General features: G+C 47.6%; 1 protein-coding gene across 1 annotated transcript; it reads left to right on the top strand.

The window, feature by feature from the left end:
* The first annotated feature begins 30,323 nt into the window (after nucleotides 1-30,323).
* Nucleotides 30,324-43,565, top strand: DUSP5 (dual specificity phosphatase 5). Its single transcript, XM_081252877.1, has 4 exons — nucleotides 30,324-30,878; nucleotides 35,887-36,035; nucleotides 39,066-39,285; nucleotides 42,060-43,565. Exons 1-4 carry the CDS (start codon nucleotides 30,500-30,502, stop codon nucleotides 42,464-42,466), a joined length of 1,155 nt encoding a protein of 384 aa, XP_081109003.1. The 5' UTR covers nucleotides 30,324-30,499; the 3' UTR covers nucleotides 42,467-43,565.
* The last annotated feature ends 23,138 nt before the right edge of the window (nucleotides 43,566-66,703 follow it).

The following is a 66,703-nucleotide window of genomic DNA, read 5'->3' as shown; positions in this document are numbered from 1 at the left end:
TGTGGGGGGATGGGGTGTGGAGTGGAGACAAGGGAGAGGACATCCCAGTGGCCTGGCTGGCAGCAGCAGGTGGGCTTCTCCACGGGAAGGAGCTGGACCAACTCCAGAGTCAGGGGTCTGGCCCTCCCTCTGGGCTGGGGATGCTTATGGTGGGCAGGCCAGGGGGAGAGCTGGCCCATGGTTTTCATAAGCTGTTCAGAGGAATGTGAAACCCCACGATACTGGAGCCTTTCTCTGAAAAGCTTTTAATTTATGTAATACACAATGAATATTTGAATACATTCTCACCAGAAAAAGTCAGACCATACCAAAACACAGGGCGCAACCAGGAAAAGTCCTCCCCTGATGCCCCTCAGTGCTAGACCCCTCCCCAGAGGCAGTCACTGTGATCTGTTTGGGGTTTGTCCTTCGAGAACTCTCTGTACATGTGTACGTACACACAGAAGTACACGGCTGGGGAGTTTTTACATAAACGGGATAACGATGGGTATATTACACTTCACCTTCCCACCCCTCACCTCCCCCACCGCACCCCCATTTAACAGCTCATCTTAGCAATCCATCACAGGCTCTGGGACTCTTCTCAACAGCATCTCTGGTGTGGTGGCTCTTGGGGCAAGAGAAAGAAACATGTTCACACCACATAAGGCCATCTTCCTTTTCTTGGGTCCTCCACACGCCCCATTCCAGTCATGCCCACCCTACCCTGACACACACACTCTGACAGTGGTCTGAATTGAGGAACCCTGCCCCCCAGCTCTTGACCTGCGTGACAACCCCTGAACTCCCAAGCACTAGGGTGCCGAGGATCTGGGGCCTCCTTTGGCTCCAGGGCAGGCATTCCTTGGCCCCCAGAAGGCCCTCCCTGGAACCAGAGCGGGGATGGGCCCTGGAAGGCGGTGTCACCACTGAAAGAGTTGTGTGCATTTGTACCTTTATCCTGAGTGGGAGTCCAAAGTCTTCCCTCATCCCAAAGGCTTCCAAAACCCTAAAAGATTAAAACCACAGCTGTAAATTGATTACTTCTTAATGGGAAAGAGCATAGTAGTCAAAATAATTCAGTTCTTTCTAGAGCACTTTCTAATGTACAGTCGCAGGCTCCGGAGTCCTGCTTGGGAATATGGTGGCCTCACCCTCTCCCCAAGCTTGGGGCTGGGGACAGAGAAGAGGGAGGAAACGAGTGAGAGAGAGAAAAGTTAAAGATAAGATGAGGAGTGAAGCAAGTGAGCGACCCAAATGTCCCCCCCCAAATCCATGTCCTTCCCAGAACCTCAGAATGTAACCTTATTAGATAGGGTTTTTGTAGCTGTTTACTCTTCATGACTGTAGTCTTGTAGTAATTAAGTTAAGATGAGGTCATGCTGGAGTGGGGGGGCCCTTAATTCAACATGACTGGTGTCCTCATACAAAGAGAAGAGAACATACACAGAGGTCCCAGAGGGGCAAACGCCACGTGACAGTGGAGGCAGGGGTTGGAGTGATGCATCTGCAAGCTAGGGACCCACAGGACTGCTGGCAAGCACCGGGAGCTAGGAAAGAGGCAGGAGACAGCCTCAGGGACCAACCCTGCCAACACCTTGATTTGGGAATTCTAACCTCCAGAACTGTGAGAGAATGCATTTCTGTTGTTTAAGGCACCCAGTTCGAGGTACTTTATTATGGCAGCCCTAGGGCCTGAACACACCAAGACAGGGTGGCAAAAAGCAGAGCTCAGCAATGGGTTCTCGGGAGACCGTGAAGGTCCCCCCACCCCCACCAGAGCCCCCGGCTGTCAGTAACTGCAAGGGCCAGACCGCTCTGGGTCAAAGAGTCTGCACCATGTCCTACCCTAGCTGGGGCTGCGCTCTCTCAGGTGTGCAAGGCAGCTCTCAGCCTGGAGAGGTTTCCCCTAGTAAACAGCAAAACCAAACACATGTTCCCCTCCAGGCCCCGCGTCACCTGCCACTTGGCAGTGAGAGACATCAGCCCAGCCCCTGGCTGGCAGCGCTGACAGGCGCCCATCTGCTCCGGAAGTGCCCGGCCTGGGTAAACACAGCCGGGCCCTGCCTCTCACTGCCGGACCAGCCGGGCCAGGCGGGCCGTGCAGGAGCCCTGGGCCTCAGGCCCCCTCAGGGTCACTTTCTACCCCAGGCTGCCCCTACTGGAATGGCATCCCTGGAAACTGGGAGGGAAGACACAAGAAAGGAAGAGTGGCGGCTCATCGCAGGACATAGCCCCCCTCCCAGGTCACTTCCTTGAACCCCTCCCTGCTGGGCCCAGGGTCACCGCCTCCGCCCACTTGCCCTCCCCTCCTCGCTCACGCCCACGTAAAGCCATCTGCCACCCTCGCCCGCCCCCGGCAGGCACCACAGTCTGTGACTCAGCGCCCAGCCCTGAGGCTGCTCTGTGGGTGGCCGTGCCAGAACCTTGGTGGGGAGGGAGGTGCTGGGAAGGGGGCCCGGGGTTGGTGGGGAGGGGGAGGGCTGGGGGGAAAGACACGTGCAAACCCCAGGTGGCCTTTCCCTGAGCACCAAACCCTGACCACACTGCCTTCATCCGGTTCTTATAGCAGATGACTCTCCAGCAGAGGTGTTGCCTAAAACGTAATAGTCTCGTTAAAATGCGCCTAATTCGGTTCCTTTTTTTCCTCCCAGTTCCACCAGCTGTTCTTCAGGCCCTGACCCTGGACCCAACTGGGACCTGTTTCTCTTGTGTATTCCACCCTCACCTCATGTGCCACCCCCAGCGCCTTGCAGCCCTTGGAACAGCATATTCACCCCATGCGCCCTTGGGTGGATAAATTCCCGCGAAAGGAATAGAGATTTCCTGTCACCTCCCTGCAGACTTGAGCAAAGAGCTTGACCCCAGTGCTTATCCCAAAGGAAGAGCGGTAATGGTGAGACCGTAGGGGTCATTCTGGGGAAGGAGTAAGTGAGGGTGGAGAATGTCACCCCTACCAGCGGCAGGACAGGGGCTGGTCCTCGCCCTGCGCATCTTGGGAAGGTGGCTCCAGGTCTGCTTCTGAGTCAGGAATTCTTTACGTGTGTGTTCTTTTCCCTCAAAGGGCTTGGCCCCTGGAACTTGGCTCTGGAGGAAAAAACCTGGAGGCTGGGCCTGCCCCACAGCTGGAAGATTGGGATTTGAGGCCCAGCCCCAGCCCGGGGTTGAGGATAGGGGTGGAGGATCCAGCCCCGGAAGACCCGAGTTCCCAGCCCGCAGGAGCCTGCTTGGGCCATCTGTCTCCACTCACTCTTGCTGAGCCTCCTTCCAGAGGGTCCAGCCTCCTTCAGGGCTCTCGTAAGCTGTGTGGAGATTTAGCCACCTCGCCCCAAAGCTGAACGGAGTCCTCGGTATTTGGCCCTCGTTCCCTCCCTTACCTGGCGGCCCCCTGGAGTCTGTCTCGGGATTCTCTTACAGAACCAAGCGATGGTGCCCTGTCTTCTTTTCCCAGCCCTGTTCCCTCCCAAACAAGCTACAGCCTCCTTTCATTTCATAGTGGTTGTTTTACTGCTGGTAGCCACAAGGAAACGGATCGGGTCTAGCAAAAGTAAAGAATCCTGGAAAGCTCCAAGAAACCTCAAACTTGTAGCAGGAAGAGTATGAATGTGTTTAACTTCTGGCTCTGCAGCCACGTGTAAACTTGAGCAAGATACCTACCCTCTCTGTGCCTCGGTTGCTTCAACTCCAAGTAGGGGATAACATGAGTATCTGCCCCAAAGGGCAGCTGTGAAGGTTTAATGAGGCAGAGAATTGTGAAAATACACAATCTGAGATAGTTAGTCTGGTTCCTTCTAAAGTGTACACAGTCTGCTAATAGTAAAAATTAATCATAGTCACATTCATTATTCATTTAGCACTTTTCTGTGTCGACGCAATGAGTGTCAGACACTGTCTAAGGATTTGCCTCCCATAAGTCTGGGTTCTTTCACCACAGTCTTTCTTCCCACACTTTTTCAAGAGACAGTTCAATGCCCCCGGAGGCGCGCCTCCCTCTCCCTGGGCACTGGGTTATTTTCCAGGCTAATCCTCTCTAGAGGAGAGTCTCCCAGGCACATATGCTGCTTCCCAGAGCAGGAAGGTGGGCAGAAAACAGCCCCAGCTGGAAAATCAGAGTTTGCATTTCCACACAACTTCTTCAGAATAATAGACTTGTAGAAAAAAACAAAAAGCTCCACTTAGAGAGCAGCAAGCTATTTTGCCCAGGGTTCTCCCAACCTGCCCCATTTCACAGCTGCAGAAGTTGTGATATTTCCCAAGGCCACACAGCAAGTAAGCAGCAGAGATTCCACCAACACTGAGCACCTACAACATGGTAGGTACTTTATCCACCACGGTAGGTTCTGTATCCGTCCACGTCGTAAACACCCGTGGCATCCACGCCATGCTCCCAGCTCTGGTCAGAGCACTGGAGAGGTAGGAACCTGGAATGGCATAGACATTCTATGGAGAGGGATCAGACCCCACACAGGTCCAAAAAGTCACTGCTGAGACTGATAAATGCTATGAAGAAAATAAATCTCGGTGCCAGGTGGAGTGGTGGGTGGATTTAGGGGAGGGGGCGCCCTCTTTACCTACTGTAGTCAGAAAGGCCGCTGAAAAGTGACATTGAGCAGAGACTGAAAGATGAGACACAGGTATGTGAAGCGCTGGAGGAAGAGGCCTCCAGCTAGAAAGATGGCAAATGCAAAGGCCCTGGGGCAGGAGTATGCTTGGGCTCTTCCAGGAACAGGAAGAAGGCCAGTGTGGCTGGAGCAGCAAGAGTGATGGGCAGTGGAGGAGGCTAGGAGGAGAGGGAGGCAAGGGGCTTCACTGCCACAGTAATGAGCCTGAATTTATTCTAATGGCAACGGGAAGCCACAGGAGGTTTTCTAAGCAGGGCAATGACCGTTATGATGGGTCGTGTACAAAGATCACTCAGGTGGCTGTGTGAAGAATGGATGGAAGGGGGGCAAGGAGCTGTGAGGAAGCTTTGGTGGCCTGGACCACCGGGCCAGCTGTGGGGATGGAGGGAAGAGGAAGGCAGATAAACACCTGATACTAACACATGTGAAGCACTGGCCTGGCATGCATCAAGGGATACTCAACATAGAGTTGGGGGCCCAAGAAGAAAGGGTGCTGGTGGCTAGATGTGTGGCCAGGGTTAGGAGACGGGGGCGGGCAGTGACAAGGAGTTGGGGGCCTGCCTTTCCTGGGCTTAAGGCCACAGGAGGCCAGCAGCCCGGGGTGGGACCCTGCAGGGACAAACTCGGGGGATCCCACATCCTCCTTTCAGTTCCCTAATGTGTATGATGTCTTTCTCTTCTTAAAAGGCCATTGTCAGAGGCACTATGTGTGACATATCAGTGTTCCAGAAATAAAAACCTGGAAGCAATTAGAATAAAAAACAGCTTACTATATTCAGTTTTGTATTTCAAAATTTTGTTTAACTTGTACATACACGTGATAAAAATGTCAGAGTACAAGAGCATATAGCAAGAGGTAACTCTCCCTCCACCCCAACCTCGTCCCTAGAACATATTCTGTTATCTATTCTTCTTAATTTTTCCAGAAATAGTCTCAGCATACACACACATATATATTACACATTAAACATGGAAATAGCATAGTATAGCGTTTTGTGTCTTTTTTTCACCAAGCCATATTTCTTAAAGATCATTTCATATTAGTCCATGAATCACTATTTCATTCTCTTTTAGTGGCTGCATGTTACACCATTACAGAGCTGTATCATATAGGAAAGTAGGTATTTAGATGATTTCCAGGTTTGGCTAATATAAGCAATGTAGCAACAAACATCTTCATATGGAGGTCTTCGGCATTTCCATTGGATAAATTCCTAGAAACGGAATTTCTAGCTCAAAGGACAATTACATATTTTTCTGTTTGAAGAAGTATTGACAAATTGCTGTTTAGAGCAGTTGGACTAACTCACTCCCCACTCTCACCCACAGCTGACCCTGACAGCATCGCTTTCACAATGTCAAAACAGGTCATTGTCCAAATGTTTCATTTTTGCCAATCTCACCACACCTGACAACTTGCATGTGTTAAGTGTAAGCCCACCGTCATTGGTGTGGTGGGTGTTATCACCCTCATTCTGCAGTTCGGAGAGCTTAGTTCACTCACCCCAGGACAAAGCCAGTGTCCCAGCACTGCTGTGAACCACAGAGATGACAGAAAGCACGTCTGGGAACAGAATAGGCAAGGCCAGGAGTGGGGAAGCTGAGGCCAGGCAAGGGTGTGGTTGCCTAAGCAGACACTCAGGCTCTGGCAATCAAGATGGGGGAAGGGGACATACAGGTCAGAAGCCAAGAGACCAGTCAATGGTCAGGTCTATAAACCCGCTCCACCAGGACCAGGGACACAGTGCTACCTCTTCTGCGCTCATGCCTGGGCCAGCCTGAGCCCCGGATGTGGGCGTCAATGAGCCATATTAGGGCTAAGGGAAATAGGTCAGTCACTTGCTGGAGGAATAGCAAATTTAGGAGCAGAGATGAGAGTGGATGTTGACATCTGGGACTAAAGCCCCAAGTTTCCTTTCTTCCTACCATGAACAGCTTGGCAGTTGCAAAGCAGGAAAATGCAGTCTCCATTAAAATTGAGAGAGAAAGGTCCCTGTCAATAAACCACAGCTGCCAAATGAACCTAAGTTTAGCATCACACTCTAAGCCTGTTTGGGAGCCTCTTGACTTTTCTAATGGGCTCCACTTCCGTGAACTCAAGGTAATGGAATCAGCTTCAGAGAAAACAATGTTCTAAATAAAGAAATGCAATCAGAGCTGCTAACCTCCGACAGAAGACTCTTCTCGTGCACCTTGGACTTGAAGTAAGGAATGTATGCTTTGAGAGGGTGTATGTGTATGTGTGTGTAAAGATTATGAATTTCAGGCGTGACTGAAACCAGAAAGTCCTAACATGTTACTAAGGCTGGCCTATTAAACAAACAAAAACTCAAATAAAAAATTTAGAGTAAGGAGGGCAGGGAAACCTGACTTTTGAAACTGACATTAGGGTCCATCCAGGTATAGGGGGTATTATACAGAGGTAGGATGCCCAAAGGAGTGGGTTTCCAAAGACCCCCTCCCAGACTCATGGCACAAGCCTGAGCAGCAATTTGAAAACATGGAATGTTCCAAGGTGGGCAAGGCAAGACTCCCAAAGCAGGCTCATCCTAGAAGCTTGCATCCATAAGGAGAGCGCTTGCTGAGCTATGAAGGTCAGAATCAGGCAACCATAAAGGCCTTCAAGGGGGTCCTAGGGTATCAGCCCAGAGAAGCCCAGGGTGTGGTCTGTGGCTGGCAATGACTGTCTGAGATACTGGAATTTCCAGTTGTTCATCCTTCTCAGTGAAGATGGTCTCTACTCCTTCTCCAATTTTCTGGAAATTTCCATGGTCTTCCATACTGCCTATCCATCCATCCCATCCATTCCACTGTCTCAAGCAGTCCATAAAAAAACCATTTTTTGAGCCTATGACAAATCAAAGACCATGCTAGGCACCATGGGGGATACAGAGTAGGGCACAAATGGTGGTGGAATGTTGGCAGTGGGGACTCTTACACAAGGTCATGGTGAGTATAGGTAGGTGTAATCACTTTGGAAAACAATTTGGAACAATTTGCAAAGTTGAACTTGCACACCAATAACCTAGCAATTAATTCCTCTCCTAGCTATATACCCCTCCAACTCTTGCAGCTGTGTGAAAGACATGTATAAGGATGTTCAAAGAAGCATTGTTCAAAATAGTAAAATTATGAAAAACCCAGATGTCTATTACCAGAAGGAACACTTTGTGAATTATGGTCTGTTCCACAATGTACTATTATGCAGCAGTGAAAATGAATGAACTATAGTTTTATGCAATAAGATGAATGCATCTTAGAAACAAATGATGAGTTTCTATTTTTATTTTTGTTGTTGTTGTGGGGCTTTTTTTTTTTAATTTTTATTTTTGGCTGTGTTGGGTCTTCGTTTCTGTGAGAGGGCTTTCTCTAGTTGCGGCGAGCGGGGGCCACTCTTCATCGTGGTGCGCGGGCCTCTCACTGTCGCGGCCCCCCGTTGCGGAGCACAGGCTCCAGACGTGCAGGCTCAGTAGCTGTGGCTCATGGGCCTAGTTGCTCCGCAGCATGTGGGATCCTCCCAGACCAGGGCTTGAACCCGTGTCCCCTGCATTGGCAGGCAGATTCTCGACCACTGCGCCACCAGGGAAGCCCTGGGGCTTTTAAAATTATTTTATCACTAACAATTTTTCTAGCTTTACTGAAATATAATTGACATATAACATTTTGTAAGTTTAAGGCGTACAACATGGTGATTTAATACACATATATATTGCAAAATGATTATCAAGATAAAGTTAGTTAACACATACATCACCTCACATAACTACAATTGTGTGTTGGCGGGTAAGAAAATTTAAGATCTACTCTCTTAGCAACTTTCAAGTGTATAACACAGTATTGTAACTGTAGCCTCTACACTGTATATTAGATTCCCCAGTGTACCACCGTTTATTTATCCATTTACCTACTGAAAAATATCTTGGTCACTTGTAAGTTTTGGCAGTTATAGAGTATCTGTAAACCTTCATGTGCAGATTTTTGTGTGGACATAAATTTTCAATTCATTTGAGTAAATACCAGTTAGTAGGACTGGTGAGTTCCTCAGTATGCCTAGTTTTCTAAGAAACTGCTGAATTGTCTCTCAAAGTGGCAGTACCATTTTTGCATTTCCTCTCTTTGAATGAGAGTTCCTGGGGCTCCACACCCTCCCCAAGACTTTGTCTCATCTGTGTTTTGGATTTGGGCTATTCTAATAGGTGTGTAGTTGTAGCTCATTGTTTTAATTTGCAATTCCCTAATGATACATAATGAGGTATCTGTTCAGATCTTTTGCCCACTTTTAATTTTTCAGGTTACTTCCTTATTGTTGAGTTTTAACTGTTCTTTGTGTATTTTTAAAAACAGTCTTTTATTGGGTATTTCTTTGCAAATATTTTCTCTCAGTCTGTGGCTTGTCTTCTCTCTCTTTTGTAGAGCAATTTTAATTTTTAATGAAGATCAGCCTATCAATTATTTCTTTCATGCATCATGCCTTTGTTGTTGTAAAATGATGAGTTTTTAAAAAGCGAGTTTCAAATTAACACAACTTTGTAAATCAAATATACTTCAATAAAATAAATTTTTTTTAAAAAAGAATTTTAAAAGCAAGTTTCAGAAGACTACATATACTGTATCATTTTTTTCTAAAGCTTAAAAACAAGCAAAGCTAAATAACATTTTCTAAGGAAATCAAACAAATGTATCTTAAAATTTTTTTAGAGCCAGGAATACTGAGCATAAAATTTCGGATAGTTGTTACCCCTGGGGGCAGACAGGTTATGGGACAGGGGAGGACCCCACCGGTAGGGCCAATGATCTAGTTCTTGGGCCACATAGGAGGTATCAAGTGTTTGTTTTATTATTATATTTTATTCATTGCATATGTTCTTTGATATCAGAAATACATAGTAAACATTTTCATGGCAATAACTCCGTGGAAGGATGACTTGAAGGAGACTGCCATTTATATGAGAAAACAGAAACACAGACCCCAAAAAAGGCATTTCGTATGTCATAGTGCAAGAAAGAACCTTATGAATGACCATACTTGTTTGGACTCATCATAAGTGACTGAAACCAAATTCAAACTATTTCAAGCAAAAGTAAGTCTTAAGTAAATAATAAGTAAGTAAGCAAGTCTGTCTCGTCAATTGAGGTGAGGCCAGGACCAGGAACTCTAAAAACTCGAATAATGAGCGACTCACTTCCTCACTCTCTGTTTCTCTCTGTGTGTTGGCCTCATTTTCTCCCACTTTGGATGGGTAGCTTGGGGACCTTCCTTCTGGTGAAAGAAGGAGAATAAGGGATGCAGATACTGCCAGCCTGGCTTGCATCATGCACCACGTCAGTTTGGCAAACCCAAAGGAAGGAGAGATGGGTTTTTCTCCCTATGTTCCATTCACAAAATCCCAGGCAAGGATTCAAATTGGCCTGGTTTGGGTCACAGGTCCATCCCTGGGCCAATCACAGTGGCCCGAAGAAAGGGTATTATGTGATTGGAGGCCTCATCAAATCTCAGGGAGCGGACGAGGGGCGGGCTACTCAGAGAAAAGGGAGTCCTATCGTCAGAGAGAGCAGCGGAAAGGATGACAGGTCAGACAAACATGACAGATGTCCACTCCCAAGGCTCAGACAGCAAAGGGAATAAGAGTCGGGGAGTGGGGAACACAGTGAGGCTCTTTGGAAGAGAAGGTCCTAACGTGTAGGCTGAAGAAAGGGCAGAACTTGAGGCCTTAGGGAGGGAGGGAGGCTCCTGCCAGACCCTGGAGGCTGGAGGCTGACTGTGTAATGCAGGAATGGCTCGGGGTGATCCTGGGGGAGCCATTTTAATTGTTCTGTGGGCTGGTCGGCTCCAGGGTGTAAAAACAAACCCTGATGGGAGGGATTCCCTGGGAATGGAAAAAAGGTAAGCAGAAGGCAGAACACAGGATGTTGCGGAAGCCCAGAGGACGCCCACACACAGGGGTCCGGCTGAGTCAAGCGGACGTCTGGGGCTGTGGAGGGGGCAGGTTGGAGGCAGCTGGGAACCGAGCACCGCTCAGGGCCAGAAGCTCTTCCCCCTGGAAGGAGTTGCCTAGAAGGATGGTTTCCAGCCCGGCCGATCTGGTTCACCACCCCCAGACTGCAGCCCTCAGGAATCCCACGCCAATTGTGCCAGAGGGGCGGCCCTTGGTGTTGGGACCAGGGCCCAGCAGGCCGGGTGGCCAAGTTACTGGCCTCAGGAGAGGCGGGGCCTCCAGGCCCAAGAGTCCCAGCTTCAGAGAGAAGCGGGGGTGGCGGGCGGGTGCGAAAGCACATCAACTCAACAATGCCATGCATGCCGCGGATCTATTATGAGTCCCGGGCTCTAGCGTTTGCCCTGGATTCGAATCCCTGTTTTGACACTTGACGAATATGTGACCTGGGCCGCATGCTTCACTCTCTGAGTCTCAGCTTTCCAATCAGGAAAAGGCCCAGATCACAGTGTCGTACCTACCTGAAGGGCCGACTGTGAGGCTCAGGTGAGAAAAGGTTATTGTTGGCATGAGGTTCTGCATCAGTATTTGCCATGGTTATAACATGACTTCCTAATTTATAGTCCCTGAGATGAGAGTTGTGAGCCCCCTACAGTGCAGACAGCCACACAGAGGCTAAATGACCCCGTCCTGAGGACACTTTAGAAGGCGCTGTACAGTCCATTTGAAGCACTTCCCCACCCCTGGGCCTTTGCTTATGCCATGCCCTGACACTTGGAAGATGATTCCCTCAGATCCTACATAGCTGGCTCCTTCTCATCCAGGTTTAGGATAAATGTCATCTCCTCAAAGAAACCTTCTCTGATCACCCTAACTAAAAAAAGTAAATTCCTGCCCTCCATCCAATTACTCTCATTTATGATCTTCCTTTCATTATTACCCTCTTATATTAACTTATGTATTTTATTTGCTTATAATCTGATTCCCCTCTGGAATATAAGGTCACTGAGTACAGACACCTCTTTCATCACTGTATCCCTAGCCTAGCATGGCACATTGACTGGTGCTTAAATATTTGTGGAATGAATAAATGAAGACTGCCCTGGTAACACTCAGGCCATGCATTTCAACTAAGGCTCAGAGAGGTTCCCTTACATCTCCCATGGCCTTATTTACATCTGGCTTCTCAGAGCTCCTGGCTGTGAGGCCCTGGTTCAAGTCAAGCCATGGAGACACCAGAGCCGGGCACCAACTCCTGAACCCCCATAGCAACCTGGTCTTCCCTGGGGTTCCTGGGGTTCACCCAGAACCTCTGTGTGGGGCTGGGGCTGGCCAGTTGGAGCTTAGCTAGAACATCCATCAGTCTATCAATAAACATTTGCAGAGTCCCTTGCTACCTGCCTTTGGGAAGTGTCCTGGGTTGACCTGAGGAGACAGGGCCTGTTGGATATCCTCCTTGGCCACTATCCTGAAGCCTTCTCCATGGCACCTACTGGGCAGTATCATGCCTAAATGTTTAACCCTGAATAACAATTTATGATTTCATGCTGAAAAATGTCACTGAGCTACAAGCCTGACACTCCAGTTTGCTGATCAGCATGAGCTTCTCTCCCTGTAAGTCAATGTTTTTCAAGGCATGGTCTATGGCCCATCTATAACAAATCATGAGCTGCTTGTTGGGGTGGGGGGAACTACACAGGCTCCTAGCCAGCCTGGACCTGCTAGATCAGAATCTCTCTGCAGCAGGTTTTGGAGTCGGCACTTTTCTTTAGAGTAAATAAGTGGGGCAAGATCGCATAACTAGTGAGTGGTGGAGGAGCACCAGACCCAGGCATTTGGGCTCCAGAGCCTGTGCTCCTAACTTTTGTCCAATGGTACCTCTCCATTCCCCCAGGCCCACCGCCGCCTGCCCCAGCAGAGACTCGGCAACAATTGTCTAAGTTCCATTTGCACTCTTCCAACGAGCAGGTCCAGTCCCCCTGATGATGGCCACCTCCATCCTTTGGCAAAGTCTGTTGTGAGCACGCAGGTCGGTCTGTCTCCCCCACAAGCTCAGAGGGTGAACAGTTACTTGGGTCATTTCTGCACCCCTGGAAGCCCAGACAGGGTCTGGCCCAGATTGACTCCAGTCTCTGTGGGTTGCAAGAAAGGATATATTCACCCACCCAATACTTCTGTGCCTACCATGTGCCAGGCCCTTTGTGGGCACTCAGGATGCAGCAGTGTAAAACCAAACAAAAATCCCTTTCCCCCAAGGAGCTTATATTTTGTGGGTGAAATGTACAGGTGAAGTGATAATGGCCCCTGCAAGGTCTGCTGGGAAGTAAATGAAATAAACTGTTAAGTGTGGAGAGAAAGGTAAGAGCTCTGGGGACTGAAGCAATCAGAGAGGGCTTCCTGTAAGAGGCTTCATTGGCATCACCTTCCTTATTGCTGAAATCACCTAAGATAAGTCTGTTGAAGACTTGGATTTTCTCTGTAGAGCTTCACTCCCAGTGGCCAATGCTAAGGACGTGGTGTATCAGGCACAGTTCCCACAGTTCAAAGCACCTTGACCAGGGTCTGCAGGGAAGGTGTGGGGGTAGGAAGAATGAGGGTGGAGAGTCAGAGGGACACTTATTAGTAGTAATGTTATTTTGAATGAAATCTTTGTTCTGGAATCCAATCCCAACTGTTTCTCTTGGGTTGCTGTGAGGATTAAACGCTTAACTCGGACAAAGGAGGAGAGGTCAATTAATGGACGGCATTGTTGCTGTTTGGGGTAGAAAACACTCTCAGTAGTCCCAGCTCATCTACCTTAGTGGGCAAGAGGGAAAGGTAAGAGATGGTCTGGGAGCCTCAGATTATGTGGGGCCTTGCAGACCATGGTGAGGAGAATGGATTTAATTCTGAGATGGGAAGCCATTGGAGGCTTTTAAGCAGGGTGCTGATGAAAGATCACTGGCTGCTTAAAAAAATGAACTGTTGGGAGGATAGGGTAGAAACAGAGACCAGTTTGGAGGCTACTGCCAAGGTCCAGGTGAGGGACAGTGGAGGCTTGGATGAGGGTAGTAGAAGAGGAAATGTCTTGGTGAACACACATGAATTTTGGATGTGTGAAATGCGGCAGGGGTGGGGCACAAGGGAAAGACGAATCAAGGAGGACCTCAGGTTTTGGGTAGGTAAATGGGGGTGCCATATTCTTAGATGGGGAAGGTAGAGGAAGAGCAGGTTTGGGAGACAAAATCAAGAGTTCTGGCATGCTTGTGTTGGTGGTGGTGGCTGAGTAATGCCCCGCTAATGATGGAACCTGTGAATGTGTGACTTTACATGGCAAAGGGACTTTGCAGATATGATTAAGTCGAGAATTTCGAGATGGAGAGATTAACCTGAATTATTTTGGTGGGCCCAGTGTCAACACAAGGGGCCTTATAAGCGGAAGAGGGAGGCAGGAGAGTCAGAGCTATTCAGTGTGAGAAGGACTCAACCCACCTTTGCTGGCTTTGAAGATGGAGGAAGGGAACCTTAAGTCAAGAAATGAGACAGCCTCCAGCAGCTGAAAAAGGTAAGGAAATGGCTTCTCCCCTAGGTCCTCCAGAAGGAACACGTTCCTGCTGACACCTTGCTTTTAGCCAAGTAAGACCCATTTTGGACTTCTGACCAAGTTCTCTCCTACCATTCTCTCTCTCACCCACTAAGTTCTAGTCCCAGTAGCATTCATGAATCCTCAAACAGACCACACTGGTCCTAGCCTCAGGACCTGGAACATTCTTTCCATGATTCATACATGTCTGGCTCTTTTTGATCATTCCATCATTACTTCAAATGATGCCGCCACAGCAAGGCCTTTCTGGCCTCCAGCTATAATCGCTCTCCCTTCTCCCCAGCTCCTACCACACAGGCTGGCTTTGCTGAGTTTATTTGTGTATTACCTGTCTTCCCCACTAGAAAGAAGATCCATGACAGCAGGGAACTCATTTACCTTGTCTATCACTGAATTCCTAGTACCTGACCCAGTGCCCGGCATGTAGTAGGTACTCAATAAGTTAAATAAAAATGAATGTTAAAAAAACAACAAACAATAAATGTTGGCGAGAATGTGGAGAAAAGGGAAACCTCATACACTGTTGGTGGGCATGTAAATTGGTGCAGACACTATGGAAAACAGTGTGGAGGTTCCTCAAAAAAATAAAAATAGAACTACCATATGATTCAGCCATCCCACTCCTGGGTATATACCCGATGAAAATGAAAATACTAATTTGGAAAGATACATGCACCCCAGTGTCCACAGCAGTATTATTTACAATGGCCAAATATGGAAGCAATCCAAGTGTTTGTCAACAGATGAATGGATAAAGAAGATGTGGCATATATATTTAAAATTCAGCCATTAAAAAAAAAGTGAAATTTTGCCATTTGCTACAACATGGATGGACCAGGAGGGTATTATGCTTAGTGAAATCAGACAAAGACAAATATGGTATGTTATTACTTATATGTAGAATCTAAAATATAAAACAAACAAATGAAGATAACAAAACAGAAACAGACTCACAGATATAGAGAACAAACTAGTGGTTACCATGCGGAGAGGACTGGGAGGGAGGCAAGATACGGGGTAGGGGGTTAAGAGACACAAACTACTATGTATAAAATGAATAAGCAACAAGGATATATTGTACAGCACAGGGAATATAGACCATATTTTATAATAACTTTAAATGGAGTATAATCTATAAAAATATTGAATCACTATGTTGTCCACCTGCAACTAATATCATATTGTAAGTCAACTGTACTTTAATTTTAAAATAAATAAATAAATAAAAATGAATGTGATTTAGAGAAGAAAAAAAAAAGATAGTCCTTGGTTTATGGCCACAGAAATCTAGAGTCTGAATGCTATCAACCAGCTCCCCTTGAATTCACTGAGCCTATTATATGCTATCTCCTGGGAGGCAGATGGGGAGAAGCCAGCCAGGAGCTCACAGCCCAAGAGGAACTCATGGAAGGGAAGCGAAGGGGAGGAGAGGGGAGGGGAGGGGAGGGGAGGGGCAGGGGAAGGGAGGGCAGGGAAGGCTGAGAACTCAAATACAAGGCCCTCTGGTAAATGTCCAAGGAAAGTGAGTAGAGTCCCAGGAGCTCAGCGAGGACTGGCTCCGTCCACTTAGGAAGGAGGAGGAAGAGATGCGATTTCAGGGGCTGGGGGTCCGAGAGCTGGGGAGAAAGCGAACGCTCTCTTAGCTCTTTCTGAGCAGGCAAGTGTGGTTAATTCAAGAAAATTCTGTCTGAGGAATATAAACAGCCTAAGAGCCAACTTTGGCACCAAGCCGTTTGCAATCCAGCTGTGGAGAGGAGCCCCAGAAGGGCCCAGCGGAGCACTGCAGGGGTGCAGTGCAGGCAACAGCTTCGGAACGTAGCTTGGGGTCAGGCAAGCCTAGGTCTGCGTCCCACGTCTGCCACTGACCGCTGTGCCTCAGCTTCCTTATGAGAATGTTACCTCCTTCACCAGGTTGCTGTGAAGCTTAAAGGAAGATAATAAATCTGAAGTGCTCAGCAGAGAGCCCTGCGCACAGTTTAAGTGCTCAGTAAAAGGCAGCCATTATTATTAAAATAAGTAGGTTGTTCACGGGGCGGGAATCTCTTAGTGTTTTTGAGATTCCAGGGGTGATAGGGCATGTTAGTGTACCTAGAGATGAATGTCTGGGTCATATATAATCCACCAACCTGTGTTTCTCCCGGTGGGGTGCCCGGCAGACCACCCCAAGAGACCGTGAGGTTTGGGGTCTGTGGCAGGATCCAGAAATCGTAAGTTTAACAACCCCGCCTCCCCACCCAGTGACGTCAGGCCACTCAAGGCCAAGAACCATTGCTTCAGCGGGGCTCCCCTGGTTTTTGCCTTTCAAAGCAGTGTTTGGATGACTTTCTCATGGAGGCTGAGTGCCTTAACCCTGCCTTCAGTTTCCCGGAGCTGGGACCTTCCATGTGCAGTCAGAGACACACCTGGTTTGGGGATCTCTGAGGGCTGGGACTCAAGGAGACCTTCTGAATAAGGATGCGGTTCAGAAATCTACAGAGGGGCTTCCCTGGTGGCGCAGTGGTTGAGAGTCCGCCGATGCAGGGGACACTGGTTCGTGCTCCAGTCCGGGAAGATCCCACATGCTGCGGAGCGGCTGGGCCCGTGAGCCATGGCCGTTGAGCCTGCGCGTCCGGAGCCTGTGCTCCGCAACGGGAGAGGCCACAACAGAGGGAGGCCCGCGTACCGCAAAAAAAAAAAAAAGAAAGAAAGAAAGAAAGAAAGAAAAGAAATCTACAGAGACTTGAACTGCGGGGAACGCTCTGCCTTCTGCTTGGGGCCCCCCATAATTCTACCTCCTGAGCTCCTTTGCAACCTATCCCTGTAACCCCTAAACTGTTCCTTGTTTAATTTTTCTCCGTGGCATTTATGACTATTCCACAGGCCACTAGTCTTACTCATTGTGTTTAGTGTCTATCTACCTCCATTAGAATGTAAGCTCTCTGATTATAAGCTTTTGTTTGTTTATTTGCTGTTTTGTTCTGTTTTGGTCTTCTTTGTCCACGCTGTCTCCTTGGGCTTAGACCTGCTGGCTGGCATAGCACAGGCCCTCAATAAATATTCATTGAATGAGCGAATGAGTTGGACAGCTCTAATTCCTTCCTGCCCCAGAAGCTCCCAGTTCAAGAGACAGTACAAACCTGTGTCCCTTCTCCAGCCTTGTCACCAGCTAAGCCTTGGGGCAGTGTTGGGGGTCGGGTGGCCTCTATTCTGGGCCTTTAAAAGTTTTCCCCTCTCCCACGCCAGTGTTTTCTTTAATTGCCCCTCTTGTGAGAATAGAGAACATGGCATGGGGCAGGGGCTTTCAGAGCTGGCTAGTCAACAGGCAGTCATTCCCTTTTCTGTCTTCCTCTCTCACATTCCTTTTTATGGGGCTGAGTGTATCACAGGAAGGCATGTGCAGCCTCAAGATATCCGTCCTATGTTTACATATATAGACAAAGAAATATTTACATACTTGTTATTTTTAGTTATACAAGTAATAGTAACAGCTGAACTTCACTGAGTGTTTACTGAGTGCCAGGCATTGTGCTAAGCATATGCATCTCCTTGTTTAACCCTCTAAACAACCCCATGCGGTCAGCTGTGTTATTACTGTCATCCCACTTTACAGATGAGCTGCAAGAGCTTCAGTGTCCGATCCAGAGACACATACCTGAGTTTGAAGCTAAACAAGATGGTCTGACTCCAACATACCCCTCATTCCTGACTGCTACAATGACTGCCTCTCTCAAAAGGTGTGCTCATTATCAGAAAGTCAAACAATAAAGAAAGTAAACAGGGGGACTTCCCTGGTGGTCCAGTGGTTAAGACTCTGTGCTTCCAGGGCAGGGGGCACGGGTTCGATCCCTGGTCAGGGAACCAAGATCCCGTGTGGCACAGCCAAAAACCTTTTTAAAATAAATTTTTAAAAAAAGAAAGTAAACAGGGGGAGCTCCCTTCACTCCCCCAAAGAGGCTGCCGTTAGCTGATAATAGCTTTTATACTAGGGAATTTCTTATACCAGCAGAATATAGGTAAGAACAAGAAGGTCTATATGTCTATAAAAACACACACCCACCTAGTTAAGTGGTTTTTTTCTTTTCCTACAATAGTAGTTCCAGACCTTTTGTTTCACTTAGTTTTTTCACTCTCTAATAATACATTTTGGACCAGATCTTTAAACTTCAATAAGTGATGCCTCCCCTCTTAGAAGCTGTAGGTTGATGTTCTGGCTGCCGAGGCTAAGGATGAAGTGATGTGATGAAGACAAATCTATGGATGAAGCGAGAGGAGGTACATAACATGCTGGCCAGATCGCAGCTGGGCGAGTTTGGACTCTTACAGGCTTAGGAGCTGCCTTTAGAAAGGGGGGCTTGTTTGTTGTTGTTCTTGCTTTTTAGCTTAGGTAGTTCAGGGTACCATCCTGTTGGCTGAGAAACGAATAGGCTTCCCTGCCTGTATCAGTGGATCTCAAAGCCAAGCTCTCCTGGGCAGCCCCAGGTAACCTCTTGGAGACTGGGCTCAAGGGAGCCGAGGGGCTTCCATTCTAAGGATCCTTAAGTATTACACCCATAATTCATTGCTCAGCTTCCAGGCATAGCTACTGTGCTAGCCACCAAACTCCTGGCAGTAGTTCATTTAATCTGCAAAACCCTACCAGGTATTTCACTCTCCCCACCTTACAAATGAGAAACTAGGGCTTCCCTGGTGGTGCAGTGGTTGAGAGTCCGCCTGCCAGTGCAGGGGACATGGGTTCGTGCCCCGGTCCGGGAGGATCCCACATGCCGCGGAGCAGCTAGGCCCGTGAGCCATGGCCGCTGAGCCTGCGCGTCCGGAGCCTGTGCTCCGCAACGGGAGAGGCCACAACAGTGAGAGGCCCGCGTACCGCAAAAAACAAAAAAAAACAAAAAAAAATGAGAAACTGATACTCAGAGAAGTTAATAACCTACCCCGGATCGCACAGCTAGTAAGAGGCAGCGCTGTGCCTTTCTCACTAAGGCCTCAAAGGATCGCAGCAGAAGGTTGGAGCTGGTTGAAATCTTCTAACTCTGGCCCCTTCTTCCATATAAATGAAGCACACAGCCCAGGGCCCTAACAAAGTTGGCTGCAGGCCACACAGCAGGTGTAAGGAACTGACTGAGGTTCCGGTTTTTCAGACTCTATTTGTTATGAAAGACCTCCAGGGAAGTTGGTAGAACTGAATGGAGTAGCGTCAGTTCTGCATATCCTGGTAGCCCAGAGGCATTGGAGTAACTGACTTCCTGAAGAGGATTTGCCCACAGTAAAACAAAATTAAGCCGTGTGTCAATATGAAGCCAAGGCAGAAGGGATCGTAATCTATAACTTCCTCCAAAGAGAAAAGTCCTACACCTGCCAAGGGGAGTCAGCTGATAGAGCTGCCCCGAGGGGGAGTATGGGGTGTGGGGATATTATTACTGGAAACCTAAGACACCAGAAACTCATCCTTCAAATAGACCCACCCACTCCAGCTGGCCATTTTTACGAACAGGGACCATCCTTGAATCTGGAGCCCCTAATTAAATCCCTCCACCCCAATCTGCCAAAGCCACATGTACAGCCACCTAGAAGTACTTCTCCCCCCAGTTTATTCTTTTCTGTTAAAAGCAAACAAAACCCTCTGCCCAAAGAGGTGTAGACTAGGATGTCCTTCAATAGGAGATCCAGATAAATAAATTATGCCAAATCCGTACCATGGAATGTTCTGAGGCCCCCCCAAAAGACTAAAGGGCATCTGGAAGATAAGAGCACTGAGACTTACTAGTAAATGGAAAAAACGAAGTTGCAGAATGATAAGCAGAATACATAACTGAAAATATGGTAAATATACAAAAAGAGTATCACAACTTCATAAGGAAAAATTCGGAAAATACAGAAAAGTAGGGGGGATCACACCCCCCGCACAGACCTCCCACCCTGAAAAAAAGAACCCTTGTTAATATTTGCTATATTTCTCTCAGGTCTCCTGGCTAGAAGTGATCGTGTTACATCAGGTGGTGGTCAGCACACACTGGAGTGTGACCAGAGCTCAAATCCCAGCTCTTCCACCCCTACCTGGGAGAGCCTCACTCTGCATGCGAATCTGTTCTGCGGAAGTCATTCCACCTTCTTGGGATGGTTGTATTGATTAAATGAGGCCAAATATGTAAAGCACTGAGTGCCTAGCAAACAGCACTTAATAAATGCAGCTGTCGTTGTCATTTGTAACCTGCCATTTCCCTCAATATTTTAACATAATTGATTTTGAACATCATTCAGAATCTTTGAAAACGTCACACGTGATGGCTGCTGAATGTACCGATTTCTTCACCATTCTCTTATGAGAAATGTTTTGGCTGCTTCCATTTTTACCTTCGTATAAATAGCTCTGTGATGAACACTATTGTAAGTAGAGCTTTACGTCCCCCATGTTTTGAAGATTTTCCTTACGATCATTTCCCAGAAGTGGAATTACTAGGCCAAAGGGTAATCACCATTTTCAGGCTTCATCGGCGCAAGGCCTGATTGCACAAAACGGGCCGTATTTCCTAGACGTAACCTCCCCCACCTCCTTACCATCCCCAGAGCCTCCCTGCCCCCCACCAGGATGGCCTTCTGCTCCCCGGAGAGGACACCTGGCTGCCGCCACCTCCCTTGCCTCCTTCAGTGGCCGAGCTTCTCCCCTCTGCCCATGTAAACCCTCCCTGCTTTCAGTTCTTACACCTCTCCCTGGCCCACCCTGACTGCTGGGCCCTCAACCATCTCCCCTTCCTCTGGGTTTCCCAGCCCCTTGAATCTATAACCAAGTCCAGCCTGACTCATGGACCCTCTTTCCCTTTCAAGATTCAGATTTGGGTCCCTAACACCCAGACAGTAAGCTCCTGAGGTCAGGAATGAAGCCCTGGGCTCTTCTTCCTTCCCCTCTCAGCCCTGGAGTGAGCAGTACAGTGCTAGGATCTGAGTTCCCATTGGGCAAGATGTCTTCCTAGGGTCAGCTGTGGTCCAGGCTAGGCACTATGGCTGCAGGGACCTTAGGAGCTGGCTCCTCCCTCGCTCGGGGCGGGGAGAGGGAAACATAAATAATCGAGTGTAACCATGAAGGACAGGGTTTTTTTTTTTTTTTTTTTTTTCGGTACGCGGGCCTCTCACTGTTGTGGCCTCTCCCGTTGCGGAGCGCAGGCTCCGGATGCGCAGGCTCAGCAGCCATGGCTCACGGGCCCAGCCGCTCCGTGGCATGTGGGATCTTCCCAGACCGGGGCACGAACCCGTATCCCCTGCATCGGCAGGCGGACTCTCAACCACTGCGCCACCAGGGAAGCCCAGGACAGGGGTTTTGATACAAGTTCATAATAGAGGAGAGAGAAGGGAGGGTGTCAGCTCAACCTGGTGGGCTCTGCTCAGGCTGTGAACCTTGCTGGATGTCTTGCCGTGTGACCCTGAACAAGTCATTTAACCTCTCTGAACCTGGATGCCCCCTTCTGTACCAGGCTCTCTTCACTGGGATGTAGTGAGGTTAAATCAGTTATTCAGGTGAACTTGCTTAGCCAGAGGTATGCAGCAGGTGCTCACTAAATGTTTGCTCCTGGTGAGGGCTCCATACAGACTTGTGGATTAATAAAGGGGCTGCACTGGCAGGGTGCTTGCAGCCATGGGACTCAAGCATCTCAGCAGGCCTGTTCTTCTCGCTTGGGGACTAGGTTGCTGGATGCCTATTTCTTCCACTGACGGGCGAGTTTCTTGCAGGTTCTGGCCACCTGGGTCTCCACACCAGAGTCTGGAGGGGTATGTGGAAGGGTTGGCATCATGCTTACAAAGAGTCTACTCGTGAATCACCTTTGCCTCCGGTGCAGTGCAGCAGTGGGATGGAATGTTGAAATGCCTCCTTTTACATCCATTTTCTGAACTCGTGACAAGCCTGCTCCCATCCCGGTTGCAAATCCTCCCCCCCTAGCAGGCAGAACCTTGCATGAGGCCCAAGGAACAGAGGCTTCCGGGGGTGATGTCACTCAGAGCTCAAGGAACACCAAGGGCACCAAGCTGGGCTCTCCAGTTATTCATCCTCCCTGCAGTCAAGGCGGGCTCTGAGCAGGCCCATCCCTGCAACAGATGTGGCTCAAGGTTATGGCCAAGGTCAGGCCTGTTATGTGTCCTTTAGTGGTGGGGGTGGTGCAGAGATCACTGGCCTCAAGTTTGGATTTAAAGCTGAGAGAATCCTTAGACACCATCTAATTCAACCACCCTCCCCTTTGTAGAGGGGGAAACTGAGGCTCAGAAAGGTCAAGAGATCTGGCCAAACTCACACAGCTATGGCATGGGTTATAAAGCTAGGACTTGCTCTTTCCAAACCCCACAGTTACAAGAATTCTCATCAACCTCTTCTCTATCTGGGGTTACCTCTCAACCCACCCCTACCCCCATATACACCAATCACTATAATACTGATAATAGTGGTACCATCTATTGGATAAGCTCCTGAAGGAAGCACTGGGGCTAAATGTTTAGGATGTATTGTCTAATTTAAACCTTTCAACACCTCTAGGAGTTGTAAAATAACTCCTTGCTAGTCCAAGTGTGGTCTGTGGCCAGCAGCAACAGTACCACCTGGAAGTTGGTTGGAAATGCAGACTCTCCAGCCCCAGGAGGAGAATCTGCATTTCAGTAGGCTTCCAGGTGATCTTAGGCACAATCAAGTTTGAGAAGCACCGCCCAAACTTCTCCCACTTTAAAGACAGGAAACGTAGCATGGAGCAGGGGAGTGACTCCCACAATGTCCCACAGCAGGTGAGGGGCGGAGCCCTGGCTGGTGGAACCTTAGGCAGTGCCCTGACTCTGAAGTCTTGAGGTTTAGGAATGTTTTCCCACTAGTTCTAGGCCAGAGGAGGTAGGATTCCTGACCCCACCTTCCCCAGGAGCAAGGAAGTTACTGATAGAAGGAATATCCCAAGCATTTTACACGGTACTTTCAAGTATATTATTTTGTTTTTACTTTACAACTTGTTAATTATCCCAACTTTACTAAGAAGAAACTGTCCCTTGGAAGAGTCTAAGCCATTTGTACAAGACTGCACTGCTGGCGACTTCCAGAGTCTGGGCCCGACGCTTGTCTCCTTTACTCCAGAACGCAATCACTGTTTCTCCAAGCACAGAGTGGCATCCCAGTGGCAGGAGAAGTGACTGTAGGTGGAATACAGATGAAAGTCTATTTGAATTGTCATATATTTTAATTTCTACTACAAAAAACCACAATTAGATTATTAAACCTCAGAGACTACTGTTTAGGACAAAATATGGGTTGGTTTTTTGTTTGTTTGTTTAATGAGTCTCTGAAAAATCAATTTCAGGAATGATAGAGGAGGTAGTACTCAGATATTGCAAAGTCCATGAAGGTGGTAAAAGACTGGAGTGTGGGACACAGCTCCAGGCACCACACAGCACGGGGTTGGGGGGGAAGGGGGGAGAGAAAACCAGCAGCCAGAGAGATCTCTACTCAGAGGCTGTAGATTTTTCACATATAGGTGGTTTTCTCCCCATGGCCTTCCCATCCTCACTGCCCCGAGTCTTAGTATGGAGCAAATACAATGCTCACTTAAGGGCACACACTCCCCATTTTTAAAAAAAGACCAAGTTTTACCAGCCATTTATCTTTCTAGCCAGAATCTCTATGGTGAAGCTGGAGGGACCACAAACTTGCTCCTTCTAACATCCTCTCACACCCAGCCCACTTCCTGTAGCTTTCAAGGATGCCCCATGCCCATCCAGGCCAGACTTGAAATGCTGCAGGGGGTAGGCTAGGAGTTGGGGGTAAAAATCCCCCTCGCATCCTTCAGAAATAGTCTGTGGCTCCCCAGTGGAGGGGAAGAACTGCATCTTTGCTTTCAAGTGTTTGCTCTCTTCCATCTCTTCCTTTCTCTAACCATGTCTACAGCCACTCTTTTTCGGTCAGACCTTTGAACTTTGAGTAAATGGACATTCTCTGCTGCACCCCCGTTTCATTCAGGGATCACAAGTAAAGAGTTCTGGCAAATAAACAAAAATCTTCTAGGCATTCAGAAAACAGTTATAGTAAGGAACAAGGACTGTTATCTTAGAAAAGATAAGGTGGGAAAGGGACAAGATGACCATCTTCAAATATTTCAAAGAGGGTCTAGGTTTAGACAGTATTTCTCCAGACCTGGAAGCAAAGAGTGGAAAATACAGGGAAGCCAGCTTCAGCTCTTCGTCCTTGGTCAACTGTAAAATGGGGGCAATAGTGCTTACATCACAGGGAGGTTGTGAGGATTAAGTGAAGGGCTCAGGACATACCTGACATCTCATAAAAACCCCAGGATATGCTTGTTCCCTTTTTTGGCCTCATTCAAAAATGCCTCATGAGGCAGTAAGCTCCCTCCCTGGAAAATTTCAAAATAGAATTACAATTCCTTACTGCCAAGATTCTGTGCTTCCGTGCTGCCTGTGACTTTTCATAAAGAAAAATACTGGCTCACACGGAGCCCTCACCATGCTCCAGCAGGCAGAGGGCTTTTTGTAGGTACTTCATTTAATCTTCTCATCAGCCCTATGAGGTAGGTACTATTATTATCTCTCCCCGCCCCTGCCCCATTTTTTTTTTCAGATGAGACAACTGTGGCTTCGAGAGGTAAAGTAACTTGTCCAAGGTCACACAATCACTAAGCGGCAAACCAGGGACTTAAACGTCACACTCCAAAGTCCTTGCTCTTACAATTGGAGGGGTGAGTTATCAAAGCGAAACCCCTCTTCCAGACTTGCCTGCTCTAATGCTCCAGGCTTTATTGATCTGTCTTCTGTAAAGTTTCTTCAGGTCTCAATATCAAAACCACCTAACTTAGCACTTATTATTGTGTGAATGGCTTCTTGTCCTTCCTAGTTTACTGTAAGTGGGTCTGGGGATTTTTACTCTTTAAATATCCTTTTGTACTCAGTAAGCCTTCAGAACAAGTTCACAGGATTCTAGTAATTCTTTCTTTCACTGACAGCTGAATTAGACAGCAAGTAACTCCTTCTTCCCTGTCATGCCTACCCCCGTCTTTTTTTTCCTGTGCCATTAGAAAAGTCTTTTCTTGGCTGGAAAAAATACTACAGTCTGTTCAACTAGTTAATGTTTATTGAGTTCTTAATATGCACCAGGCACTGTTCTAAGTACCTTTCGTGGATTAGCCCACTGAATCCTGATAGTAACCTATGAGCTAAGTCCTATTTTCACTCCCATTTTACAGAAGAGGAAACTGAATGTACCAGTGCATCAGGATTTGACTGAGTAAATGCTTTGCTGATGGATATTATTAATAGCAGCAACAACCATACAAATACCTTATGCTTGCGTCAGGATACAGCTTTATGTATATTATGTCATTGTCACTCACCATTAGCAGATAGGCACTAATGTCCCTATTTTATAGAAGAGGAAACCATGACAGGAAAACAAAAGGGTGAGTGATTCTCAACAGTCACACAGCAAGTGCTGCCTGTACCCCTGAGTGAACATTGTATTCATTCCACTCTAAGATCTTGGGGGCAAGGGAGATGGGAGGGTCATGGGGAGAAAAACACCTACACACACAAAAAGCATTCTACAAATATTAGGGAAACAACAGAAGCCGGTCATAGCAGAGGCTGGACAGGAATCCAGATCTTTGACTCCTAGTCCAGTGCTCTTTCCTTTCACCAAGATGGTGGGAAGCAAGTCTTGGGTCTAGACCCAACAGCAGTCTTGATTGGGGATGTTAACACCAAAGAAAGTAGTGCTCTTAAAAAAAAAACCCATCATTTTCACGTCTCTGCTTTTTCCACCTTTTCAACAACGAGCAAACGCGCTACTTTCATGATGAGAAACAAGCAAATGAAGAGAGCTGGCAAAATGCATCGTCTGAGGGCTGGAGCTGCTAGAGGACCCTTGGGTTGGCTTCGGGGTGGCACTCTGGGGCACCCTCTGATCCATCCCCACAGGCCACCTGGCCCCACTTTATGGGCAGAGGAAGGAAGCAGGGACGATCACAGGAGTTCCCAGGTCCGTGAAACTCCCTGACATTGGAAGCTGAAAGCTGTGTGTGCACTTTTCCAAGGAACAGGCCCACACTTTTTAAAAAGGGGCACTATGACCCTTCAAAGGGTAAGAACACCAGATCGCAATGATGAACCGGGACCTGAGGACTAGGATGACCGGTCAAGGAGGGTGAAGAAACATAAAAATCTCCTTGCCCGACTCTGAGTAGAACTGGCAGGGGAGAGCGAATGACAAACAGAACAAGGTCTTGCCTCATACGCTCATGTTAATTTAAATTCTGCTTCCTTCCCTGAACCCCCCTCACTCCCATTCCAAAGCAGTGGGCAGGGGGTGGCGGGTGGAGAGAGGCATGATTATTTAAACAGTTCCAGTCTCAGACACACTCCTCCTCCTCCTAGGCCTGTGGCCTCTGAATTCTAGTTCCTGATCCTAGGGCCTGTGCGTCCACAGCTTCCTATCTTGCCTCCTGACCCAGGGTCTAAGGCCCTGATTTATGCTGTGGCCAACTTTTCCCCTGGGTGCCTCCTAAAATGCCTGCTGCTTTCAAGCCTCAGCAAGCACTGGATTCCATTCCACCAACATTGCCTGAGCTCCTACCATGTGCTGGGTGTTATGACTGGGTCACAGATGGTGGGATAAGTCCTGAGTATGGCCTGGGAGCCTTCAAACTAATGGCAGGACAGATAACACTCTGTTGGGGGAGGGGGAAACTGCACAATGTGAGAACACCCAGGAGGGCGACTGATTAACAGGCTGGGGGATTAAGGGGGGCCTTCTTGGAGGTGCAACTGGTAGCTCTGGAGCTGGTGTGTGAAGGCAGGGAAGGATTCCTAACAAAGGAATGGGGGAGGCCCTCAAGTCCTGTAGAAAAGTGTGGAGGCAGCAAAATACTGGGCAAGTTTAGGAAATAGGCAGTTTTGTGTGACTGGAGCCTGGGGCTGGGGGAAGGGGGAAGGGGGAAGGAAGGAGACAAATGAGGCTGGAGGTGGGTTACGGCCAACTGGCTAGAACAAGGACCTTGATGTTCCACTAATGAATTTGGGTTTTATCAGACAGTGCGTAGGTGCCACTGAGGGTTTTTGAGCAGAGCAGGTGGGCTCTGTGCTCTGATCTAAGCTTAAAAAGATCACATTGCAGAAGACAAGAGAGAAAGGAGAGGGCTTGGCGATTGGGAGGCAGGATGCTACTACTGTAGGGCCCAGTGCAGGGCATAATGGGGCCCTTTAACTACAGCTATGGCTAGCACGGGCTACATAATTTGCGGGGCCCAGTGCAACAGGAAAATTCAGGGTCCCTTGTCCAAAAATTATCAAGAATTTCAGGGGCTTCCCTGGTGGCACAGTGGTTGAGAGTCTGCCTGACGATGCAGGGGACACGGGTTCGTGCCCCGGTCCGGGAGGATCCCACATGCCACGGAGCGGCTGGGGCCGTGAGCCACGGCCGCTGAGCCTGCGCGTCCGGAGCCTGTGCTCCGCAGCGGGAGAGGCCGCAACGGTGAGAGGCCCGCGTACCGCAAAAAAAAAAAAAGAATTTCAAGAGAGTGATAGCAGAGCATCGAACCAAGCGTCAGGCCCTCTAAGGACGGCCTTGTGCAGCTACACAGGCCACACACCCAGGAAGCTGGCCCTGGCCATGGAACTAGAAAGGGCAGGTTAGGAATGAGATCTGGAAGGCAGAGTCTCTGGAAGCCAGGGACTTGGTGATCCGTTGGGGTGGGACGTGACAAGAGCAATCCACTGATGGACGACCTTCCTGCACTGTTTGCCAGGCCACCTTTCCACTACCCTCTTGGGTGGCCCAGGATCAACTCCTATTTACTAATAAGTCTAAACGTCACCCCCCGCCCCCTCTCCTGCTACACACCCGGACCTGTTCCTATAGGGTCCCTATCTAAAGGTGTCACCATTTACTCAGTCACCCTCTACTCCTCTCTCCGCCATCCCATCCCTTCCGGCAATTTACTTCCTAAATGTCTCTCCCATCTGTGTGGCCTCTTCAATTGCTGCTATCACTGCCAAGTTCCGGCAGGCCCTTATCAGCTCAGGCCTGGATTACCCACAAAAGTCGCCTGTCTGTCTCCCTGACGCCGCTCTGGACCCCACCTCCACTTGCAAATAAAACATCCATCCTCCACAGTGCCACCTCAGTGAGGTCCCCAAATGCTCACCTGACCAACTCACTGAGTAACGCCCTCATCTGGGGCTGCTCCAGCCAAACGATAAGATCCAAATGCCTTAAATGGCACACAAGTCCCTCTGTCACCTGAGCCTGCATAACTTTCTAATAAATGCCAGAAATGCCTTAGTCTCCCACGTACCTCCAGCACATACCTTTTGCTGGGTTCTTGGTTTTTTTCCCTTTACCGCAAGCAGTTTTCTCTGCCTGGAATGTCCTCCACTCTCCCACTCCATGGCCTGGCTCACCTTGATTCACTCTCGTTAAGCTCACCCCCATGGCCCACCTCGCACACCGTGGATGCTCTTCCACACTGACTACAGGACCTTAGGCCTGTGGCGACTTCCCTGGTGGTCAAGTGGTTAAGACTCCACGCTTCCACTGCAGGGGTTCGATCCCTGGTCCCCTGGTCGGGGAACTAAGATCCCACATGCCACGGTGCAGCAAATAAATAAATTAATTTAAAAAAATAAAAAGAGGTCTGTAGGCTGGACCAAGCCTCCTCTCCGAGCCGGGGGCAGCTGGAGCAGAGTGAGTCCTGCTCACTTTGGTGTCCAGCAACCAATACAGAGCCTGGCCATGTGGGTGTTCCACACATGTGTGGTTGTAGGTTGAAATGTCTGGGGCTGGGTGACACTAGAGGAGGAGCAGATTGCAGGGAAGGCTGGCACGTATAATCCCAAAGAAAGAAACCCCCCCCACGGCATCACATCTTCGTTGGGATTCCACTGGCAGCGGGAGGACAGTGCCTCTGACTGAAGGCATCTGAGACCCAGAGGCAATGGTCAGCTAGCTGTTGTCTGGTTTGACTGCATTTGATTTCAGAATTGGACTTCTGCTTCCTTCTAAAAACCTCACTCCCCTCTGTCGGTAGTAAACAAGCCCCTCCCTAGTGGAGGCAGGCTGCTTTCCATCAGGCAGTCCCCTCCTGCCTCAGGCTCACAATAAAATGGTTAGTCCTGAGTTTGGGGGTAGAAGCATGCTTCCCTCAAGCATGTCCCTGCAGCTACCAGGGCACAAAGCTGACCCTCAGTAAATACTTGCTGAATGGGTGAATCGTGTCCAGTTCCCCAAGATCGGGGATGGGAAGCCTGAAGCTGCTGGGGACTGGCCGGGGCAGACAGCCTGGGATTATACTTGAGCCACAGATAATCCCCCAAATCCAGAAGCCACCTGTACAGTTGGCTGGGCTGAGCTCCATCAACGGTGCATGTTGATGCTGCAGCTGATTTCAGGACAGATTTTTCTGGGACCCAGAAAACGGTTCCTCAAAAAAGAATTATTCTAATTTTTACTGGGAGTGTGACAAAGAAAAGGACCATCAATCCTTTGAGGGCAGAACCCATTTGGGGAGATTAGTTGCTGGCTCTTCTCTCTCCACTTTTACTTTGAGGTACTTTTATTATGGAAAATTTCAAAATATAAAGAAAAGTAGAGAAAACAGTATAATGAACTTCCAGGTACCCATCACCAAGCTTCAACCATAACAACACAAGCCCAATCTTGAGTCGATAGCCCAGCCTTCGAAGCAAATTCCAGCTATCATGTCATTTCCCGCGTAAAGACGGTTAAGGATCAAAATCTACGTCAGATCCATCTGGGGGCACTGGCCGAGGGCGCCCCTAGCTCTGCCTACCGCGGTGCCTGGCCCGGCCCCTAGCGGGTTCTGAACCTACGTCTATGAAACTCTAAACCCACGGCGCGACGCCAGCTCCGCCTCCCCCGCTTCCTCCTCTTCCCGCACAGCGTGGGTCACCTCGGCCTCGTGGCGTTCCTGACACCCCACCGGCAGTCCCCGGTGATGCGCGAGTGAGTGTCTCCGCGCAGCGCCACAGAGAGCACAGCGAGCTGCCTTCCACTTCCTCTTTCTCAGGCTGACTAACGCTCGGCGCCCGCCCAGCGCGTCCGGCTCCCGGGGGGCGTGGCCACAGCCCGAAGGGGCGGGGAAATACCCTTATTCGGCCTTATATGGGCAGCCACGTCACAGGCTGTACACCCATTCACATAAAACGCTGAGCTGCCGGCGGAATCCCCGGCTTCTGGGGCGGCGAGTGGCCGGGCCGGCTGCCGAGCGTGCAGGGCGGGAAAGAAGAGTTGAGCGGTCGCTCCGGCGCCGGGCTCGGTCGGCCGGCCGCAGCCCTGCGGGTCGCCCTCCCGGGCCTCGCCGGCGGTCACCCTGGCTGTGGGCACCTGCGGGGCGCACGGCGCGTGGCCGCTGGGCGGCGGCGGCATGAAGGTCACGTCGCTCGACGGGCGCCAGCTGCGCAAGATGCTCCGCAAGGAGGCTGCGGCGCGCTGTGTGGTGCTCGACTGCCGGCCCTACCTGGCCTTCGCCGCCTCGAGCGTGCGCGGCTCGCTCAACGTCAACCTCAACTCGGTGGTGTTGCGGCGGGCCCGCGGAGGCGCGGTGTCGGCGCGCTACGTGCTGCCGGACGAGGCGGCGCGCGCGCGGCTGCTGCAGGAGGGCGGCGGCGGCGTGGCGGCCGTGGTCGTGCTGGACCAGGGCAGCCGCCACTGGCAGAAGCTGCGCGAGGAGAGCGCCGCGCGCGTTGTGCTCACCTCGCTGCTCGCCTGCCTGCCCGCCGGCCCGCGGGTCTACTTCCTCAAAGGTGAGCGCGTCGGGGACGCCGGTCCCCTGTCACCGTTCGCGCCGGGACGGCCCGGGCTCTGGGGTCCCCTGCTGGCGCCGGGCGCCTTCCTCGACGCTAGTACCCGAGCAGTTCTCCGCTGGCGGGAGTCTGCACCTTGGGGCTTGACGTGCGCTAGGGAGGGCACTGCCAGTGTCAGCGCTCACAGCTTCCCCACTCGCGTTCCTCGAAAGCGCTTGACGATCGGCCTTTCGGCCCCGGTGGGTGGGGTGAGGTTGCTTACGCAGCCGGGGCCCTGCTTCTCAGCTGGGGGTCGGTCGCCTAGTGCTGGGCGCGGGCCGGCTTTCTTGGCGCCGGCTTCACCGCTCTCGCTGGGGCCTGCGCTCTGGAGCCGTCCTGATGGACAGATCTGGAGTGATCAGCAGGTCGCAACACCCTCACCCCCGAAGTGTGGCGCCGCGGTGTCCCCTTTCCTCCCTCCTGCACGATTAACGTATGTTAGGCTGTGTCTTCTTCGACCCTCTTGCCTTTCTGACCCTGGCGAGTCCCTCTCCTCCCCTCCCCTTCCTTTCCATTTCATTTTATTGCTTTTTATTGTTCCTTGGCTTCCCCTTCTCCCCTCCCAGGCCTTTCTCTAGCTCCGTTTGGAGCTGACACCCTTTTCACCTCCTCTCCCTCACCCCGGGATCATCTGTACTGGTCGTGGGCCAAACCCGGCGGGCCTAACGCTGTCTGCCAGGGGTGGGAGGCAGGCTGGCCAGCGAGCCAGGACACATGAGAGGTGCCACAGGGTGGCTGTGAAGGGGATTGCGTCTCATTTCGTTTGAGATCACCAGAAGCTGCTTCACCAGTCTGCCCGTTCCACCTGCTGGGGGAGATGACGTTGGTGGTGGGTGGGTGACTTACTTTCAGGCTCCAGAATATTGATTTCTGTGTCACTTCCTACGACTGCCGCCGCCTTGTATTTGAGTCCTTTGTAACCTCAAATGTATTGAAGGCGTAGCCTGTAGGGCAGACATGAGGACTCAGACTAGGCTGCGCCAGCCGACTCTGACGGGGACACGGTGAGATGTAACACTGATGTGGTTCAGAGCTCAGGTGCAGTGAGCTGAGAGAGTAAGGGCGCTGTTTTAAAACCGTGCAACTTGTGGAGTTTTACACGTTCCAGGCCAGGAGATTCCACAGGCACACGGGCAGCTCCCACCTCTATTAGCACCTCTTGCAGACGGTCCCCTGTTGATTCCTGTTAGGGAAACAACAGAGGCAGAAGATGATGATCTTCCTCCTTTACCCAGCCTCAGCCCCCAGGAGATGGAGAGTGCCCTCCAAGCTCTGCAGAGGTTTTTCACACATAGTCCCTGATTTCTTTTTGATATGCTTTTTGTCTCCTCTTCTTAGCAGTGAGTACAGAAAAAGCTTCTGCCTCTCCAGTAGCATGAAAGATACATTCCAGGAAACCCTTCCGGGTCCTACCTCTGCTCCCCACCCCTCTCCAGGGGGCCATGCTAGCAGTTTGGAAGTTATTGCCACAGGAAGTAGGCAGCTCTGTAGACTCACATCTCAGGAAAATTAATGCTTAAAAAAAATTTTTTTAATGTAAGTAACATACAGCACAAAGGCTGTACAATGAAAAGTGGATCTTCTGCACACGCTAGAACTCAGTTCTACTCCCCAGAGACAACAGTCAACTATTTCTTGTTCATCTTTAGATGAATTAATTTTCCATGAGTAAAAATAGAATGATTTTGTATATTTCCTGTTCCTGCCTCTTTCATCTAACTAGATCTTGAGAGATTTGTCCATACCAGAGCATACATGTCCTATTCACTTTTTAAACCCATCCCCTGGTGATAGCCAGTAAGTAGGTTGCTTCCAGCCTTAGTATTTGAAGCAGTGTGGGAGAGTATACCTTTGTCCAAATGCTTTTGCATGTGCACTTCCAGTAAAATTATGAGAATTGCCAGGTCGAAAGTTATGTCCGTTTTAAATTTCAGTAGAAATCGCTTAATACTTACCCTTATAACAGTGCTAAACTTTAAGTTGTTGCCAAAGAAAATTATTTCTTTACCTAACTCATGTCCAGATAAAAGTTCAGGTTTTTAATCTAGTGGCATCTCAGATCGTGGGGCAAACCTTTTTTTTTTTTTTGGCCACGCAGCATGTGGAATCTAAGTTCCCCAACCAGGGATCGAACCCACGCCCCCTGCATTGGAAGCACGGAGTCTTAACCACAGGACTGCCAGGGAAGTCCTGCAATGCCTTTTACACTTCCCTCAATGCCCACCCCTCCCGAAAAAACCCACTAAAATGAGATGACCGAACGGCATTGTCAGTGCGGATTTATATATAGCGTCCGTGTGCTTTCTCCTCCGCTCAGCTCCCCTGGTAATGCGGTGGTGATCAAAAACAGAATCACTCTGAAGAGGATTGAAGCTGCCAAAAGAATTGCCACGGCTCTTGGAGCTCAAGTGAGGCACCAGAGAGGAATGTTCTGTCTCTCCACGCCTCTGATGGGAGTGGGTGAAAGACAGACCATTTAATCTATAGGACTCCTGACCCCAGCTGGAAGAGGCAGGACCCTGTTTATCTGTCCCTCAACTATGCTGAGACTTTGTCTGCCTGCCTTATTATTTTGTCAACAGGCAGGCAGGACCCAGCCCACACCCGCACCTCCTGTCTGTCCTCCTAACAGCCAACTCTTTTTATTATTATTATTATTTTAATTTATTTTATTTTTGGCTGCGTTGGGTCTTCATGGCTGCCCGCGGGCTTTCTAGTTGCAGCGAGCGAGGGCTACTCTTCGTTGCAGTGCACGGGCTTCTCGTGGTGACTTCTCTTGTTGCAGAGCATGGGCTCTAGGCAGGCGCACGGGCTTCAGTAGTTGTGGCACGCAGGCTCAGTAGTTGTGGCTCGATGACTGTAGAGGGCAGGCTCAGTAGTTGTGGCACACGGGCTTAGTTGCTCCAGGGCATGTGGGATCTTCCCAGACCAGGGCTCGAGCCCATGTCCCCTGCATTGGCAGGCGGATTCTTAACCACTGTGCCACCAGGGAAGCCCAACAGCCAACTCTTAAGTGCTCTGTTTAAAGCCAAGAGATGGGGTGGCCTGAAGGCTTCTCTTTCCCAAGCTTCATTCTGAAGTTTGAGAGGGCCTGGGCCACGCTTACTTCAGATTCCCATCCCCTATCACTCAGTTTGTCTCCTAGGACCCAAAATGTTGAGGCCCAGGCACAGGAAGTGATTTGCTAACTAGGGACACCTCTTCGGAGGAAGCTGAGGGTCAGTGTAAGTGTGGTTTCTTTCTGCCTTCTGGGAGGGAAGGGGGTGGGGGCAATGGTGGGGAGGGAGGGAAAACTAAGCCACAGACACCTTCAAACTTTCCACCTCCGCCTCCCTCCGGCATGGCCTGTCATCATGACCGGGAACGTGGTCATTGTGGAGGTCCAGAAGCTCATTTGGGAAGGCCCAATTGGCTATTTGTTGAAGTGACCACAGGGGAGATTTGGGTGTGCTAAATGGGGTTGGGGGCAGTTCCAGCAAGCTGAGAGGAAGCAGTAATGGCTAGATGACTCATTCTAGGAATTGGCTGCAGCTTCTGGGAGAGAGCTGGAGACTGCCGTGTAATCCATTAACCATTTGCCTACTGCAGGGGTTTAAAAAACCACCATGTGCTCCACTATGGGGCTATTACAACACCAAAAGACAGAAGAAAAAAAGGGGGCCTTTTTGGAAAAATACATGGTCTCAGAATGCTTATTTAATTGATGATTTAGAGAATTCCTAATTCCTGGCAGCACTTTCACTGCCAGGGCCCGGGTTCAATCCCTGGTCAGGGAACTAAGATCCCATAAGCTGAGAACTAGGATCTCACAAGCTGCGCAGCATGGCCAAAAAAAAAAAAAAAAAAAAAAAAATGATGATTTGACCCCAAGTGAATTCTCTGGGCCAGAAAAAGAAGCAGGTTTTCTGGAGGCTCTTGGAAGTGTCTTAGGTCCCTTTGGATTGGAAGCAAAGTGTTTCCCCACACAAGTCTGGCCTGTGCACCCAGCAGCAATTGGCATTCTGAGGCTTCGTGGCCAGTGTTTCGTTTGGTTCTTCCCTACCTCATGTATGGGCCTGAGAACTTACCTACTCAAGTGTCTATGACTTGGTCAGAGAGTAGTTTTTACCTTAAGTGATCTGATCCATTTGGAGAAGTTTAAATATAGTTAGGATTTTTATAGAATCATACCTGCCAGGCATGAGGGTGTGTGTGTGTGTAGCTGGGGAGAAAGTTCAGGAGGGGAGGGTAATAAGGAGATAAAGGGAGAGTAGGTGGCCATCAAGGAGGAAGAAAGAGTTTTTACTTAAGGAGGTAAGAATTAAGTTCAGAAGGCCTCATTGCTCTGGTTTGAAAGGTAATTAACGAGATTGATTACATTGGACCTATGGAGAGGATTGTCAGCAGTGTTCTTAGCACCTTGGCAAAGAGAAAGGGCAGGGCTGTTTTATTGCCCTGAGTTTAAACCTCGTGTTAGCCCCCATTTCCTTATGAATAGAGGGGGTTTCGTGTATAATCCAGTTTAGAGCTAAGGGACTAGGGATGAAACAGACCAGTTTAGGAGTCTCATTCACAAATTAATGAAATTCTGCATAATCACACCTGCAGTTTAGATAAATGAGAGAAAATAGCTTTTGTTTTCTGGAGGGATTTGGTTAATATTTGCCAGATGTCAGATATATTTCCTTTCACAGTTTAAGCTTCTTCTGATAGGCATAGAAAGTTAATCATTGCCTCTCTGAATTATAGCTTTTTAAGAGAGAGAGAGAGAAAGTGTGTGTGTATGTGTGTGTGTGTCTGTGGAGCCCGTTTCTATTTTAAAACTATTACTTGTTTTGGCTCAATTTTTTAATATGACCAAAATGTATAGTAGCTGAATATTTTTTTACTATTCCACACTCAGGGTATTGATCAATTCTGGGCATTTTCTGACGGCCTGAGAAAAATCGATGCTTATATCTTTCTTGCTTTTTTTTTTTTTGTCTTTTAGGGGGATATGAGACTTTCCACTCGGAATATCCTGAGTGTTGCGTGGACGTAAAACCCATTTCACCAGAGAAGGTTGAAACCGAGACAGCCCTCATCAGTCAGTGTGGGAAGTCAGTGCTCAACATCAGCTACAGGCCGGCTTACGACCAGGTACACGCTGTGGAAGTACCATCCCGGCTCCTGGCTCTGTTCCTTGCACAGCACCCTGGCTCTTCCACTCCCTGCTCAGCAACCTTGGTTGGTTTGTTTGCGGATCAGGGAGTTGGCAGAGGCCTCTAGCTTTAGAGAGCCTCTGTTGCTTGCCAACTTGAGTTTCCATCTAAGAGTAAATGGGCTTCCTTCCAGCAAATAAGCTGACAGGAGCAAATGCGCTTCAGGATGCTTGGTGGCTTCTGGCAAAAAGTGGAAGCGAAAGATATATTATTATTAGCTGGCCTGGGAGGTGCAGAGAAGCTTTGAAATACCGGTTTAGGTTTCGCTGAAGACGTTTCAGAGCTGACTTTCAGGCTTCCTGTGTTGATCTTCTTCGTAACTGTTCATGCTCTGCAGTTTCTGCAAACCAACCCAGTACCTGTAAAGGCGTGTCTTGGTATTTTTAACTGAAGGAGGAAGACTGGGGGAGGGTTGTAGAGAAATTACTATTTGGATGGCTAAGCAGCCTCCCCTAGGGGTTTCTGATGCTTATAATTCCATAAATTCTGAAACCAGAGATCAAGACACACTAGAGGATTTCAGGTGTCTACAAACATGTGGGTTTTTTCCCTTCAAAGAACTGTACTTTCTGGCAACTCATTAAAGGAAGAAAAAGTGGACGGCTCAGGCAGGGGTTACCTATACAATGCAGGAGGATGTGGAAAAAGCCAGCAAGGACCCAAATCTGCAGAAAACAGAGATCAAAACCTATCTTCCCATTTTACAGAGGGAAAAACTGTCACAGCTGGTGGGATGATTGATTTTGCCAAGAATCCTGCAGCTGGGTTCATGGCCGCACTAGGCCCAGAACTCCCTTCTCTTAACTCCTTGTTCTGGCTCTTTTCAGGACCCTGTTCTGTTTTCCACATGCCTTCTTTTGGAAGAGGGCCATTCTAGGCATCTGACTTGGTAGGAGGAGCTTTTTGCACAAAAAGCTCTTTGTACCAAATAAGAACATACCCAAATCATAAGAAGGAAGATTTCTAGATACTGCCTAAGATGCCAGCTGCCTGCCAAGAGCAGAGCTCTGGCCCGGGGGATAAACTTCCAAATACAGCCAGGTGGCTTTTCCTTGAATGGACACCTATTAGCTTGGCGAGGTGCCAGGGTTATTATTTTGTTTGTTTCCTTTTATTACAATTACAGTGTATGATGAGCCCTGGGCTTTCAAGCCATGGGCATCCGGCTTAGCTGAATTTCTATTTTTGTTTGTTTGTTTGGGTGGTGTTGTCCCCCTCCTTTCTCAGAAAGTGAAAGAGAAACGAGAATTTGCAGGATGTCGTGAAAGCACAGCAGACCTCTGGCCAAGCAAGGACCAGGGAGGCCCTGGTGTGTTTCCACGGTTCATCTGGGGAACCCCCTAGTGCTACTCTTAGTAGCACTTCTGCTTGAGAGAAGCCGGGTGAGGTCGTGTTAACCGTTGGGGTTTCTGAAGGCCTTTGGTTTCTTCCTCTTGAGTCCAAAAAGAAGATTTAAAAAAGGAAAGAAGCATGGTTTCTGGGGTGTTGGGCTAAGCTCCAGGAGAAATTGAGTAGGATCCTAGGCCTGGTGTGTCAGCATTTTCCAGGCTCTAAAGAGAGGGAGAGATCTATGTAGGTATACCTAAAGTGTTAAGCTCAGGGGCCAGCTAATAAAAGTACTGGTTACCATTACTACCTTTTGTAAAATCTCTAGAACTTTCTTTCAAGTGGCCAAACTGGCCTTTGCCTTAAACACCTGACTTCTCAGGAAAGAAAAAGCAAACATCCATGCGGGGTAATTTGAGAATTGCCTTCTCTTGGCCCTTGTCCCATGCCCCTTTCCCTGTTGTGGGTCTGGCAGAGAGTTTCCATTCTACTCTTATTCCAGGACAGGAAATGGAAACACAGGAAGCGGATGGATGATATGGAAAAGGCTGCCAAAGACACAGCCACTGTCACCCCAGCTCAGTGTTTTCCCTCTAAATCTCCAGGGGCTCCCATTGTTCCAAGTATGGAACAATGGCTTTTCTTGCCACCCTGGAAATGCTGAGACTGCCAGAGTCTGACTAGCTAGCTGTTCTTTTTAGCTTTGCCTCAGGGTAGATGGTCTCTGGTTCTTTGGGGATCCTTCTTAACTAGAAACCTCAGGTATAGGTGGTCTCCCAAAAGGGTGAAGATGTACACGTCTCTCACCAAAACTCAGCCCCACAAGAAGAAGATCAGGCCTGGGACTTCCCTGGCAGTCCAGTGGTTAAGACTCCACACTTCCATTGCAGGGGGCATGGGTTTGATCCCTAGTTGGGGAACTAAGATCCTGCAGCCTTCATGCCACGCAGCGCAGCACAGCCAAAAAAAAAAAAAAAAAAAAGATCAGGCCCTGCTCATGGCCTAATAGCTTTTCATTATCTGAGAACTTTGGATAGATAGTGGTCATTTTCACTTCTGAGAAGTATACTTTTTTGGGGAGCGGGGGGAAGCATATTTTAGCATCTCTGAGCTCCAAATGCATCTTAGGATCAACAGTGTCCTAGGTTTGATGAAACACATATACAACGCCAGGATTGTAAAGGAGGGGGCTTACCTTGTTGGACCGTTTTCCATTTTATCTAGAAGGAAACCGAGGCTGCCCCAAGGTTGAAGGGCTCACTCTGGCACTCTCAGGGCAGCTAGGACTACAGCACGGGCCTCTCAAGTCTTCCATCACACCACCCTCTTCTCATCCTTGTCGCATAGGAAGGCTGTCGGCATGTCCTACCACCTCAATATATATAAGAAAATGAAAATCATAGCCGTGTGGGATTTGCTGTCACTGAGTCACAAGGCAGTAATGTAGGGTAGAGAGTTTACCAGGACGGAGGCTCCACCCACACACTCTTGGGTGAACTGCGCTGACTCTGAACCTTACCTGGAAACCAGAAAGGGAACCTCCCACCTGAAAACAAATAGGTCAGGGTTGTTTTGTTTCTTCTCCCCAGAGAGCAAGCTAATCCAACATTTCCTGGTTGTCCTCCTTTGCCCCTCCTTCCAGGGCGGCCCAGTCGAAATCCTTCCGTTCCTCTACCTTGGAAGTGCCTACCATGCATCCAAGTGCGAGTTCCTCGCCAACCTGCACATCACGGCTCTGCTGAATGTCTCACGACGGACCTCTGAGGCCTGCACGACCCACCTACACTACAAATGGATCCCCGTGGAAGACAGCCATGCGGCTAACATCAGCTCCCACTTTCAAGAAGCAATAGATTTCATTGGTAGGTGCAGCCATTCCCCCTCAGTTGTTTTGGGGGCCCCTTAGGGGAGCGTGTTCTTGGATTTTGATGTATTGATGGGGGTTCCCTTCACTGAGAAGAAAAGCATCTTGTTGTAGAGCCAACTTGGCTGGTTGGATGCACCGACCAAAATGACAGAGGAGAGGATTTGAGTTGCTATTAATAGGAGCTTTAATTTGCAAGATAAATGAATTACTACAATTTTATAGCAATACTCTGTTGCTCTTGTTAGTGTTTCTGGCTGGGCGGGAAGCAGGGTGCATCCGTGTGTGATGCTCCATGCCAGGGAAGCAGGGGAGGGAAAGAACCACCCAAACTGTGCTTCTACGTAGGTTGGGATATTTTTAAAAGCAAACAGAAGGACTGAGAGAGCACTCCTTACGCACTGAGCCCCCAGGGCCCCGGCAGCTTTCCACGGTTTTTGGCAGACTGCTTTGGGGGCAATTGTTTTGCATTTTCAGCTGATTTTGGACTAAGATAGCGCTCGTCTCAAGCTCTGTGCTTTATGCACAGAGAAGTTGGCATCTTTTTGCATCCTTTGTACGTTCCGTGAGGCAGTTATCATTTACTCCATTGTGTAGGCCTGGAAACCTCTGGTCCCTCTGCCTAGAAAGGGCTTTGGGCCTTGGGATTCCAACTCCTCGAGCAGGCTGGATTGTTCTTTCATTTGACATCTCTGTTTCCCTCAACCATCTCCCCTGGGGGCTGGACTGACTTTTTTGTGTCTCAGATTTGCAAGCACCCACCACTCCCCATCCCTGTGGGCTTGCCTCCCTTTCCAGAGTCCTTCTTTCCCTTTATCATGCATAGCTGTTGAAGCTGAGCAGCGATCTTCCTGCCTCAGTGCTCTGAGGGATATTGGAGGGAGAAAGGCTGGTGCTGGGTGCAGCAATGATTACTTAGTGCAGGGAGCCGTTAAAGGCCCCCCTTCCACCACGTGGTGGGCCCTCTGCTCAGCACACACAATCTCTACTCCACAGAAGCCTGCAGAGAAACTCACCAGAGGCAAAAGGCCGAGCCTCCCTCCCTGTTCCCTGAGCCTCTGGGCTGCGATGGTTCCTTTGGAGTCTCTGAGAGACAGTCAAGATGATGGGGTCAGGGTGGGAAACCCTTGACTTGTTCTCCCTGTCCCTGGGAATGCCTTGCCCTTGTCAGCCTGTTATTTAATTATCTAGATAGCTTCTCAGTGAGGTCATGAAACCCGCCCCCATCACTTCTCAGAAGCCTCCCTCCCCATCCTGTGTGTGCACTGTGTCTGTGTACACAACCGCACAAACCGACAGCATTCTGAAGGCACACGAGATGCTTTTCCCCAGACTCCTTGCCCTCCTGAAGGAAGGAGGGACTGAGGCCGAACCATGCATTGACCCCTTCCGAGGGCCACATAGAAGGCAAGCCCCCAGGGGTGAAGTGGGATCCAGAAGCAACACACTGTAGGCCCTTTGCTTTCTGGGATTTGGCTCTGGGCCAATTAAAAGCTAGACTACCAGCTTTTTGCTGGTGGAGGAGCAAAAGAAGGTTGGAGTCACGACCCTATAATCCTAGGAACTTGGAGTCCCTTTTGAACTAATTTACAGGAACTTTTTTTTTTTTTCTTTTTAATCAGAGACTGGGGCACTTCTAATGAGGAACCCTGGGGTGTCCTTTAGGATTTTCATTCTGTTGGGGAAACTCCAGGTTCCTCCCTGACTCCTCAGAAGCTGGATCTTTCAGATCTTAGAGATGCATTTGCAAATTTCTTGAACTTGAGGAGGGAGGTGGGTAAGGGGGCTGACTTTTTATTTGCCCTTCAAAATCTTAAATGTTTTTGCATACTGTGGCCTTACATAGTGCCATGGACATCTAACTTCCTGTGATGTAATTGTTTCCTCACTAGCAAGAGAGGGAATTGGAAAGACTCTTTTTTGTGGTTTTTATTTGATGTGTATATATGTTTAACCTTTTACCCCTGCTCATTTTTAACAGTTGGAGCTCTTTTGGGGGGAGGAGTAGAACAGAAAAGGAGGGCACCCCGCTTTTGTCATATTGAGCTAACAAATGCTAACTGAAGGTGGTAGCTTTATAGCAGTGACTCCCATTGTTGTGCAAGATGGAGTTTGCCAAAGCCATTTATATCCTCCGTCTAGTAAGCGTTACTTAGCCAAGGCTATAATTGGTGGCTGTGCACTATTTATTGTATGTTTGGTTGGTTGGGAACCCTCGGTGCTGAGCCAAGCATCCCGCCCTGGCACAGCCAAACAGGGATCCTGGGGAGGATGGAAGGCCTCAACCAGGATGAGGGCTAGGTCATCACCATTAGAATCAGACCCCGAGAGGCAGGAATTGCTTCTCCAAGTCAGTCTTTGAGCCTGGGACCCTCTCAGGGAAATGTGAATGTGCAATAAAAACTTGCATGCAGCTTCAAAGATTTTCCCAAAGTCTTCTTGAAATGCATCCATGGAACCCGAGTTAAGATGGCGTCCCCAGGAAGGAGTTACTCCAGGTCTAGCACCTCCGGTGGCAGAACCTGTGAAAGTATCCTGGAGAACTAAGGATTGTGAAGGTCCTACGCAGAGATAGACATCATGGTGGGACCCTAAAGTCTGTCCTCAGCAGTGGAGGTTAAAGACTGGCAAAAGCCTGGTGTGGGACCACAGACGTTGAGCAGGGATGATGATTTGATAACTAGGTCACTTTTTTTTTTAATTCTTTAATTAAATCCAGTTGCCTTTGAGTTCCAATCCCAACTCATTTCCACTGTCTTTTCTTTCTTCCAGACTGTGTCAGGGAAAAGGGAGGCAAGGTCCTGGTTCACTGTGAGGCTGGGATCTCCCGCTCGCCCACCATCTGCATGGCTTACCTCATGAAGACCAAGCAGTTCCACCTAAAGGACGCCTTTGATTACATCAAGCAGAGGAGGAGTGTGGTCTCGCCCAACTTCAGCTTCATGGGCCAGCTCCTACAGTATGAGTCCGAGATCCTGCCTTCCGCGCCTAGCCCCCAGGCTCCCTCCTCCCAAGGGGAGGCAGCCGGCCCTTCGTTCATAGCCCATTTGCAGACACTGAGCCCTGATGTGCAGGGTTCCTACTGCACGTTCCCTACCTCGGTGCTGGCACCACTGCCCACCCACTCAACGGTCTCAGAGCTCAGCCAGAGCCCCATGGCCACAGCCACATCCTGCTAAGACCAGGGTGGGAGAACCAGCCCAGCTCCAAGAACAGCTGTGATTTTGTATTTTAACTCGTGGACATTTCATACCTGTGCAATACTGAAGACCTCACTCTATCCCGCTGTCCTGGTGGGACAGTGAAGGGTCACCAGGTTTGCAAACAAGCTTCAGACTGACCTCGGGGATGGGTTCTTGGGACTGAAGGAAGGCCAAGCCATTATGAGAGCACAGCACGTGCTGACTACTGTATTTCCAGACCCCCTGCCCTCAGGACTGCCCCGTCTTTGCACCTCAAAGTTTGCCTTTTCATTTCAAGCATAAGGCAATAAATACCTGCAGCAACGTGAGAGAAAGCAGTTGCTGGACCAGGAGAAAAGGCAGTAATGAAGCCGATTCATTTTGAAGGAAGCACAATTTCCACCTTATTTTTTTAACTTTGGCAGTCTCCGTATCTGTCTCTGTTGCTTCAGGGCATAAGCTGATCACCACCTAGTCAGGAAAGTAACCCTACAGGGTTTTAGGGACATGATGTATATGCTGATTTGAACCCTCAGATGTTTTTGAGACTCTGTCTTGGGTCAGGTGGAGTCATTTGGGTGAAGTAGTGAAACAGTAACACTTCTGGTTTCCTCTTCACTGTGGGTTTTACCCTGACTTTGGACTTGGGCATGATTCTTACTCATACTTGAACCTTTCTCGTTGCACCTCTCCTCAAAGCAACTCTGGCGTCATTTGAAAAGAGTTCTTTAGACCATAGACCAAAAATCACCCCTTTGAGGTGGTGGCACTGGGTGCCAGGATAGAAAGGGTACCCACTGTCTGAGTCAGTGGCATTGAAACGGTTGTCACCCCAGCTTGCTGTCCTTATATGTGCTTGTCTCGTCTCTGGTGACACTTGTTTTCTTCCCTGCCCCTCGGGGTTGTCTTCAAGCTGTTGACTTCTGGGATTTGCAGATTTCTCAATGTGGTACTACTTCTTTTTTGTCTGTAGGTTATTCCTCCAGGGGAAAAGGCAATAATTTCCTAAAATCCATATGAATGTGAAGAAAAGCAGTATGTTACTGGTTGTTGATGTTGTTGTTTTTTATAGTGCAAAATAAAAATAGTAAGAAGAACAAAAACGCTTCTTCATGTTGGTGAGTTGGGGTAAGGCAGGGATACACTGAGGCGGGGCCCAGCCTGCCTCACTGGGTTTTATTTCCGAATGAACGCTAAGGTGATGGTGGTGGGTGTGCAGTTGGAGGCATGAGGCTGTGCGTCTGCTCACGAGCTGGTGATCATAACAATACAGAATAATGCTTTCCAGTTGGGAGGCTTCCCTTGGCTCACTTGCAAGAGAACTCCTTAGGCTCAGGCCACATGGAGACGTGGTCAGAGCATCCACCCACCCTGGGTTCTTTGTGAGCCCCAGGCAGAGTTCAACTTGAACCTCCACTTCTTCGTCCATGCAATGAGTGAACTAAGCTAGATGATCCCAAAAGTCCCTTAGAGCTCAAGACCCATGATTCCAGCAAACCTGAGGGGCAAGTCTGTGGTCAGCCCCCTCCCTCCAGTGCCTGGCATGTGGCAGACTCTCCGAAAAGTTTGGAAAAATGACCAAGGGACAGATAAGTGAACTAGGTAAAGGTTTACCTTAAATGCCTGTTCTCCCTCTTTTACCCTTGGAATTAATTCTTCCAGATAATTCCCTCAGGAGATCCTAGGTAAATCCCTCAATGAGCTGATTTAAATCCAAGGCTGAATCAACTTGCCTTCTGAGTAATTTCCTCTGTGGTGGAGGAAGGAAGGGGCGATATTTGCGTCTTCCCATGGCTTAAACCTCTGCTCCAGCCTAACTCTCGGGGCCTGTTTCCTAATCAAGGGGAACGGGAAATTGGCTGGGAATGATACCATACTTGCCTGACACAGGGATTCCAATCCATACCCCCTGATTATGGGGTGGGGGGGGGTCCAGAGAGGCCTCCAGCTCCCGCCCAGCAAGCATCATGTCAACAAATAGCAAGATGGCGGCGGAGCCCAGGGTAACCCAGATCTTTCTTTTTTTTTTTTTTTTTTTTGCGGTACGCGGGCCTCTCACCGCTGTGGCCTCTCCCGTTGCGGAGCACAGGCTCCGGACGCACAGGCCCAGCGGCCATGGCCCACGGGCCCAGCCGCTCCGCGGCACGTGGGATCCTCCCGGACCGGGACACGAACCCGCGTCCCCTGCATCGGCAGGCGGACTCTCAACCGCTGCGCCACCAGGGAAGCCCTAACCCAGCTCTTTATTTATTTATTTATTTTTTTTTGGCTGTACGCGGGCCTCTCACTGCTGTGGCCTCTCCCGTTGCGGAGCACAGGCTCCGGACACACAGGCTCCGCGGCCATGGCTCGCGGGCCCAGCCGCTGCGCGGCATGTGGGATCTTCCGGGATAGGGGCACGAACCCGTGTCCCCTGCATCGGCAGGCGGACTCTCAACCGCTGCGCCACCAGGGAAGCCCTAACCCAGCTCTTTATAAGCGTCTCACCTCAAAGACTTTGCTTGAGACTTTGCTCCCCACACACCTGTCCTTCCCCACTGGTTCCTTGAAGAGTCCTCACATAAGAATGTCACCCAGACTGGGGAAGCTGCATTTCCATCAGCCTGCACCCCTCATCTGCATAATCCAAGCAGGGTTTCCAGGGGAAGAAAGTGGAGTGAAGGGCACTGTAATAGGAGGAAGAAATCCTGGGCTCTAGCCCTCACCCTGCCCCTGACTCTAGTGCTTTAGAGCTAATCTCTAATCTTGCTGGACCAAACTTCAGGGCTTGGTCTACCTGAGGTCCCTCCCTGGTTTCATATCTCTGAGCCTCCGCTCTGCCTTGGAATGTGTCCCATTGTGTGGACCTGTCCAGGTGCTGAGTGCCTGGAGGGGCCGTAAGCAGGGAGAGCCAGGGAGGGGGAAGCTGGATGCAGGCTGGGGTGATGTGCTAAGCCACATCCCACTTGCTGACATTTGCTTTATTGCATTAAAGTCTTTCTCTGAAGGGTGAGTAAGTCCTCTAAATCAGGCATAGGAGGATTGCTCATAAGCCAGTGAGTCACTGGAGGGTAAGCCAAGTGAAGCCCCACAGCTGGGGATGGCTCTGTAACTCTCCCTTAATAGTCTTCTTATTAATTACACCTCCATTTTTGCCAAGACCAACTTTACATTGGCTTCCAGTGCCAGGTGGAGAATTAAAGCTGGTGTTATTCAGTTCCTTCATCCCCACGTTTTGAAGGAACACCTCTCTTGGTCTCCAGCAATGCTTCAGGCAGAGAAGTGTCTGGGAGAATAGAAATGTTAATTCTCTATTCTGTTCCCCAGCAGAGTCTGTGGGTGAGCTCCTCAGATCTACCCTAGCTCCTGAGCTAGGCCTGACCTAGGGGCAGGAAATGTAAAAGCAGCTCACACCAGTGTGCTCGCAGGAGCCCTGTGTACCCATGGCTCTCCTTTGTGTGAGGACCCAGGGAGAAAGTACCCCAGATCTCAATACCCTGAAAGGCTGCATCTCACTGAGTTGCTGGTGGTTTCTCTTCTGAACACCATAAAGTTGGTAACCACCCCTGTTTCCCTCTTTACTCAGGCAAGGAGACAACTCAGAACCAAATTTTTAGCCTACCTCTGGCAATTTTATAGGACCTTATGGCATATATTTTGGGTATCAACTCTACCTGGTTTCCATTAAAATTTCCCAACTTTATTTTTCTTTACTTCCATTTCCACGGTGACTTTTAAAAAAGAACAACACTTGGGTAATAAATATTAAACATACCACAGTGCATTTATAGAATGAGGTGATATGAACGTAGAGAGAAGCCAGTACATCCTCGGTGTTGCTACTCTCCATCTCACTCTGAAGGATTTATCCATGGGACTGTGTAAATCTTCACCTTCTCAGCAAATCTGCCAAGTCTTGTATTCTTTCTGGAATAAGCCCTGTCCAGAACCCAAACCCCATGACTAGGGCCTGGCTCCATGTCTTAGAATCTCTGGCACTGAGACCCTATATTCTGCTGCTGGTGACTTTCTATGGGGGGAGCCCTGGACCAGATGGACAGATTGCTCAAAGCCACAGCACAGATGCTCCCAACCCTCACACACTGCATGTGATGGATGTGACTCTATGCCTAGATAACCATCATCCGTCCATCCATTTAACACTGAGCACCTGCTAGAACCTGGGATTCAGTGGGGAATGAGAGCTTCATAAGTACTGATGACTGTCCACTGGACTTTCTGTCCCAGAGTGGAGCTGGCCTCCCAAGGTGGACCCATGTCCCCAGCCCCACACAATCCCCTTCCCCAGCTCCCCTCTTCTTGGCTCCAGCTCCATCCTCTCCCCTCTGGCCCCAGGATGCTTCATGTCCAAGCTCCCAGATATGCCAGCCCGTGGACATGGCTGTGTTTCCCTGTGCTAACCATCTGACCCCTGCCTTGGCTCATCCCTCAGGTTCTCTTGCATTGTTTACTACCTTGTCTTGAACACTGTATTAGTCTTGCCCCACCTCCACCCCCCCCCACAAGCGTGCAAAAAGAAGTGAGTTCTTATTGAGCCATGGTCCTTTCTCAGTCATTTGGCTAATATCAAAAGTGTGCATTAAGCACATACTATGTGCCACAAGCCAAACTAGGCATGCACACAGGCATCATCTCTTTAATCCTCAACACAACTCAGTACAAATGATTTTATTGTCTCCATTTCCAGATGCATAAACTGAGCCTCAGAGATATTAGGTAACTTGCCCAAGGTCACACAGCTAGTAAATGGTGGAGCCTGGGATGAAACTATTTCATTGATGCTGTACCCCTCTGAGCACCTGGCGTACACAGTAGGTACTTTTGTCCATTGGGCTTTTGTCTTCAAGGAAGAGAGTCTCCTCAGGCCACATTAAAAAAAACACAACCTTGGGCTTCCCTGGTGGCGCAGCGGCTGAGAGTCCGCCTGACGATGCAGGGGACACGGGTTCGTGCCCCGGTCCGGGAAGATCCCACATGCCGCAGAGCAGCTGGGCCCATGAGCCATGGCCACTGAGCCTGTGCGTCCGGAGCCTGTGCTCCACAGCGGGAGAGGCCACAACAGTGAGAGGCCCGCGTACCGCAAAAAAAACCCACAACCTTTTGTGTATAGACATGAATGGCATTTAATGCCCAGCTACACTCCACTCCAGCCACAGTGATTTTATGACAAGCTCCTTTCAACAAGCCATGCTCCCTCCTGCCTCTTTGCACATTCTGGCTCCTCTGCCTGGAACACATTTCTCCCCTAAATTCCCCCTTCAACTAAATAACTCCTATCTGTCCTTCACTTCTCAGCTCAAACTTCACCTCTCCGGGGAAGCCTTCTCAGGCTCCCAAACTAGGTCAGACGTCCCTTTTCAATCTCTCATAGCTCCCTATCTATATCTTTTCTTCATATTTCACCAAAGTTTAAGAATTATTCATTTACCTGTGATTATTTTAATAATGTTTGTCATCAGACTAGAAGCACCAGGAGAGCAAAGATTATATTGAATTTCAAGAGGGATCTAGCACAGGGCCTGATTTATAGTAGGTGTTCAATAAGTATTGGTTGAGTGAAGGAGTGAATGAATGACAAGTTAGGAATGAAAAGCCGTCAGAACCAGAAGCTGCTCTCTCCATCTCTCTCAAAGTCCATGCTGTCCTCTGCACATAAGCTCATAAGCCTGTTAACCCCAGGTCCCACTTTTGAATCCCTCCCCAGTCCTAAAGGAAACAGGTTTCCTAGATTTAATTACTGCTACCATATTGGTCAGAGTCCATGTCACCACATCACCTCACTGGTCACTGGTCAGCCTATGGACACCCTTGGGTCAGGTGTCCACCCTGGCACCAATCGGTTTCCTCTAAGTTCAGAGAGCTGCCTAGCTCAGAATCCCTGAGCAAGGACTGTAGATGGAGCAGTTTCAGCTAGAAGGGGTGGAGATCCTGCCACACACTGGACTAACTTGCCACTAAAGAATTTAATTAATGCCCAAAGACTGAGTATTCAATAAGAAGGCCCTGGAGATGACCAGATAGCCTGGGCACAGAAAAGCTCAACCCTACCCTCCTTGTCCCACCTCCGGTGAGCACCGTCATATTATCAACTAGGGTACCTAAATTTAAAATCATGGTAGTATTTATTTATAGTAGCAGGTCAGATCCCTTCCTGCCACACACATCCACCCCCATTCACTTATAAAGTTTATAGAAACCTAGAAGCCACTAGCTGGTAGTTTAAAATAGACCCTTGAAGCATCCCTACGCTTTTTATCCTGGGCTTCTCCAGCAGCCAGGAGAAAATGTGCTGCTTGAGAGGAATAAACCTCCCAGAGAGTGAAGCCTCAAATATATCTCTAAGGTAGGAAGGCGAAAACAGTTTCTCTCCAGCCCACGAGGAAAAGAATAGTAGACTTAGAATCAGGAAGCATAGCTGCCAGACCCTTGGGAATCTAACTGCTTAGGACCTTTATTTTTTTTTTTTTATAGATTTATTTATTTATTTATTTATCTTTGGCTGCGTTGGGTCTTCCTTGCTGCGCGTGGACTTTCTCTAGTTGCAGCGAGTCGTTCTCATTGCACTCGTTGCAGTGCGTGGGCTTCTCATTGCAGTGGCTTCTCTTGTTGCAGAGCACGGGCTCTAGGCACGCAGGCTTCAGTAGTTGTGGCGCACGGGCTTAGTTGCTCTGCGGCATGTGGGATCTTCCTGGACCAGGGATCAAACCCCTTTCCCCTGCATTGGCAGGGGGATTCTTAACCATTGCACCACCAGGGAAGCCTGCTTAGGGCCTTTAAAAAGACCTTTAAAAAAGCACTTACTATGGGCAGGTTGTATGCCAACTGTTTTCCATTATGTTCTCTCATTTAAGATCCACAAAAACCCTGCAAGAATAATATTGTTAGCCCTATTTTACAGATGAGAAAACTGAGAGGTTACAAACCCAGCCCAAGGTTACACACTTAGAGCCTGTGAATGTCAAAGCCAGGATACCCAACTTGCACTGGACTCCCAAGGCTGTACTCTCTCCCCTACACAACACTGTTTTCCAGAAAGGAAATTCAAAAGATTCTCAGTTATGTCTCCATGTCTGTATCCCTTAAATAAAGCTATGAAATCTACTTGTTCTTTGGAACGGGGTTTCAAGTGATCTCATTGTAATAGTTCATTAACTGTACAAAGCCTTTTCTTCCAACATTATTGAGTTTAGATTTGGGAGCTGAATTTCAAGTGGGACATGGACAGTGTTTACAGATAATGGTCAATGAAGGGATTGGAGACTATGTTATATGAGAAGAGTTTGGAAAGGTAGTGATGTTTGGCCTGGAGAGGGGAGCCAATGAATTGTCTGACTGAAGTTGTGTAAAGCAGTTTCTAGGAACTCAAGGGCTGGAGTTTCAAAAACCTGAGTTTGAATTCTGGCTCTGCCACTTGCTAGCTGTGTGGACATGGACAAATTACTTCTTCTCTCTAAGCCTCAAAGTTCTTATCCATAAAAAGAGTATACTAATTGAATCTACCTTGTGGGTACAATTTTGAAGAGTAAATCTGATGAGGAATAATTGCCTTGTATGAGGTCAAAGACATAGTAAGTCCTCAATGAATAGTGGTTATGATTATTAATTACAATAATTACAACAGTGAACTACCCACTGGTGTGAGGGTTGGGCAAGCAGAGGTGGAATTTCTATTGGAAAGTCTGCTGTGGGAAGGATTCACGCCTCAGGGCCTTTGCACACATGCTTCCCTCAGCCTCATCCCTTCCCTTCCTCACCTGGTCATTTATGGGCCTCCTTATACCTCATTCGTGACTTCACTTCCTCAGGGAAGCCTTCTCAGATTTCAGGATTCCATATTAAATGCTCTCTTGGTACCTGTACCTTCCCTTCAGAGCACTATCACATGGGAATTAAATAATGATGCTCATAATTTTCAAAAATCAACTTTATAAAAAAAACAGTTCTGAAGAACCTAAGGGCAGGACAGGAATAAAGACGCAGACATGGAGAGTGGACTTGAGGACACAGGGAGGGGGAGGCGTGGGCTGGGACGAGGTGAGAGAGTGGCATGGACATATATACACTACCAAATGTAAAATAGATAGCTAGTGGGAAGCAGCTGCATAGCACAGGGAGATCAGCTCGGTGCTTTGTGACCACCTAGAGGGGTGGGATAGAGAGGGTGGGAGGGAGGCGCAGGAGGGAGGGGATATGGGGATATGTGTATACGTATGGCTGATTCACTTTGTCATACAGCAGAAGGTAACGCACAATTGTAGAGCAATTATACTCCAATAAAGATGTTGAAAAAAAATCAACTTTATAGAGGTATAATTTACACAGCACAAAATTCACCCATTTTAAGTTAAATTAGTTTTGACATATGTATATATACAGTCATGTAACACTTCCACAATCAAGATATGGACTATTTTATTCACCCCCTAAATTTCCTTGTGTTCCTTTGCATTTACTCCTCTTTCCCCACCCCAGACTTTGACAATCACTTGTCTGTTTTCCTTCATTATAATCATGCCTTTTCTAGAATTTCATGTAAATGGGATCATAGAGTATGTAGGTTTTTGAATCTAGCTTATTTTACTAAGCATAATGCATTTGAGATTCATCCATGTGTTCATGAGTACTAATTTTTTCTTTTTTTTTTTTTTTTTTTGGCCGTGCTGCACGGCATGTGGGATTTTAGTTCCCTGACCAGGGATCGAACCTGTGCCCCCTGCACTGGAAGCACGGAGTCTTAACCACTGGACTGCCAGAGAAGTCCCCATGAGTACTAATAATTCCTTTTTATTGCTGTAATAGTACTGCATGGCATGGATATGCCAATGTTCGTTTACCAATTCACCCATTGATGGACATTTGGGTTGCTTCCAGCTTTTGGCTATTATGGATAAAGCTGCTATAAACATTCACGGACATCTTTATTGTCAAATGTTAAGTATATTTCTAATTTTATAAGAAACTGCCAACTATTTTTCAAATTGGTTATACCATTTTGCATTCTGACCACTAATAAATGAGAGTTCCAGTTGCTCTATATCCTAGCTCATATTGGTATTGTCAGTTTTGTTTAGCCATTCTAGTAGCATGTAGTGGTACCTCACTGAATTTTTTAAATTTGTATTTTTGTAATTACTAATGACGTTGAGAATTATTTCATGTGCTTATTGTCCATTCATATATCTTCTTTGATAATGTATCTTTTGAAAATTTTCTTCAAATAAGCTATTTGTTTTATTACTGAGTTTTAAGAGTTTTTTTTTTTAATATTCCACTGATCTATATATCTATCCTTATACCAGTAACACACTATCTTGATTATGGTAGCTTTGTCGTAAGTTTTAAAATCAGGAAGTGTGAGTCCTTCAACTCTTTATTCTTCTTTTTCAGTATTGTTTTGGCTGTTCTGGGTTCCTTGAATTTTCACATGAATTTTAGTATTGGCTTGTCAATTTCTGCCAAAAAGTCAGCTGGGATTTTGGTAGGGCTTGTGTTGAATCCGTAGATTTATTTGTCAAGAGTCTTAACAATGTTAAGTCTTTTGATCCATGAACATGGATGTCTTTCCATTTTATTTAGGTTTTATTTAATTTATTTCAGTAATGTTTTGTAGTTTTAAGGGTACAAGTCTTGCACTCCTGTTGTTAAATGTATTCCTAAGTAATTTTTTAAACCATTGCAAATCGAGTTTTTTTTAAATTTCATTACATGGATTAATTTTTTTTTTTTTTTTTTTTTTTTTTTTTTTTTTTTTTGCGTTACGCGGGCCTCTCACTGTTGTGGCCTCTCCCGTTGCGGAGCACAGGCTCCGGACGCACAGGCTCAGCGGCCATGGCTCACGGGCCCAGCCGCTCCGCGGCACGTGGGATCCTCCCGGACCGGGGCACGAACCCGTGTCCCCTGCATCGGCAGGCGGACTCTCAACCACTGCGCCACCAGGGAAGCCCTGGATTAATTTTTGAGTGTTAATCAAACCTTGCATTCCTGGGATAAACCCCACTTTACCATGATGTATTATCTTTCTTATATATTGCTGGGTTTGATTTCCTAGTATTTAGTTAAAATTTTTTGTATCTTTATGGGAGATATGATCTCTAGTCTTTTCTTGTTATGTATTTGTCTGGTTTTGATATAATGAAAATTCTGCCCACATATAAAAGATTGGGGAAGAGTTTCTTCCTCTTTCAATTTCTGCAAGAGATTGTACAGAATTGGTATTATTTCTTTCTTAAATATTTGGTAGAACTTACCAGTGAAGTCACTGGGGCCTGACGTTTTCTTTCTGTGAAGCTTTTTAGCTATAAATTCCATTTCTTTAGTAGATACAGAGCTATTCCACTTATTTCTTCTTGAGTGAACTTTGGTGGTTTATGTCTTTCAAATAATTTGTTTATTTCATCAAAGCTGCTGAATTGCATTGCACAAAGTTGTTAATACTATTTCCTTATTATCATTTTAAGATTTTTAGGTTCTATAATAGTGTTCCTTCTCTCATTCCTGATTTTAGTAGCTTTTGCCTTTTCTTGCTTTTTTCCTGATCAGCCTCGTTAGAAATTTAACAATTTTATTTAGATTTTCAAACAACTAGGTTTTCAGTTTCATTGATTTTTCTGTACTATTTGTCCATTTTCCACTTCATTGATTTCCACTCTACTTTGTGTTCAATTTACTCTACTTTTTCTAGTTTCTTAAGGTGAAGATGGATCACTGGTTTTATACTTTCTTCTTTTTCTAAAATAAACCTTTAAAGGTATGAATTTCCCTCTAAGCATCCTATACATTTTGATACGTTGTGTTTTCATTTTCATTCAGTTCAAAATGTGTTGTAATTTCCCTTGTAATTTCTTTTTTGATATATTTATTTCCAGAATCTGGGAGATTTTCTAGATATCATTCAGTTATTGATGCCTAGTTTAATTCTGTGGTCAGGGAACATACTTTGTGTGATTTCAATTCCTTAATTTTATTGACACTAATTTTATGGCCCAGAAATATAGTCTGTCTTGGTGAACGTCTCATGTGAAATTGGAAAAACACATGTGTATTTCTCTGTTTTGGGGTGGAGTGTTATGAAATGTCAATTAGGTCAAAGGTGATTGATAATTGTTGTTCAAGTCTTCTATATCTGTACTGATTTTCCGTCTACTCTTCTATCAGTTACTGAGAAAGGAGTGTTAATGTCTTCAACTAAAATTGGAATTTGCTTTCAGTACCACCAGTTTTTGCTTCATGTATTCTGAAGTTCTGTACGTTGCAGCAATGTTTAGATTGGTGTGTCCTCTTGATGAACTGACCCCTTTATTTTTATGAAATGTCCCTCTTTGTCTCTTGTTCTGGTCCTTGTTCTGTTGTCTATATTGCCTCATAGTAATACTGCTACTCTACCTTTTGAACCTATCTGTGTATTTATATTTAGAGTTGTTTTCTTTCTTTCTTCCCCCCCCCCCGCCCCCGCCACACCACTCAGCATGTGGGATCTTAATTCCCTAACCAGGGATCGAACCTACACCCCATACAGTGGAAGCGCGGAGTCTTAATCACTGGACTGCCAAGGAAGTCCCTAGAGTTGTTTTCTTGTACACAGCATACAGTAAGATCTTGCTTTTCTTATCCAGTCTTACCATCTCTGTCTTTTAAATTACCTTTAATGTAATTATTGATATGGTTAAGGTTAAATTTAGTATTTTACTATTTGTGCTCTATTTGTCCCCTCTGCTTATGTACTTTTTTTTTCTCTTTTCCTGCCTTCTTTCAGACAAATTGAGTATTTTCCATAATTCCGTATTTGCTGCACTGTTGGCTTATTGGTTATACTTATTTTGTTGTTGTTATTGTCGTTAACAGTTGTCCTGAGGTTTAAAATATACGTGTTTAACTTACCACTACCTTCAAATAGTACTATTACTATTATGTGTAGCAGAAAGAACTTCTAATAGTATATTTACATGTCCCTCTTCCCAGTCTTTGTGTTACTGTTGTAATGAATTTAGTTCGACATTTGTTATAAACCCCATAATAACTTGTTGTTCTTTTTGCTTTAAACGGTTGATTATTTTTTAAATAGATTGAAAAATGAGGAATAAATTTTTCTGGACCCTTGATTTTGCAATAATTGGCTAGCTCAGGGAGTGTGAGGATGGCCTCACTGTTACATCTTGAGGTAACTTCCACTGAGAACACTGGACAGTCCCTGAGTCCCCGGCTGCCTACAGCTCCACTCCAAGCCATGTGTCCTCTTTTGCATAATTGTCTTTCTTAGTTACAGTCCTCACAGTGGGGGGGTCACAGAGCTCCAGAGCTGGGCTTCTTTCGAAGTCCTCTGTCCCTGCAGATGCCTGCAGCCCAGGACAGGCTGTGACGTGACCTTAAGGTCTTTTTAAAATTTACAAGAACATTGACCTTCATGCCAGAGCATTAATAATCATGATGGCTCACATTTATTGAGCTCTTTCTATATGCCGAACACCTTGCTAAGCCTTTTGTGTCCATTGTCTCTTAATTCTTACTGCCATCTGATGAGGTAGATACTACTACCAGTTTTACAGATGAAGAAATGGAAGCAAGAAGGTTTAAGTAAATTGCCCAAAGTCATACAGCAAGCTCAATAAGGGAAACACGATTTGGTTCTTAGTGGTCTGATATCAGAGCCAAACACTCTCAATTACTGTGCTCTACATCTCCCCAGTGACCTGCCTGGGGACACTTTGCTGCCCTCTTAACACACACACACACACCTCCATTGGTGTTATACACCTGGAGAACCACTGGGTTTGGGGCCTCATCTCCCCTGTCCCATTCTGCACATCAGTGCCTGTGATTAAGAGCATGCACACTGTTGACCTGTGTGGTTTAATGGCCACAGCACTGGACTGGGAGTCAGGGCACTCCGTTCTCACTCCTGCTCTGTGGCTCACCAGTCATGCCTCTTTAGGCACATTAGTTAATGTCCCAGGGCTTGGAGTTTCTCAATACCTAAGGGAAGGGGGTTGAATTAGATCAACTCAAAGGCTCCTTCAAGTACCAACATCCTATGAGTCTATGACTTAGTGGCCTTGCTGATAGAGAGCTAATAATTTACTTAACCTGGCAGGACATCTAAGATTTATTTACTTTAATAATATTTATCAAAACCCAGAGCTTAACTACTAACTTCATGCTCTTAAATCTTCTCTGGCTTCCTGTTTATCCCAAAGGTTATCTTTTCAAACTGCCCTTTGGGCTTATAAAATCTCTTTTGTGTTCACTACATATTATTAAGTGAACAAAAATCAGGTTACAGGGCTTCCCTGGTGGCGCAGTGGTTGAGAGTCTGCCTGCCGATGCAGGGGACACGAGTTCATGCCCCGGTCCGGGAAGATCCCACATACTGCAGAGCGGCTGGGCCCGTGAGCCATGGCCGCTGAGCCTGCGCGTCCGGAGCCTGTGCTCCGCAACGGGAGAGGCCGCAACAGTGAGAGGCCCGCGTACCACCAAAAAAAAAAAATAAATAAATAAATAAAAAAAAAAAAAAAAAAAAAAAAATCAGGTTACACAACTGTATGTATCCCATTTTATTTTTTTAAAAGTGTGTGTATACTTGTATGTGTAAAATATATATACAATATATATAATAAAATTATAAGTATATATAATAGATTTATATAAATGTAATATATATACTTATATTGATATTGATATTTACATTTATATAGTCTGAACAGATGTGTATCAAAATTTAGGATGACTTTTTCTGGATGGTGAAATAACTGGTGATTTTCAGTTTATTTTTTCTTTATATATTTTTGTCCTTTGCAATTTTTGTCCAATGGAATTGCTTATATTTTTAATACTTATTACTTACAAACACAGTAGCTCACAAACCAATAAGTTATATCTCCTTTGGACTCAGAATCCCCTGCTCCTTTAACTTCTTCTCTGGGTCTTCTCCCAGGTTGGCTACATGGCTTTCCATTTTAAAAAACAAGACGAGGGAGGAGGGGGTTCTTGACACATGGGACCAAGTCATCTAACCTCTGGAGAGTCAGCCCTTTCTAGCCCCAGCTTTTGGCTATCCCCCTTATCCCCAACCCCCAGTCACTCTCTCTCCTTTTGTGTCAGTATGTTGGGGACCAACATTTTCCTCAACAGGTCTTCCCAATTTTAGTTTCTCCCTCTACAACTGATCTTGAGCACTTCTGGCTTTCATTCACTGATTTGTTCATTCATTCATTCACTCATCATAAATTATACATAAATCAGAATAACTGAATAAGTGTGTGGTTTAGAGTTGAGGGCTGAGGTTTGAGTCTGAACCTGCCCGGGGTATACCAGGATCATGTGAAAAGCCCTTGGAAAACTGTAAAGACTGGACCAGTGGGAACTGTCATTGCCCAGGCCCTGTGCTTACCCCCATGGAGGAAGTGAGGGGGAGGAGCCTCTGTCCTCAAGAAGCTTAGAGCTGTCTGAGAGGGTCCAGGCGTAAATGCAAAGGGGTAGGGGGAGGGCAGGCAGGGATGCAGAGATAATATTCATAGACATGGGAATGAATGACTGGATTCTGCAGAGGATGAAGAAGTCTGAGTCAAGAATCATCATGGGGTGTGGGGACGGGGTGACTGAGAAAATAGTGTGCCACTAATGTATTTATCAATCCATCTACTCATTCATTCCACAAATACACATTGAGCATCTAACACCAGCCTGGTGCTGTCATAGTTGATAGAAATGAAGCAGCAAACAAAACAGATAACAATCCCCCATCTACCCCATTTTGTACATTCCATGAACAGCAGAGAGACAGGAAGTAAACAAGTATATAAACAAGATCATTTCCAAAGGTGATAAGTGCTATGAAGAAAATAACACTGGGTAGTGTGTCAGAGAGCAACCAGGGGAGGTGACATTTGTGCTTGTGTGTCATTAGCTGAAATAGAATTCAGGGGCTGGACTGAGGAGAGAGATGGTAGGGCTGTTGACTCAGAGGTGCTAAGATTCCCCTCCTGGTGAAAATATTTAACCTTTTACTAAACTCTGCCTTGTATCATTCTCTGGCTCAGAAACATTCAGTGGGTTCCCACTGCCCTCTGGACCAAATCCTAATTCTTTAGCTTGACATTCAAGGGCCTTCACAATCTCCCCCAGCCTGCCCATCTGCCTGCCCACATCCTCACATGAACCTTCCATTCTGGCCTCAGTGGGCTCTTCATTGTTTCCACCTAGGCTGTGTCCCTTTGCACCTCCATACTTGGATCCTGGGAAAGTCTCCTGAGTTCTCTTGTCCACAACTATCCTGCTCTTCTCAGGGCTCAGGCCTTTTCTCTGCCTGCCTGCTCTCTTAGATTGTTTAAATGTCTCATAAGCAAAGGACTGACTCTCCTATAAGAATGTGTCTCCTTGAGGGAGGGGCTGGCCCCTTCATGATCCTCTCTCCATTGCATTTGCTCTGTACACCTGCCCAGAAACACATTAAGTAGCTTTACAGATCAATTATCTTCTTGTATAAAATAAAGAAGGAAAAACAGAATGAGAAGAGTCCAGAAAACCAAAGAGGTTTCCCACCCAAATTCACGGAGCCAGAAGACAGAATTAAGCTGTGGTCAAGTGTTCAGAAGCAATCAACAAAGAAGTGAATCAGTTTACTAGAGGAAGTAGAAGTTGGAATAACTCCATCTACTTTGTGCATCTAGGGATGAACCTGCTTGGCGTTGCATGCTCTGAGCCGGAGAGTTCTGGGATTCCTCCCATTCCTCAATCCACAAGAGGGGCAGAATCCTGGACTCTGGTCCAGAGGAATCCATAGCCCCTCTCTCCAAGGTTTCCTTCCTCAGTTTCATAGGCTTCATCATAGTTTCTTCCCTTTCACCTGTGGGGGAATGGAGCACCTCAGTTTACCCATCTGAAATGCAGGATTGTGGGGGATCAGCTACACCTGCCCTTCCCTCCTCCCCTTCAGCATCCTTTGATACTGATGCTCAACTTCTGTGCTTTGAGGCTATGATGTCAGGGCAGTGGGAGGTTAGGAGAGAGACACATGACTGTCATGATGGATGTTTGGGATGAAAGTCAATACCGTAAATACATATTCATCGTGACACTCCTTCTGCTGTGTCTTTCATCTGGGGAATCTAAACGTCCTGGACAAATGGTAATTAATATTCACAGTAGCTTCCACAGGAGGATGCAGTCTGCCTGCCAAAGGCCAGAGGGCCATAGTCCGAGTACCCCTCCCTCAACCCTCCCTGCTCGCTCCCAGCTGCTGCCTACCCCAAGGTGGCAATTGTGAGGTGGATAGGATGCCTAGGTCTTAGACATCTTTGGGGGATTTCTCTGCCTAGAAGGCTCCCAGAGCAGATGGAGACGTCCAACTAACCTCTTGCTCCCACCCCTACCCTGCTTTCCCAGAGGATGACTAAGTGTAAACCAGGGCAGGAGTGGGAGGATTTCCTGCCTCCACCAGCAAGCTGGGGCCAAACAACTAGTTAGCTGACTCAGCAGGAACCACATGGCTCCAAAAATGCAACTACCTCTGCCCAGATACACCTCACGCTCCCTTGGCCCTTTGGACACAGTCACCCGCTCGTCCTCCCTCTTCCCCCTACCCCAGGGGAGCTACTCCAATTGATGTTTGCCTTAACTCTGATTATAGAGGAACTGTATGCTCATCAAAGAACGCTTGGAAAATATAGAAAAATATAAAAGGGAGAATTATTTTAGTAATCCCATAATTCCACAACTCCCCAAATAACCACTGCTGAAATCTTGTTACACTTCCTTTCTATTCTTTCTAGGTTTTTTGGATTTTATCTAAAAATTAATATATAATCATGGCAAATATATATACATAAAATTACAGATTGCATATATATTATTATATATATATAAAATAGGACAGAAGGTTATAAAGTGAAAAGTTGAAGTCTAGCCTAACTTTCTATTCCTACCCAAGAGGAAACTACTGTTAAGAGTTTCTTGTGTATCCTTCCAGAAATTGCCTATTGCACGTCCCAGCGTGTATATGCACACTCATTTTACATAGCTGAGGTCATACGGTATTGAATAATTTAGCCTTATCTTCACTTCACATGAATACATGAGCATTTTCTATTCCATTAAAAATTATTGGTTAGGGCTTCCCTCGTGGCGCAGTGGTTGAGAGTCCACCTGCGGATGCAGGGGACATGGGTTCGTGCCTCGGTCCGGGAGGATTCCACATGCCGCGAAGCAACTGGGCCCGTGAGCCATGGCTGCTGGGTCTGTGCGTCCGGAGCCTGTGCTCCGCAACGGGAGAGGCCACAGCAGTGAGAGGCCCGCATACAGCAAAAAAAAAAAAAAAAAACATTATTGGTTGAACAACGTTTTTATCGACTGCCCAACATTTTATATTTTTGGTATGCCATAGTTTATTTAACCTTTTCCCTCTCGTTGGGCATTTACTCAAGTGAGGGGCAGGGAGAAGGAAGCAAGTCAGAATGAAGCGTTGGGAGGAGGAAGCGAGCTAGCTGAGACTGAAGACCTAATGTGTGCCAACCACTTTTTCTATCTGCCCAATCATTCAATGTGAGAATTTAGGCACTGTTCCCATCCTGCAGATGAGGCAACTGAGGTCCAGAAAGGTTAAGGAAGAATCTGCTTATAGGTTAGAGAGTCAGGTTTTAAAACAAGATTTGTCAACTCCAAAGCCCATGGCTGTTCTATTTCATCAAGATGACTTGGAAAAGTCCCAGGGTTTAAGATTTCCCATTGCTTAGCATAGGGGTGGGGAGAGCCCTTCATTCACTTATTCTCTCATTTATTCCAATAACATTGATGTGCCAGGCAAGAGGAATTCAGGGTGGGAAAGACCCTGTCCTTGTTCTCTAGAAGGTCACAGTTGCATGGGGGTAGACATGTAAATAAGTCATCAACCTGGTGTGGGAGAGGAAGATGCAAGGTGTCATAAGGGTCAAACTAGGGGTTCCTCTCCCATTCTCCAAAGGTCAAAGAAGGCCTCCAGGATGAGGACGCTCTACGCTGAGTCAGTCCTCTGGCACCATCCAGGAAGTGCCAGTGAGGCCTGAGACGCCTCTGCTTCCTCTCCTCCGCAATCCCATGCGCCCCAGTCACTGGAGGCAGGAGCTGGCTCCACCCTGACCTGGCTTTTGTCTCTGGCTTCCTGTCCTTCACAAATTGGCTTGCCAGGCTCCCACGTCAGTCGAGTGGGTGGTGGGCCGCCAATTTCTGAGAAAAATTTCAAGCTGATGTTTCCGGTTTGTTTTCTAGGAGTTCAGGAAATGTTTATCATACTCTGGGGAAGAGTGGGCAACACAAAAGGATTACTTAAATGCTTGAGCTCTGGATGGACAGATCTGGATTACAGTCCTGTTTCCACCATTTGCTCGGAGACTGCTGGAAAATCACCACTATCAGTCAGAACTCTTAGTAACAAGCCACAGAGATGGACCTGGATGATCTTAAAAAAAAAAAAAAAAGGGAATCCAATGCAGTAGAACTGGCAGGGATTCAACAGGGGTAGTCTTGGGAAAGGAGCAGAAATTAAGGCAGTGCTCAAGGCCCAGAGCAGCAGAAGGCACAAAACCACCCTTTGGCCGGGAAGCATCTACTGAGGACGCTGATGTCACTGCAGCCAGATATCACAGCAAAGAGAGTTCTAACTCTCCAGCACTCCAGGGGCTCAGGGCCCAAGCCTCAGATCATGTGCCCACACACATTGCCAGGAAGCTGGAAGGGGGAGGATCTGCCCTTGGACCTCAGTGGTAGGAGGTAGGGTGCTTCCTTCCTCCAAGCCGACACACAAAGGCAAGTCCTGCATACGTCAGGGGGCTTTGGAGCCTGGATAGCGAAAAACTCAATGTCCCGGACGTACCTAACATCTCAGAGCTTTTGTAAAATAGAGACGTTAAGGGAATTCCTTAGTGGTCCAGTGGTTGGGACTCAGCGCTTCCATTGTGGGTGGGGCATGGATTCAATCCCTGGTCGGGGAGCTAGGATCCCGCAAGCCGGGTGGCCAAAAACATAAAAATAAAAAATAAGATAGAGACATTTATAATGTCCACTTCAAAGGATTGCCATGAGGATTTTTTTTTCTTTTAAAGAAGTAAAGTGCTTAGCACAGTGCCAGATACCCAGTAAATGCTCAGTAGATGTTAGTTTACTATTATTGTTGTTGTTGTTGTAATTATTATTATTATTATTATTACTCTTATAATCCACCTTCTCTCTTTTAAAGTAAAAAACATGGATAGTTTTCACTATAAAGTAATATATGCCATAGATAGAAAAGTTAAAAAATACTGAAAAGTTGAAAGAAGAAAATGAAATCTCCTACCACCCACAGAAAACCACTGTCAACATTTTGGTGTTTCCTGCCAACCTGTTTTCTATGTATTGGTTTGGGTTCTTTCATTCTTTCTTTTTTCTTTCAAACAGCTGTGATCATCCTGTGTGTACAGTTGTGTATCCTACCTTATAGCATCTGCACTTCCTCATGTTATTAAAGACTCTTTGTAATCATCATTCTTAGGAGCTGCAAAATATCCTGTGGAGTGGATAGACTCACTCCCCAAGTATTGTTTCCACTGTTTGGAGGGGTGGCGGCAAAGAGGGGTGGTATGCATTTACAAATTATGAGTGTTTTTTCAAAAACTGTTTCTGATTCTGGAATGCTTCTTTGGAATACCAACTGATGCTTAATTGACACCAATTAAGCAATTTGTTCAAGAAACTTTCAAGAGACTGTTTCCTAAAATTCCCACAAATCTGATGCAGGTCGGGGGACAGGACCCTACTGGATGCGTACCACATCACTGAATTTTTTTTTTTTTCTTTTTGGCTGCGTTGGGTCTTCATTGCTCTGCGCGGGCTTTCTCTAGTTGTGGTGAGCGGGGGCTACTCTTCCTTGTGGTGCGTGGGCTTCTCATTGCGGTGGCTTCTCTTGTTGTGGAGCACGGGCTCTAAGCGCACAGGCATTACTAGTTGTGGCACGCGGGCTCAGTAGTTGTGGCTCACGAGCTTAACTGCTCCATGGCATGTGGGATCTTCCTGGACCAGGGCTCGAACCCTTGTCCCCTGCACTGGTAGGTGGACTCCCAACCACTGCACCAGCAGGGAAGTCCCCTTCATTGAATTTTGACAGGGCATTTTCACTGCCACCAAGAGTATGAGTCCCACAGCCCCACAGTCACCTGGACAGGGCAGGCCTGCCCACTGGTTTCTCACCGTTCCCAATACGCTCAACCACTGTTTAGACTGGGGTGGTTTATCCTGCCTGTGAAATTAACTGCCTTTAGTGTAGTAGGAAGTGCCCTGGCTCTTCCTTTTGGCAGCTTGGGACTTGGGGCGATTTTCTTGTATCTCTCAACCTCTTCTGGAAAATGAAGAGAATCGCGTATACATTCACTTAGTGTTTCTTCCTTCTTCCTGGAGAGTTTCATATTCTTCCCTTCTTCACCTTACATCCCCCACGAACACACACCCCGATTTGGCCCCAGCCCCTTCCAGCCTCCCGGCACCTGCTGGTCCCAGGCCGGGCTCCAGGAAGTGGCTCCCGCCTACGGAGCACCCAGGGATCACGTGACCCGGCTCCCCCCACGCCCAGGGGTGACTAAAATGCCATAGGTGCTGATAATTTGGACTTCCTGGGCAGGGCCTGGCAACGGCCAGCGGTGGGGCTTTGGAAGCAACAATAATTACTATTTTGCAGAGTGTGATTCTGATTGCCCGGCCGAGGAGAGGGTCCCACCCTGAGCTGGGAGCTCCGTGGGAACTGCCCCGGCCACATTCCCCGGCAGCGCTTGCGCAATGGACACCCGCGCCCAGCCGGCAGGGAATCCAAGGGTGCCGCGGGCGGGCAGAGGATGCGCCCCAGCCTACCCGGGCGCAAATTCGCCCTGGCAATGCCCTGGTCACCGGTGTGGGAATGAAGTGACCGGAAAGGGTAACTGAGGAGGGCAAAGGGAAATGAACGCGTCCCCTCCCCTCCCAACCACACCTCCCGGCCTTCCGAAACGCCAGTAAAACCTAAAAGAAGCAGGGGGCTCAGAGCTCTCCTTGCCCAACTCTCTCCTTTCATGCAGTTGGAAACTGAGGCCCAAGCAGAAGTGAGTTGGTCTACTTGAAGTTTCGATAAGAAATGACCAAATGAGAGTGACAGGAGCTTTCGGAAGCCCTGTCCACGACATTGTTTATTGCGTGCGATTTCAGTGGCTCAGAAAGGCTTTCCGACCCCCCGACTCCCCAACACCTGAAATTCCACTTCACTTCTGTGAGGCTTTGATGCCCAATAAAAGTTAAGCTTCCCCTGGCGGGGATCACTTTCCATGTCAGTAAGCAGTAGTTTCTGTTCCTTTTCTGAGAGCAGGTGTGATGGGGGAGGGACGGACATAAAACTTCACTGTGCCAGGAGGAGTCCTCTGACGACTTCCCAAATACGGTGTTTTCAGTTTTCAATACACTTGCAATGGCAATTTCCAGTCACCTTGGCAACAATGCTGTGAGGTGGGAGAACACTTAAGTGTCATTCGCATTCATTAGATGAGCAAATGGAGGCCCTGAGGAGTTCAGTAACTTGCCCAAGGACACACAGTAAGTACCCAGACAGAGTTGAAATCCTGGCACCCAGCTGCTCCCCATAGCCAGTACAAGGGTGTGATGTTAGTATTTTTGTTGACTGGTTTATAGAAAAGCATGAAACAAGTCCTGGGGCTCAAGAGTTGAGAGGGCTTGGAGTAATACAGTGCAGAACGCCTGCCTTCTCTCATTTGAGCCTCACCGACAGCCCTAGGCAAACATCATCCCATTTTCCAGAGGAAAAACCTAAGGCTCAGAGATTTACTAAATTCATTCAACTGTGAGGACCTCCAGGGCAACGAACTCGGTCATGTCCCTCTTTTTATGTCTGAGCCATAACTTTATCTATGAATGTTTGTTGAGTGTTTGCAGAAAGAATCCTAACACAGTCTGTGCATTTTACAGATGAGAAAACTGAGGTCTGCAGCATTAACAAATATGCCTGGGTCCCATAATTAGTGGCAGAGCCTGGACCTGAGAGTTCTCGATCTCCACTCTGGTGTCCTTTCCACTTCATTCATCCATTCATCCATTCATTCATCCAACTGTGAGAACTGAGCTGACACACCTCCAGATACTGTGCTGGACTGCGGATACAAACAGGACGGGGAATAGTGTGAGAAGAGTTGAGTACTTGCTTTGAGTACAAAAACCTAAGGGAGGGGTGGAGTGCCAAAAAAATAATATTTTAATGCAATATTAAAAAAAAATCACACGGCAAACTAAGGCCCATAGGCCTTCAGCCTATTTTTGTAAATAAAGTTTTGTTAAGATTAAATCCCAGTCCCTGTTTTGAGGAGCCCACCAGCTTCATCAGGGCAGAGAAGCCCAAACGGAGTAGTTATTTACTTCTCCACGAATGTCCTCAGGAAGCAAGCAAGAGGTGAGGGGGAGCGCCGGGGCAGGGAAGGAAATGTGCGGAAGTCTAGCTGTTTTCCAGCTGGGCTTATTAGGGGAAATGACAGCAAAGTTCTTTGGTGTAGGAGACACGAGGTCAGGAGGCAGGGGAAGGAGTGGTAGGTAAGCAGGTCTCAGAGATTAAGGAGAGGACCGAGCAATGCAGGGCCCACCAGGCTGAGAACGTCCGCTAAGGATCTTGGACCTTACATCACAGGCTGTCAAGCAGCGCTCAGGCTGACACTGAAACAGGAGAATAAGACACAAACCAGAGGGGGCGGATCTTCCCTCAGAAATATGTTCACCCCACAATGAATATGTTTGGCTGTCTGTCCCTAGATGTATCTGGGGTATTTGCCCCCCTCTAGTCCTTGTCTGCCATCCTGGGGCTCTGTGGCCTCATCTGTGCCTGGACGTCTCCTAAGGGCAGAAGATGCCCACAAGCTGCTGCTGCCTTGAGTGAGCTGCTAGAAGCCAGGGAACACCTTGGAAGAATGGGAGCCGCCATGGAATTCTCCTCACTTGCTGAGAATAGTAGAAATGCATATTTAAAGGTATTCCATGTAAAAGAAATAAGTAAAATAAATAAAGATATTCCATGTGAATCAGAAGAGAACCTGGCATAAAATAAATACTCCAAAAATGATGGCTGTTACTTTATGTTTATTATAAAAGTAGTTTAAACAAGTTTTAAAGTTATGATTTGAAAGACCCATGTGTGAAGGATGTTGTCCTGCATATGTTTGTCCTTCCTCATGTTTATGTTGATTGTTGATGGTTGCAAGATGTATCTGCTAGATCAGGCTGTCGGCTAATAGCTGAGAGGGCAGGGTGTTTGGGAGGGACTAGAGTTCTGGGGAAGGTTTCATGCAAAAGGACTTCCTGGAGGGGGTCGCTGGGCAGAGAGTTTTAAAGGAATTGATGAGAAGATGGCTGAAATCATGCTGAATGACATGGCATCTGAAAGATGGAACAATTTTGCCTACCTTCTCTGAGAATTAACTGATATCATATACATTAAACGGTTGGCACGTAACAAGAACGCAGTTAGTGATGGATGATGAATGGGGGTGGGGGAGAGAACGAGGGAAATGGGCTGAGAAGCCGGAGACCTCGGTTCTAGGCACACCTGTGCCTCTGGTTAGCAATGTGAGACTTTGGGTACATCACTAGCCCTCTTGACACCTCAGATTTCTTTTCCTTAAAATGGATTATTCAGGTTAAGATGTCCACCTCTGGGAGTCCCTGATTATAATAAATACTAAATAATAACAGCTATTGTTTATTACCACCTACCATATACCAAGCACTTTTCTAAGTGATAAACACAACATCTCATTTGATTTTCACAATAAAGCTGTTAGTGGACTCCATTATTATTCCCATTATATTGATAAGGAAATAGAGGCTCAGAGAAGTAAAGTAACCTGTACAAATGGTAGCTTTAGTAAATAGGGTCTCTGACTCCAGGAAAGCAGAGAGATGCTGCCTCCTGGGAGCTGTCCCCTCTATGGAGAAGCATTTTCCCACATGGCTGGGACTGCTGCTGGCTGGGACTCCCTGGAGACACCGATGCTACAGGAAGGAGTCTGCCCTCCTTCCCGGCCTCACTACCCAGTTTCTGCGGCAGCACCAACCCATAACTTGAACATCCACCCACCCACCCACACCCCCACCTCAGCACTGACTTTCCCCAAAAGCTGTGTCACTCCCAACAGATGACATTCAGGAAAAAGCTCTGTGGTTGAATCACAGTGACCACTTCCTGTTTCGTTCAGGGTCCCCTGTGCTCCAGAG

The sequence above is a fragment of the Mesoplodon bidens genome (assembly GCF_964165515.1).
Source record: "Mesoplodon bidens genome assembly, chromosome: 1".
Classification (NCBI taxonomy): domain Eukaryota; kingdom Metazoa; phylum Chordata; class Mammalia; order Artiodactyla; family Ziphiidae; genus Mesoplodon; species Mesoplodon bidens.
The sequence above is the reverse complement of the archived record's forward strand: the minus strand, read 5'-3'. Positions and strand labels throughout refer to the sequence as shown.

Excerpts from the sequence above, each read along its gene's own strand:
- DUSP5 (XM_081252877.1), top strand. The coding sequence starts at position 30,500 with ATGAAGGTCACGTCGCTCGACGGGCGCCAGCTGCGCAAGATGCTCCGC. Across the intron at positions 36,036-39,065 it reads ACAGGCCGGCTTACGACCAG|GGCGGCCCAGTCGAAATCCT; the intron begins GTACACGCTGTG and ends CCCTCCTTCCAG. Across the intron at positions 39,286-42,059 it reads AGAAGCAATAGATTTCATTG|ACTGTGTCAGGGAAAAGGGA; the intron begins GTAGGTGCAGCC and ends TCTTTCTTCCAG.